The sequence below is a fragment of the Glycine max genome, chromosome 8, assembly GCF_000004515.6.
Source record: "Glycine max cultivar Williams 82 chromosome 8, Glycine_max_v4.0, whole genome shotgun sequence".
NCBI lineage: Eukaryota > Viridiplantae > Streptophyta > Magnoliopsida > Fabales > Fabaceae > Glycine > Glycine max.
In genome coordinates, this window is record NC_038244.2 from 3,897,678 (window position 1) to 3,954,121 (window position 56,444).

A 56,444-nucleotide genomic window follows, 5' to 3' on the forward strand; every position below is an offset into this window, starting at 1 on the left:
ATCACATAGCATCATCTTAGCAAAGTTTTATGAATTAGTATATAGAATTTTAGAAGATAAAACACGTAGAGATAAGTCCTTAGTCATGAATCATGAGAACTCTGGCTTCCACGATTTAGTTAAAATAACGCCAATTGTTCATAGATATTCATAGTTTAACCTAGTTATCAACTCTGATCCCTATCCCCCCATTCATGCCCCCGTGTTATCGGTGTAAGTCAATCTAGCTAGATCTTGTTAATCAAATAATTTTAGGACATTGATTAATAAATTTTTAAAAAATATTTATTGTAAAAATCATAAGAAAACCTAAAAAAAATTTATGTGTAACATAATTTTTATTAATTGACCATATAAACTTTTTTCAATAATACTGTTTTGAAGAAAAATAAAACGAAGCTATATGGTTACTATAACTAAAGCATATATAATATACTAGTAAATATCTCAAGCATTGCATTAATATTTTTAATTTGTATAAAATATAAAAAGTATAAATTAAAATGAGAAAATTAATTTTCAAGGAAAAGACTAAACATGATTAATTAAAAAAAACTAAACTTTAAATTTTTAAAAAGTCGAGAAAGGTTTTAAGAGATAATTCATAATTAAGAAGTTTATTTACTAAAAAAAACTTCAATTTAATAAACGTGGGTGAATAGTTAAATGGAATAGATTAAAAAATCACATACTTAATGCACGTGAATAGTATTTTTCATGTCTCTGAAAAAAAGTATTTTTCATATGTATCTAATCAAATTTCTATTTATTGTTTGAAGAAAATACTGATTTGATAGAAACCTTGGAAGATGAATACAAATATGAGTGAAATGACCAATTTGGTCATTTCTCTTTATTTATTTATTTTATTTTGATTTTTTATTTTTTAAAAAGTTAATTTTGATCATTTATTTTTTAAAAAAAATTCAAGATGATCTTTTTATTAGTTTGAAGTTAATGTCATTATCGATAATCAAATATCGATGACTAAAAGTCACAGCAAAACAAAAGATAGGAAGAAGTAACAACATTAATTGTTTCATCCTTCACAAAATCATAATTTCCTTTTTCCCAAATCATCCACATAAATTTTGTTGCACAACCTATCTTTCCTACAACCAATTGCACAACATCCTCTTTGTTTTCTCGTTTCAACTCACAAAGTCATAAACTCAACCCTTTTTGCACTTAAACCTTGATGCACACCCAAATCGAGTAGCTCGTTGGGTTTAACGAGAACTTCAATTTTCCAACAAGATTATTCACATGATGTCCTAATGTCATTCTCCCTCATCCTTTCAGCAAGAACCTAGATGCCCACCAAATAAGTCTTTTTATTCTTCTCTTCGCTTTGATTCTTGAAGCTCTAATGGCTCTTCGAGTTGAATTATTTATGCAATTTTGGGGATTTTAATTTGGGTGTAAGGTTTTTGATTTTCTATTTGAGAAAAAGGGAAGTAAGGGGTTTGTGAAGGATGAAATTGTTGGTGTATTGATGCTTCTTTCTTATTTTTCATTTTATAATTGCTTTTAGTCATCAATATTTGATTATCATTAATGACATTAATTTCAAACCTACAAAAGGATCACTTTAATTATTTTTAAAAAAATAAAGAACAAAAATAAATAAAAAATAAAATTAATGACCAAATAGGACATTTGGCCATAAAAATACTAACATAAATTATGTAACAAGACATTACTTTTACTTTTTAAGTATATTGCAATTTCCAACTTATATATTAGTTTAATTATTACTTAGAATTCAAGACACCTAAAGTTAAAATATAATATGATAATTAAAAGTATAAAATGAATGATATAATTTAATAATATATGAAGTTGGTGGTCTAGTATAGTGTAGTTTGCATGATATCATACTTTTTATTTTATTTTAATTGTTTCTTCTTTGGGCATCCTCTATGATGGTCTTCTTTTCACTTTATTAATATCATTCGTATCAAATCACACCTTAACAAAAAGTGGAGGGGTTTTACTTTGTTGCATGCGAGTAATCAGCTAAAATCTGGATGGTGTCGTGATATGCTTTGCATGTGTAGTCAAATCTCATGCAGTTTTGGCTCTAAAGAATATTTAATTTCCATTAATATTTGGCTGATCAATGCTTTTCCTTATATTTTGAAGAAAATATAATACAGAAGAGGAAGATTCTGTTTGACATTACTCAAAATATAATTGTCCATCGCTGACCAACGTACGTAGGGAGACCAATTTCGAGAGAAAGACGAGTCTGATAAAGAAAGCTTTGTGAATGACTATGGGTGAATAGATGCTAAAATATAGTAGAGCAATTGAGCAAAGCGTAATAGAACATTTTAATTAATAAATATTAATGTAACTCTATTTGTTAATATAAGCACATTTGTCGAACTTTGTTAGATCTCGTATCTGTATGTTTGCATGTGATTACTTTAATTTGTTTAGAATTCTAGTTGTTATTAATAACAAAAAGGAAACATAACTTAAGCCATAATTTGAAAATGACAGTGAGATTATACGTAATTAACTTTGTCAATAGTACTATTTTGAAGAAAACAAATGCAAAGTGGATCCATGTCTAACATAAGGAACATGGTGATGGAATCTGGGTCTATTCTGTATTTGACAATACTAAATTATGAAGCTTTTCTTAATAAATGCTGGGGGATCAATCAGCATAGAATAAATAAAGGAAAATGATAATCTCCAAACTACAGTGACATAAAAAAACTTAAACGGGGAAGAAAGATTACAAAATTTTATTTTAGAAATAAAACATTAATATATTTAACATGTAAAGTATTATTAAAAAAATTAACAACTGTTTAGTAGAAAAAATAAATAGTTTTAATTAGACTTTTTTTAAGGAGTACGTACTAATTAGACTTGTTTATATTTTTTCTCTTTAATTCAAACTATATTTAATTAGTTTTTATTCTCTAAAAAAAAGAAAATCAAGTCGACCAAGTACCTCAATTTTTAAGATATATGAAGCAAAATTGAACCCATTATCAATTTTCTTTTACCTAAAACCCTTAAATTACTGTTTTATATCCAATTAGCTAGGAGGGGAGCTTTAGTTCATTGAAATTAAATTCATGAAACGATTTTAAAAGTTTAGAAGTAAAAGTTTAGTAAAACTTGAGAATTTCATAAGATGTTATTAGGGTTTCAAATGAGGAAATTGAGATTTATTTTTTAATTAGGTAAAAATTGATAATTACTATACTAATCAGTCATTCAATGAGAATAAATAATGGCTGAATAAAAAGCAACGGTCTAAGATTCAATATCGTGAAGCATCATTTTGAAAAATCGTCTCAAGAAAATTGACAGAAGAACAAAACAGGCTTATGAGTAGAAAGTTACTAAAAACGTGCATCTTATTACGGAATTTGCAACGTTTCGGCTAAGGATTGGGTGGGCGGCAATGTAGGTGGCCCATTATCATGTGCATCTGTCTCTGCCTTGAATTGTGTGCCAAGTTGATAGATCAGAGGTAAATGCGCGGTGCAAAACTCACGTCACAAATGCTCAACCAACATCGTCTCATATGTGATATGATGGATAAATAAATTTATTTTTTAAATATGTAATCATCAATTTAATCATTAGTATCTGCGTATGAAAATAATAATTTTATGAGGAATTAATTTTTAATTTTTGAAAAAAATAATCTTATTCACAACACAAAAAGTGACGATGCTCTTCTTAATTCACACCAACTAGTTATTCAATCCTTATCAAAATTTTGAATATCCGATATGCATGCCATTAGAGAGATCAATACTGCTTTCTTTCTTTCAATCGTTTTTCTTTTCTCATCCTAATCTCATTTTGTTGTCTTTCTAACCTCCAAAATGTCCTTATATATCTACATACCCATTCAGTCGTTTAGGGGAGCTCGTAATTCCCTCAAATATTCTAACAGCTAGCTAACTCGAGTATATTAATATTAGATAAATGTTTACATATTTGGACGTGAAAGAATTTTTTATATGTTTTAGGTTCAAAATTAATTTTGACATAACTAGTCAATTTGTTTAAATTTATTTATTTTAATAAAATAAATAATTTTTTATTTCTTTAGTATATTTGTTTAAACTGTTTATGCTTAAAAAATAGCATTTTTTTTTATTTTGAGAAGAAAAAACTTTATTTACTTCTTAAAAAAAACTTATATAAAAAATGTTTATTTTTACTTCTTAAAAAACACTTATATAATAAACAAACTCTATTAATATAATTTTAATAAATCTGAAAAGTAGTCATATATTTTTTATAATTAGAAAAAAATATTATCAATGGTTTCTTATATAAAAGATTAGAGATACTATTATTTATTTATTATTTCTAATTACTTCTAAAAAAAGTAAAAATATGTTGTCAAAACATTTTTTTTAGTCTGTCAAAACATTCTAATTAAATGACTTTTGAAATAATTATTACAGAAATAGAAAATTTTATCATATATGACCATCTATTATTATTGATGTCGGTAAAAAAAATCAATTATTAGATAACTGTAAAAAAAAAATTATGCTGTCAAAACATTCTGAAAACAACCATTTTCATTTTTGATACATTGAAAGCAGCCTTTTTATTTTTATTTTTTTGATACATTGAAAGTAGCTTTAATTTTACTTTTTTTTTTCTTTTTGATATATAGAAATTAAAGCATCCATTTTTCGTGGACAGGGAATAGGTTCATTTTGGATTAAGTTTCAAAAGCAGGTCAGAAAGTTAGTATGCCAAGAAAGATATGGCAGGCTATATATATAGTGTTGATAAGGGTATCTGATAGGTTAGCAAGCTTTTTAGCTTTATGTTGAAAGTCCCCACTACCAAAATTGGTAGCAGATAATTTTTTGTCATGATGTTGCCATGGTCATGCATGTAATACTGCTGGTTCTGTTATGAATGTCCCATAGTACTTAGAAATTAAGTGTTTCATATATATAGAAGCCAATCAATTAAACAAGATAAAATGGTTTTTGATCCCTCTATTCCAATTAGTATCACTTCCTAGCCTCCAACCATTGACGTCCCTTGCATACATGACTCTTTACATTTGGACAATCAATGCAACCAGTCCCACATTGCTAGAGCATGTTATATATGTTCATTCCACGGCTCCTGACATGACTTGATCTTATATATATAAACCAATTCAATAATGAAATCTGATTTTGTTTTTCAAAAATATGCCATTCATATCTATTTGGCCGTGCAATGAAAGGACATTTTTGGAATCATATTCAAGACAATAATGACTGCATTATAGGGGAACGAGTGAGTGCCGTCCACTACATTCTAGTGGCACTAATAAAGTTCATGTTCTTTATTCACCAATTAAGCATAAGGTTCAGAATAGTGTGCTTAAAATCCAACCAAATCATTGCAAAAACTGTTAAACCAAACTAAATTGAACTCTAAAATATCCGTTTGATGTTATATTCACACCAAACCGAATCACGTTTTTATGTTTTATTTGGATGATATTTAACACCCCTAATTATAACTAACAAACTTTCCCAGCGCTCCTCGAAAACAGAGAAAGTAATACTTCAAGATACTATACATACTTTCCAATAAATATTATAGAATAATGCACCAATAACAATATCATTATGGAGATGAGATGATTATAGGAAATCTACAATTGAACTTCTTTACAAGTTAAAAGATAGTAGTATTAGTTATGCTGCTTCCATGTCCTCAGTTTCCCTCTTATTGAATGACTTAGTGTGAAGATCCCGTGTGATTTGAGTGGTTGTGTCCAAGAAGTACAAAATAAATTATGTGAAGCAGCAACAAGCAAACATGGGTATGGGCCCATAAATCCAAAGGACAAGAGGAAATGACAAGTAGAAGGCCCGCAAGCCTAGAGACCAAGAATAACTACCCCGGTTTAAGGTTTTTGCAACATATCTAATGAAATTCATTTTGCCTTTCAATGCAGGTGTGGTGATCAAGAAGCTCACATGTGCATAGTATCTAATAGACTGCGCGTTACATAGAAATGCAACAAGGAAGCATAGTGACATGGAGAGGCGTTTGATTGAAGAATTAAGGGGAGTTTTGTTGCCATAAACTAATTTTCTATCTGAGTCATTGCTTGCAAGAATGCCAATGAGTGAACTAAGTGTGATTGCTGTTGTAGCAAGAAGAGTGGATGCCATGATATTGTTGCGGATTGTTTGAACACCCAAAACCCCATTTTTCAAGGGATCCTGAAAACAAGGCAATGGACTTTGTTATGGAAACAATTGTCTTAGTCTTGGTAAATAAAATCAAACCAAACTTGCCAAAATGCAACACAATATACATTCTAAAATTTCGGGGTATGATGCAAGGAAAAAGAAAATAAAGAAAACGCTTAGTAGTCTCGTTCACAAATAATCTAATACCTCTACCAGCATAAGCTAAAGAAATACTCAACAGGATGTTACTGTGGATGTTCAAAGAGGGCAGAAGATGGCAAACAAAACAACTGCAACATGTTTAGCATACAGATAATGACAAGGTGCATGGAGACTTGTGCATCTGATCTATGATTATGAGCCTGTACAACAGTACAAGTGTATGGTTCAACATCTACTATAGCAAATAACTTCGAAACATACTACAGAATCAGTCCAGAATTGATATTTAACAATTTAGGTAAAGTACATGTCAAAACCTTTCAAGGACGTATAATACCATATAAAGGGACATAAGCCGCTGAACAATGAGCCTATAAAAGTGAGACTATAACATGGTTGAATACTTCAATATCTACTTTAGAACATCAGTTAATGCAGCAGTCTATAGTTGTTCTTAAATTACAGATTATACACTAGTCAAATTAGTTTAATTAGCCTCAATCTGGTTAACAAATGCATTGAATTCACATACTTAGAACATTAACTAATGAAGCAGTCTATTGTTCTTAAAATACAGATTAAGCACTAGTCAAATTCACAAAAGGTGGGAAACAAAACCCATCAATCAATTTGTCCAACATCAAGCGTATAATTTCTCGTTGCCAACATATTTTAAGGATAAATGACCAAATTAGTTCTTGAAATTGTATCTCGTTGTCACAATAGTTCCTTAAATTAAGGAAAACTCAAATAAATCCTTGAATATTTTTAAGATTTCATTTAAGTCTTTAAAATTAGCTATTTTTTTTTCTCATTTTGATCGTAGTCCAAGGACTTAAGTGAAAATATCATATGCTTCCTGTTTGAGGATCAAAATGAAAAAAAAAGGTTAAATTTAGGAACTTAAATGATTCTATCAAAAAATTTTAAGGACTTATTTAAATTTTTATAGTTTTAGGAACTAAATAGCAAAATACAATTTCTGGGACTTAATTTAAGAAGTTTCTTTGTCTTGGGAACTAAGTCTTGGCGAAACAAACCTTATCTAAAATAGCATGAATTATGATCAAATTTAGAAAACCTCGTGACAGTTGAATCCTTTGTTGACAGTTGACACTAACAGATATGTGAAGTGAATCTTTTCACTAACAACACTCTCACGAACTCCTCTGAACCGTACAAACTACAGAGTTATCAAACTATTGAAGGTTACTGATGAACTTCCTAAAAAATGATTCATATATGATATGCCACAACTCACTGATTTCCAATCAAAAAGAAAAATGTTAAAGATCCCATGTTGACTAGTGATATAGCCTATAAAGATAAGGGACAATAGTCATCCTCCGACTTAACTTTTAGAGTTAGAATTAAACTCGAATCCAAATTTTAAGATGATATCAAATTTTATGGTAGTAGTTATTGTTGGGTCTATTAGACTAGTCTATCAACAAGATACCTAAAGAGTAAAGACAAATATTGAAGAGTGTTGAAGCACTGCACTGCCTATATTGTACAATATAAAACGCAGAGAAAGAGAATACTGACAGCCATGATGGAAAGAACCCATTGATAACGAGAATGAGCATTCAAGCCAATGACAGTGCGAGATGGGTAGCGGATTATAGTGTAGAGAAGCCAAACGTGATATATTCCCAACACCAACAAACCCAGTGGCAGCACTTCGTAGTCCAATTCCTTTACTTGCATGCTTCCTCTTCAAACTTCAAACTTTACCTTCCATCATTCACCACCTCATAAGTCATAACTAAAACTCCCCGCTCCAAACTTATAATGTTATTGGAATTCAAATTAGTTACCCTTTCCTTTCACTCATACCTACTGTTGTCTTTTACAGCCCACCTTTCCACTCACAAAATCTTGTCTTTTTTCCTCCAAAACAAGCAAAGATAAAGAGACTCCCCCTTGCTCTGTCAACTAGTAAAATTGCCTGTAAAGATTTACTTTCAAATAATCAAAAATCATTTTTAGTATAATATTTTAATGTAATTATTATAAAAATTAACAAATTTATATATATTCATATTTCTAATTAGATAATAATACAATAACCCCAATAATAGCTCATTCACAACACCCCTTGAGTTTGTGTGAGAATATTTTGATTCAATCTTGCAAAATACAAAATACATTTTAAAACTTGTGGGGATACTATCCTTTTCGCTCATTGCATGTAATATTTATTCAATGTATAATTAATTCTCAGAGCCCCCCAAAAATAGTTAATTATTTCCTTTTCCACCTGTCTCCACGTTGCCCAATTATGGCTAAAGAACCAAAAAAGGAATTGAAATTGAGTTAGAGAAAAGATGCAATTCCATGTGGTCGTTCTCTTCATACTTGTCAGGTACAATTCGAGAAATCCTTATATCCTCCAGTTTGTTGCTTTTGTTATCACTCTGTTGAAATGGTTGAAAACTGTTTCTCTGTGCTTTTTAGGCAAAAGACAATCTTTAAAACTCAAGTTCTCAAAAGATCACTTAGGTTATCGGTATCCAAAATAAGGCATACATCGAATTCGAAAGAATGATATTGACACCATTTAATACTTTATACTAGTGGGTATCCGCGCCATCAAAACCATTTCTTGATTCATAATTCTTGTAAACTGAACCCACTTACTAAATCTTCCCTCGTAAATAATTGTAAAAAAAAATAGAGATGCACCGAAAATCAACAGCCATAACCACTTTTTAGTTTAATTTCTGTCCAAGTATTACCACTTCAATCCCTGTCTAAGTATCAGTTTAATTAATCCAATTAAGAGGCTCCAAGTGTGTGGATCGCACATAGCCATACCCGAATGATGTAAGCTAGAAATATGATGCATGGTTTATGAATCACCGTAGATATAATGTTACAATAAGTAATTAACAGCTGTCCTGTATAGGTCATCTTAATCTTTTTCAACGGAAAATCATTTCTACAAAGCAGGGAATAGACTGCTTGTTCTCTTTTTAAGAAACGTCTCAACATCTATTCTTCACATATTTGGAATCATATTCAACACACAAATACAAGATTTAAAAAGATTCCACAAGTGTGTCTATGTTTTTGGGAATAGAGTGTTGTTTCTATTATTCATTTGACAAACAGGGTTACATCCGCATTTTATAAAATAAAACGGATTTACAACTCATGCTCCAGTGCGCTCCGCTGTACTACACTTCTATGAATCTTGCACAACATGTTTTATTTGGATGATTGATAACCGTTAAATAATTGTACTTTGATAGTAGAAAATCAAGTAAAATTATCTTTGAAAATAATTATTTAGCAATTATTTGCATTAAAATATTAAAGAATTGATATTTTGTTTAATTTTGGCTACAACTATAAAAACTGGAGGTGTTAAAAGCAAAAAGTGAGAAATAATAAAGAAAAAAAGAAGAAATCAGAAAAGGCCCAACCCAGAGCTCGCTAAGCGGGTCAGAAAGACACAGGCGCTAAGCGAGAAGAACCAGCAATCCAACAAAAGCACACGCTAAGTCTGTGACATGCGCTAAGCGCACGATCTATATGCGCTGAGCAAGCGGGTTGTCACGTTAAGCCCGCCTACGAAGGCCCAAAGCCCACTTCAGCCGTTATGAATAGAGAACTAGTCCAAGGGAGAATACACACCACGGCAAAACCCCTCTCCTTGCATATTCATCTTTATATTCTGTTAGAGGTTAAATACTCGGGACCGGAGAGAATAACTTCTAATAGAACGAAGAAAAGACATCATAATAAAATGATTGGTAGACATAAAGTGATTGCATTATGCCCATGCGTCAAAGCAAATATTTATCTATTGAGTTTTTGCAAAGACATTTGGGAGATAAATAGGTAAAATAGACTTGTCATCTTGAGGCATCAGGGACAAGTAAATGAATACATCTGGGTAGGATAGGATTTACTGAATTGGTAAAGAAAAATCATAAACTCATACATCTTAGGTAAGTCATTTTCCAACATTATCTTATCTTGAATTTAGCTTTTTTCTTTTATCTAAATCTTTTATCTTTCTTATCTTTCACTTTTTTCTAATCTTGTATCTTTTTCTTTATCTTTAATTCTTTTATCTTATAATTTTATCTTTAAATTTTTTATCTTTTCTTTACCTTATCTTCTATCTTTTTCTATTTGTTATTTTAAATTTATTATTTCTTACTTCTAAATTGAGTTTGCATTAATCTAATTACAAACAAAGTTTCTATGAATTCGACACTCGGATTTTCGAGTTAAGAATGATTTTTCTAAATCAAACTTAATTAAAAACTACCAAACTTTCCCAATGCCCCAAAACAACTTTTCCCTTCGAAAACAGGAAACATACTTTTCAAAATAAATATTATACAATAATTCACCAATAATATCATTACGGGGATGATTATAGAAAATCTACTGTTGAACTTTACTACAAGCTAAAAGATAATAGTTATCAAGTTCAAGAGCAGTTAGAATGATGGAACTATGCTGCTTGCGTTCCCCCGGTTTCCCTCATTGTGAATGATTTAGTGTGAAGATCCCGTGCGATTTGAGTGGTTGTGTCCAAGAAGTACAAAATAAATGATGTGAAGCAGCAACAAGCAAACATGGGTATGGGCCCATAGATCCAAAGGACAAGAGGAAATGACAAGTAGAATGCCCGCAAACCTAGAGACCAAGAATAACTCCCCCGGTTTAAGGTTTTTGCAACATATTCAATGAAATCCTTTTGGCCTTTCAGTGCATGCGTGGTGATCAAGAAGCTCACTTGTGCATAGTATCTAATAGACTGCACATTGCATAGAAATGCAACAAGGAAGCATAATGAGATAGAGAGGCGTTTGATTGAAGAATTAAGGGAAGTTTTGTTGCCATAAACTAATTTGGTATCTGATTCATAGGGCGCGAAAACGCCAATAAGTGAACTAAGTGTGATTGCTGTTGTAGCCAGAAGAGTGGATGCCATGATATTGTTGCGGATTGTTTGAACGCCCAAAACCCCATTTTTCAAGGGATCCTGAAAACAAGGCAAGGGAATTTGTTATGGAAACAACTGTCTCAGTAAATAAAACTATACTATACTTGCCAAACTGTAAAACAATACCTTCTAAAATTTCGGGGTGTGATGAAAGGAAAAAGAAAATATAGAAAAGGCTGAATAGTCCCATACTCTCATTCATAAACAATCTAATACCTCTAAACTTAGATAGAACATAAACAGCAAGGATATTAAATATAAGTAAACTCAGGAAAGTAAAGCTACCATATTGGGAATTAGTATGTCTTTATCAGGACCAGTCTTTTGCAAATGTGACATACAGCATGTAGTATATAATGCAACATAAAATAAATGCGCAGATAAAATTAACCCGGTTGAGTTCCCTATAATAAGCCATATTTTACAGAAAAACCTCCAAAGAGTTTCTCAACCAACTTTCAACATGGGAAATGATGCATTTGAATTACCTCTATTAAGACAAGCAACTACACATGGACCAAGAAAAAAGATAAGTGGAAGAAAAAAAAAATTGCTAAAAAAAATATGGATCACACAACACCTCGGTTAAGAACCAATCAGGAATATTATTTTTAAAGTTTACAAAATGACTAGCACCTGAAATTCACCAATATTCTTTCAATTGTTTTCTAGCAGCAGCTCATTGATCTATTAACCCCACATTTATTCAGAAATCCACATAGCTCATGTCTGATTCAAATTCTATTTGAATACTACTAGGTTACTAGTGAAGTTTTCCTTATTGGCATTCTACATGGGCATACTTGCAACCTTTACGGATCAATTTATTATTCTATATACACAGAGGATGCCCGCTGTAATTTATTGTATTATTAAAGATTAAAGTTCATATCAACCTGCACTGTCTCTGCACCATATTTTTTCCCAAACTCTCTAAACATTTACAGAGCAACACCTAGCTATCCTAATCATTGCTCAAAATCATCCCCCTATAACAATATAACCTGACTTCTATAACCAGGATAAGCTAAAGAAATCCTCAACAGGATGTTAGTATAGGTATGTGACGGCAAGACTAGTGTCAACATTTTAAATATTACCAATCAAAATGGATGTTCAAAGAGGACAGAAGATGGCAAATATAACAACTGCAACATGCTTAGCATACATATAATGATTAATGAGTATAAGCATGGAGATTCGTGTTCGTTCATCTGATCTATGAGCCTACAGAAGTGTTTGGTTCAATTTCTACTTTAGCAAAATAACTTTAAAATATACTACAGAATCAATCCAGTATCATTTTTAAACAGTTTAGGTAAAATACATGTTAAAATTTTCAAGGACGTATACTAACCTCATGCAGGGACTTAAATAGCTTATCAATGAGCCTATAAAATTGAGACTAACCAAGCAGTCTATGGTTGTTCTTAAAGTACAGGTTAAGCACTTGTCGAATTCCCTTTCATAAACACGTATCATTGATTATCGTCTTCAAAGACACGTAAAATATGAACCTTGACAAATGCAATGGCAAGTGAAGCCTTTATTTGGAAGACTTTTGACAACGTAACACAGAAAGTAGGAAAAAGGAAACAGTACAATTTTTACGCAAATGTTAATTGTAATTTCACATAGGGAATGGATCCTCCAATGACCAATGCCAGAATTTCATATCACTTTGTTAACAGAACCCCACCTAAATAAACACAATTTTCACATGACAAGAGGATTCATTCCGAATCTCACACTGCTTGAAGTAGCTTAAAGTGACTGGTTTCTAAAATTTCTTCTATCTATGACAAGAGGATTCATTTCCCAATCTCAAACTCGTGGATTTCTTAACCGTGCAAACTAAAAGTTATCAAACTATAGAAGGTGAGCACGAATTCATGAAGTCCTTGCAGAGATAATTCATATATTCTATTCACCAATTTCCAATCAAATAGCACAAGCGTGACAAGTTTTAGCTACTAATGTAGACACAAGCTTATTCTGAATACGAGTACAGAAATTCTAGAAGACAAGTATCATTACTGTATAATATTGCACAGTAAATGACAAATAGTACTAAATTACAATTCTATATAACAGATAGATACCATAAGACAAATATTCAAAACTGTTATTGTACGAGATAAACTGTCTTTATGAATAAGAACAACACAACAGTTGCACATCTCATAGCGAGAAACAACATCTTAGCATTTGGGTTTGAGTCTAACTCAACCAAAAGTTAACAATGATTAGCTAAGGACAAATATTAAAAACAAGTTATCATACAAGATAAATGGTCTTTATGAATAAGAACAACAACACATGCACATCTGATCTAAGTGAAAGATAACATTTAACATTTTGAATTTGGGTCTAATCCAACTTCAAAAGTTAATTCAAAAAGGAGGGTTGTTTTGTACTTATATATACTACTTTGGTCATATAATTAGTCAATGTGGGATTTGCAAAACACTCTTATGACGAGGATTGAACATCTAGATCATGAAGTTTAAAAAACAAAACATCTACAAACAATCTGACAACAAATTATCCAATAGGCCCAACAACAATTAAAATAAACTCTAATATCATTTTAGAATTTGAATTTAAATGTTCAATCCTAAAAGCTAGCTTAAAAATTTAGTAATTTCTCTCACTTATATTATTTTGGTCATAAGCCTTGTCAATATGAAATCTCAACACAACAAGGGTCAAGTGTCACGTGATAAATAGAGAAAATGAGAGAAAGAGAGTACTGACAGCCATGATGGAAAAAACCCATTGGTAACGAGACTGAGCATTCAAGCCAATGACAGTGCGAGATGGGTAGCGCATTATAGTGCAGAGAAGCCAAATGTGATACATTCCCAACACCAACAGACCCAGTGGCACCAAAACGTAGTCCAATTCCTGTACTTGCATGCTGCTGCTGCCTCTTCAAACTGCAAATTTTACCTTTCACCAATGCTACCTCATAAGTCATAACATAATTAATTACTTTTCCTTCCCCTTCACTCATACCTACCCTTGTCTTATACAGCCCACCTTTTCACTCACAAAACCTTGTCTTCTTTTCCTCCATAACAAGTAAAGATAAAGATTAAAGAGGCTCTTCCCTGCTCTTTCAACTTGTAAAGTCTACAAAAACTAAAATTAAATCCATCTTTTCTGACTGGGAATAAAATGTGGGAAACAGAAATTATTACCAACACTAATTGTACGATTCGTTCTTTCTCAAACCCCACAAAAAAAGGTGTTATTTCCCTTTCCACCTATCTCCACGTTGCCCACTTATTCGATTGTGTCTTAATTTGGCTAAAGAAACAAAAAAAGAATTCAAATTGAAATTGAATTAGAGAAAACAAGTGCAATTCCAGGTGGTCATTCTTTTCATACTTCTCAGGAGTTTGTTGCTTTTGTTATCACTCTCTGGAAATGGTTGAAAAATGTTTCTCTTTGTGCTTTTTAGGCAAAAGACAATCTTCAAAAGTTCCCAAAATAAAATACCACTGTCGTATCCCAAATATGGCGTACATCGAAAGAATGATGTTGATATCATTTCATAGGACTGGGTCCGCGCAATCAAAAACATTTCCTGATTTTATAATTCTTGTAAAGTGAAGCTACTTACTTAATCATTCCTCATAAACAATATGCTATATGTGAATGTCTCACATAATCACCTTTTAAGATTTGTGTGAATGTCCCTTTTTATTTAGAGTTTACCAAGAAAATTTGTGTGATTCTCTCGTAATCACCAAGTTAAATCTGTTCCTCTTTTTTGTTTTTTTGACGCAAAAGGAGGTGCATTACTCCAAAGGCAGAAGAGGGAGACCTCCCAACTATTTCCGCACTCCATCCTCTACTGATATATATATATATATATATACACTGAGAAAAAGGATCTATAAAACAGTAGGGGATCTGAACCAAACCCAAGGCAAGAAAAAGCTAAGCAAATTTATAAGAAGGGAGGTCCTGTCTGTACCTAAGGAGCTCCATGGATATGAATGAGGGTGGGGAGTCCCACCAAATAAATCCTAGATTATGTGCACCAAAAGAGGCCAGAGAATCTGCACAAGCATTTGCCTCACGATAAATATGCAAAATTCTAAAACTAAAACTATTGGTTAAAGATATACAATTCTTCCAGCAGTTGAACAAAGACCAAGGCCCGCTAGAAGGATTCTTGAACGCATTGACAAGAAGAGAAGAGTTTGTTTCTAACCAAAGGACACTCCAATTTTTCTCCATAGCCATCTCTATGGCGATGATGACAGCAAGCAGGAGCTGATTGAATGCCTAAATTGGCAGCAAAACCTCCCAAAAGAAAAAAGCATTGTCGTCAATGAAGAGGCCAGGGCTCCCCCTAGCTGCCCCATCTGTATTGCATTTGAGCCAAGGGGGAGGAGGGAGCTGCCAATGGACCTGCTTGATGATTGGAGCTTTCCTTGGATGAGCTTCAATACCGAATTGCTTCAGAATTAGAAAATACTGCATGGAATTAGTCATGCTAGCGGAAGTCAAAGAGCCCGATAAGTAAACATTCTCCTTAATGCTATTGATGACACTGATGTAATTCATCCTGTGATTATCAAATCTGATTTTGTTTCTGCAAACCCATGTTAAATCTGTTCCTGACTTTCACTGAGTGTAAAAAAATGTACCTGTAAACTAATCACTTGTCCATTTGACTTTTAAAGAAATTATTATAAAAGTCAACAATATGTATCATGCATGCATAATAGTTTATAATTATATAATAGTATACAAATTCTTTACAATATTAGTATATACACTATTCGCTCTCTATTCTTTATGCGTTAGACTTGTGTGTTTAAAAACAAATAGAGAAACGCTGAATCTCAACAGCCATAATAATTTCTGCTGATGTTTACACCACATTTTAGTTTAATTCCTGTCCAAGTATTATCCCTTCATTTCCTGTCCAAGTAGTAATTTAATTTATATAAGAGGCTCCAAGTGTGTGGATCACACATAGCCATAGGTACTAATCCCTAAATGATGTAAGCCCGAGATGATGCATGAATCATCATAGATATCATAATATTACAATTAAGACATAAAGTAATTACCAACTGCCCTGTGTAGGTAATCTAAGATAGTCTGCCAACTGCCAACAAAGTTTAATCAAAGGAAAAACATTTCTACACAGCCAGAAATGGAGTGTACTTTTGGTTTCTCTTTTCATAAATATGCAACACCTATTCATCACTTTTTCTTTTACTTCTCTTGTTTGGTCTTCTTTCTATTGGCTACGTTTCCAATCTGATCTTCCATCGATGTTTTGCAGCATAGGGGTTTGGTAAGAGGAAGGAAACTTAAGAATTTATGGCAGCTTCTACGGTTTGCTGTCATATGGTCCATGTTGCGACAGCTTGACAGAATACCACAAGTCTAGCTATCCAAACATGACGGTGCAATCCCCTTCATGATTCATGACTAAACAGATTGTTGATGCCTTTTTCGTGATAAAATTTGTGCTAGAAGAGTGAGGGATCCAATGATACAGCAAAAATGATTGGGACAATTGTAAGTACTACATGGGTAAGTTCATCCCAAGGAAGTGAAATGTAACTAAAGCAAAGAAAACAAAAATGAATTCTACTACCATTAACTAGAAACAAAATATACTAACTAATACTCTCAGTGAATCCTTCTCACACCCCTGGCACATGCTCATACTTCTCAATTGGAACATACGACTTTTTTACATTTATAATTAATTATACATGATTGACACCTGAGTTTTGAGACAAATTGTTACCAGGCAAAGGATGATAATCAGGTTCCACAGCAGACTCTACATCATGAGTTCCCCTCTCTTTCCTGAATGAGTTACTATGAAGATTCCGCGTGATTTTAGCTGTTGTATCCAAGAAGAACAAAACAAGTGACGTCAAGCAGCAACATGCAAACATGGGTATGGGCCCATAAATCCAGAGGAAGAATGGAAATGACAAGTAAAATGCTCGAAGTCCAATGGACCAGGCATGACTCCCACGATTCAAAGTCACAGCAATATATTCCATATACTCCCTTTTGTCTCTGAGTGTTGGTGCAGTGATTAAGAAACTGACATGGCAATAGTATCTTATAGACTGCACATTGCATAAAAATGCAACAAGGAAGCAAATGGTGACAGAAATATGTTTGATTGAAGTACGGCCATAAGGTATGAAAGCCGTGTCATCAGAACTCCATGTGCCGCTAGCAAAAATACCAATAAGTGAACTGAGTGTGATGGCCGTTGTAGATAGAAGAGTACATGCCATGATATTGTTGCGAATAGTTTGAACTGCCAAAACCCCATTCTTCAACGGATCCTGAAAATATAGCAACGGAATCAATGCTACTAGAACTTATTTTTTCACAGCTTGTCAAACTGAGATGGCAAAATGTTTGATGGGAGAAGGAATGCAAGTGAAAGACAGTGAATGTTGCATGAAATCAGAGCCTCAAAAGGCTAAATATCTCGACCAAATATTCAATAGCAGTGAGAGTTCATACCACAGTCAACAAGGATATTCAATCAAAGACAAGCCCTGTGTCACATTCATATGGACCGTACCAGTAGCAGTAAATACTACAATTTTTTAGAAAAGGACATTACACAACAATGACGCATTAGTTACCTAAAGATCAGGATGTGTTCATTTTTAAGTTGAGTCTTTTGATTTTTTTTTCTTTTTAATTGTACATTGTCTTTCAATTTAATTAAATGTCAGACAAAGGCAGGGCCACGTTATTTTGTAAGAAATGCGCATAAAAAAATGTGGTAGCAGTTGTTTGATGATTTTATTAATGTCAACTTTCAGCCATCTCTTCCAGTTTCCCAACTGGGTGTTTGACCATTTCAATTTATTAGTAGTGGAGTCAAACAAGAAAGCTTTTCTAACCTTGAAAGAGAAGAAGAGAGGATTGAGAAAGAAACAAGGAGAACAAAAAGAACCAAATAGAAAGAAACTTAATATATATGCTTGGTTGGTTTGAAAAATAGGACAGAGGGAAATGAGAAGGTTAAAAAAATGTATTTAGGCTTTATTTCTATCATTTTCCACTAGCACAGTATCACTCCAACCTCAATAAGTTACCGTGATTGGATTCAATGAATTACAACTTGACACATGCTGCCAATACTAAAGTCCAAGATATGCAAACATAAAACCAAAAAGTTCAGTTCCCCTGTAAATCTTATGTAAGAAATCCATCACTTGTTTAACTAAAAAAGTAGAAAAAATTGAACAATAGAAGCTTGGCACCTGCCTATTACTACTCAAGGTTATCAATTTGTATGAGTTCTCAACCAGTAAGAACAATCGCATCTATCAATCAAAATACCCAGTTTTGCTGTAAATAACCCTGATGACACTAGAGGAAGTGTTCAGGACTTCAGGCTAGATACTGATAAACACCACATGCATGATTCACCCAACCAAACAGTTTCAATAGGCTGATATAAATTCACATTCAAAAGGTTAATTCACTTCCTTCATTTATCCAATGAAAGAAGGGGGGAAATGGGAATATGTTGTTGTACTTGCCTCAATGAGCTCAAGAAAGAAAGGAAAAATCTGACTTTATTTTTTCTTTTCCTTTAACAACAAGAGTCATCATAAATTACATAAATTCTTGGATTCCCCAGTGATACCAAGGAAACAATATACTTCTAATATGATTGACAAATAACGAACCAATGAAAATGATAAGTAAAGCTACCACCAATTTCATCTCAAACGTCAAAAACCTAACCACAAGATTCATTAGAAATGAAGACACTAATTCAAACACAAGAGACTTTATTCTGAGTTGAGCCGCTACATTTCAATAAAACAAGAAAATCGTACAACACAAGTGTGAGAGCAAAACAGCAGTCTCAACTAGGTAAATGGTCAATTCTAAAGCACATGCCAAGGGATAATCTTTTATTTGTTTTCCACATAAATCATCTTTCAGAGACAATCCTGTTTAAAACACTGTCACACACTATGGCACACCTCTTTCAGCATGTATTCGAACCTTGATTCATCAAATTGTGTGAAATAAGTCTCTTCCGCTAGACCTAAGACTCTTGGTATGAGTAGGGATAATTGATGAACAGTTAGGACATCATGAATTTTATCCAAAAGAAACAACTATTCTGAAAAAACTGTCACATTTTCAAACCATGTATTGAAAGCATATTATTGTTGTTATGAATTGGAAGAGAGAGAGAGAGAGAAAAGGTGATGGTGTAAAGCACTCACACTCATCATGAAAAGAACCCACTGATGACGAGACTCAGCATTAAGGCCAATGACAGTTCGAAGAGGGTTGCGTACAATGGTATAGACAAGCCATATATGGTATGTCAGGTACACCAACAGACCCAATGGCACCAACACATATTCAAGCTGCTCCTTCTCCATGCCTCCAAGTCCAACAACACAATTGCTTTCGTACGAGGAATTTGGAACTGAACAAAAGCCTTAATAACGAATGATTCATTCATTCATTCAAGTAAGTATATCTATATGTCTGGTCTTGATTGACCCAAATTCAAAGTCGTTATCATTTCATTATAAAACTCATATTCACCATATAAAAATAAAAAAGGGTGAAAGTAAAATGTATCTGTCATTCATTCATTGACGGGCTAGAAATGAATGTGAATCTAACATATCAGATCAGATGTGAGACAAGTGTGGCCACAACCACATGATGGTGTTGTCGCCACTTGGCACTTACCAGTGTCTGTCCAGTGACACTTGATAAGTCGACAGGACCATTCACCCAAAAAAGAAAAAAATTGTTAGATAGTGGCAAACTAAAATTATATAATACGTTAAATTGGGTAGAACAGATTGAAGGATCAAAGATGTATTCCAGAGAAGAAAATATATATTTATCATCGTAGAAAGTTTATAATTAAAATAAATAAATGATATATGTACTAATAATATAAAGATTTATTTATAACCATTCAATTATAAATTTATAAATGTGTCAATTTTTATAATAAATGATATATTTATCATAATTTATAATTTTTGATTTAATTTCTTTTGATTTGTGAGAATTAAAGATAATATTATAATAATTTACAGACTCTTATTATAATAATTGAGTTAGATCTTCTTAATAATTTTTTATTTAATGAATATAATACTTTTTAGACTAACCATGTGTAGATATTAAATTCGTTCTTTAATCAATAATTATACATATATTTTTATCTTTTAAAATATATATATATATATATATATATATATATATATATATATATATATATATATATATATATATATATATATATATTAAGAAGATTCAAGTTAAGAAGATATATTAATTAATTGTGTTGACTGAGTTAGTGAGCAAATATATTTGTCCCTACGCAATATCTGATTGGTACCCTTTCCGGCCTTCCAACTACAGTCTTACTCATTTTGTGTAATGATGTTCTAATTATTTTTTATTTTTTGTAAATTTAACGAAAACACATGTATAGAATATATATTTAGTTCTTCATTATTTTTTTTAACCAAGTTCTTCATTACTAGTAATTAACTTTTACTCATAAGACTCGGCAAAAAATTAAACTTTTAATTATAAGAAAGCTATTAAAAGTTAATTAGTAGTTCTTCGTTACTAGTAATTAACTTTTACAGTAATAACTCTCTTAAAACAAAAAACTTTCCAGTAATAACTTTCTTACAAATATCGTATTTAAATAGGAGATTGTTAATGTATAACTTTTTTTATTTAATATAAGTGCATTAGCGATCGATATTATAAATTTTGAGAAAAAAATCAACAAATTTATTTGTAATAATATTGATTTTTTTTATTTACTATTACAAATGAGCTTGTTGATTTTTTTTTAAAAATATGATATTATTTGCTAATGTACTCATAGTGTGAGTGCATTAGTTTAATTAAGCAGTTGTTAAACGGCTAGTGTCTTCCTTTTAAAATAGTATTTTTACAGTGCTAGTTAATTTTTTTTATAAGAAAATTACGTCATAAAAAGTTTATTCGTTAGTATATTTGTACAAATATTATCTTAATAATAATATTAAATGCTATATTTAGACATGATTTTTTTTAATATTTTTGGAAAATGAAACTCGAGCATTTTCAAGAGGGCATAATAAGAGAAATCCACTCCTATACATCGATCACATATTTCCACCCCTTCTGGTATCCTCAAGAATTAAACTTAGCACATAATTGGGTGGTTGTCATTGCTTGTCTTCACATTCTTTTGTTTTACTTTTATAGTTATAATTTATATTTTTATTATATTACTCATTTTATTTTATATTTTTCCATTTTTTTAATTGTAAAATTAGTAATTATTAACAATAAGTTTTAAGAATAAAATTTCTCTATTTCTCTTTACAATGACGAAGGCTACAGTCACAAATATTCTCTATTTCTCATGTTTTAGTTGTCCTTTTCCCTTTATATTCTTTGGCCGCACTTTCTTGTCTATTATCTATTTTCTTATTCGTCTCTAGATTAAAATTTTTCTCGAGCTCCTGACAAATAAGATAATATTATATTATGAAAGAGAAACTTATAAAATAGTTATAATAAAAATCATATAATTATTTATGAAAAATTTGTTATATTTTTTTTTATAATTTTTATTGACACCGTTATCGATTACTAGGATACTTTTACTGTAATTATAGCCTTCATCAAAGTCTATTTACGTGAGCACTTAAAAAATTAATTTATGCTTGAATATTTTTATTTTTAAAAACAAGTTAGCAGTATTATTTTTAATTTATTTTTTACAAATTTTTTTTAGTAAACTCTCACCCTTGCTCCTCCAAATCTTAGGCTTACATCAGTGTTTCAGGTTTTTTATTACTAAATTAACCCATTAAAAGTTTTTTTTAAAGAACCCATTAAATTATATATATATATATATATATATATATATATATATATATATATATATATTTACATATATGTCATGTTAGTTTTCTAAATATTTTATCAGCAAATTAATTTCTCCATCATTTACCACTATCATTAATTAAGGACAAAAATAATGATACAAAAAGTCAAAATTGATAATTATTCTGTCATTAAAGAGATCAATTTAACAAAAAAAAAAAAATGACCTATGTACTGACATTTGGTCTTTCAAGGAAGGAAATAGGTTGATGGCATGAAGAAATTAAAGATTTAAAAATGATTCTATATCCCAGATTCTTGCACAAAGCTACATTATGCTGAAATAATCAAAACATGGAAAGAAGAACACGTAAGCCTGAAAACAAAAATGATGTCAAACATGTCAAGCAATAGAAAATATACATGTTATCAAAATCTGATTTTGCCGGTTATAAATATTCAACAGCTTCTCGTACTACAATTAAGTGGAAATTTATGGGTTTTCTAGCTCGGGGTTATTTATTGTATCAATATTACAAAACAAAAGAAGGAAGGAACTAGAAAAGAAGAATCCCAGCTTATCTGCAGTTAAAGCCTGTTTCAAGTGTCTAAGAACTTCTGGCAGCAGCTTTCCCTAAGGAGGTGAAATTAAACCTGCAATACAAATAAGGAAAATGAATGGTCAACCAAACACAACACAGCTTAACCACTCTCAAGGTCTATTACAAGAACATATAAAGAAAAAAAGACAAAGAAAGAAATGCAAATTCATAATCCTTGTATAAAAAGTCATAAATAAGCCTGCCAAGACAACTTCATGCGACACATAATATAAATCTATATGGTCATCAGATAATCACATCATTTACTTTACAACAAACACATTGACAATTTCTTACCATTGAAGAAAATCATATCATCCAAATTCTATCTAATTAAAAAAACAAACAACAGCTAGAAGCAGCCATACACAGAATGACCAAGTTTTGAGCAACTTAAGCAGACAAGCACAACAATAAGGAAAAGCCGGTGTCTATGATGTATGATTGTTGCAGAATGATTGCAGATGCTCTATATTTATGATATATTAAAAGGTTAACCTCAAGCTCTTCTGAGCCCCCATTTGAGTATAAACGAGTTGCAGAAGTGGTTTCCTTCTTAGGAATAATTGGTTCCGTGGCAACTGCAATCTCTGAGTATGAAGAGTCCAAGTTGCTGTTTTTCATTTTCCCACCAAAATCTTTGACTTGATTTCTGAACTCAAGATCATCTTCAAGCTCATCAGGTTCTTCTGAAAAGACTCGTTGTGCATCATATGGACCACACATAATCTTCTCAATGGCTAGCTTTTTAGCTTCTTTAGAACTAGATGCACCCGTGGAAGTAACTTGTAAGTTGCTTGTCACTGATCCATTGGTCTCTCTATCCCCAGCAAACTCCACTGAAGATTTCAAATCAGGTTTCTCACTAGTACTATTGATTTCCGAGTCAGTACAATTCACACTATCCTCTGCTTGTTTTCTCTTCCTATCACCATTTGCTCCAAATACAACCATTTTACCTTCTTGAGACTTTTCTGCTTGACTATGGTCAGAAACCCTTAACTCTGAACTTGGCTTAATCTCCCAAGTTACAAAGGTAGGTATATTACGACGTTTCACGTGGGAAACATTGATGTCCATTCCAGGTTTCCATAGAGTGTATATGTTGACAGAATGCTTAAATTCTTCAACGGTTAGTATCAAACTGTCCACCATTATTGACAGGAAATCCTTGCTTACGTCGCAGTCCCATAAAGTAGGAGCAGTGGAAAGGTCTGGATTTGTCTGAAAAGTCACCAGGATATGGATGGCACTGAAGCATGCCATAAGTGTGCCTTTCAATCTAAATGTTTAAAGGACGATAAATTAGGTTACTAAAGAAGAGATGTGAGAAAGAAAACAAGTGAAACAACAAACACTAAAACAATGTCATACTTTCAATGTCAACTGGCGCAGGCGAGACTCAACCCAACCTTTCCATTTTCTAAGATCATCAGCATTCTCCGCTGATATGTCTATCTGCAAATAATTCTTATGATTCAAAAAACGGATAAGGCTCAAAAAGTGTGTCCCAATCAGCCTTGTTAGCCTCCATAGCCTACATATATCAGACAAATAAAATTAAGCAACTCCAATATCCCAGTAAGTATCAAAATCATGTTAACAAAAAGTGTAGCCAGACAATCTTATTATGAAATTGTTGTTTCCCCTTGTTGACTCAGACTTATCAAACATAAGAAAATGAGCAACCTACAAGAAATTCTCGTTTCCCTCATAGTGGTATTCAGTCTTATTATGAAAACTTTGATTCAATTAAACGTACAGCATTGTGGTAAAAACATAAAGCCAACTCATACCTAGAACTACCCAAATTCGTCATCCAACGCACAATCATTTGCTTCTTGGCCAAAGTTTCTAAAATTGAAAGTTCATTAATTCCAAGGAAGAACAAAAGTACGCATTACAGAAGCATCAGCTCTAAATTTAATAATTGTTCCATGTCCATATTCGAACATGGGAACTTTAGCTTGAAGACCCATGTCAAATCATCTTGAGCAAAGTACTGCAGTTAATGGCACGAAACAAAATTAATAGGAAATCTCCAACTATTTGTTTCAATATTCAAACTTCATATACTGAACCAAGGGCTACGAATATCTGGGTCTAATTCATGCTTAGGTAGTAATATTCAAGCTCCAGAATACTTGAGGACAGTGGATTAGAGATGGAGAGAGAAACACCAGACACTACAAAAACAAAACCATAATTGGGAGGAGGAAAAACAGAATCCTGATGTCCAGAGGTCATGGAACACCCTATTTGAAAGCATATATATGGCCATCGAATTTTGTCAAAATTTGTTTAAGGAAGAAATCATGGAGTGAGACAGAATTATAATGCAGTGTACTTTTCCTTCACATGGAGTCAGGGAATGTAAATTGAAAAGACTACCTCCAATAAAGTAAGAAGGTGTATTAGGAGAATTGAGGGTCTTGAGCCCTCTGCTGTCACATATGGAGCAATAATACATGCATATTGTTTAAAGAAGAATGTTGATAAGGCCATGAAGATTTTTGAGGAAATGTGTTCTACATCAAAGGTTCCTCCCAACACTGTGATTTACAACATCTTAATAGATGATCTGTGCAAAGAATAACAATGTAGAAAGAGCTGTAGCTTTGATGGATGACATGAAAAAAAGGGGGTTCGACCTAATACAACCACGTATAATGCTATTCTTAAAGGAGTTCGGGCTAAGAAAATGTTGCGAAAAGCATTTGAACTTATGGATAGAATGATTGTAGATGCTTGCAGTCCTCCATGGAGATTCTGAATGAATGGCTTGGTGCTGTTGGTGAAAGAAAAAAACTGAAACTTTTTGTTCAAGGGTATCCGGTCTCTAATCCAGCGTCATCTCAAACTTTGACGGTGTTTGGATGCACATCATCATCCCCTAAACGTGTGTCAGTTATGGTCAAACGTGGGAAAAATGTAAGACCATTTAAATCCCCTAAACGTGCGTCAGTTATGGTCAAACGTGGAAAAATTGTAAGACCATGATTTTGGTTTTTTTGTGGAACATGATTCACCATGGGAAAATCGATTTCAGGTTGAAGCTACCCCGGGTTACTTCTGCATCATGGAATAATTAATTTTCAGATTTAAGTGTCAGATTTTTAATTTTGCCCTTCACCCATTTCGTGTCAGATTTCTCATTGTTATTTTTATACTGATTTTTTTGTTTTAAAGCAAAACTATGAATCTGTGCTGGCTTTTAAAGCAAAAATGTCAAGCGGTGAAATGGTGCTGGTTTTCTTAAAGATGGTAGGTACAATAGTTTTGAGGTTCATAGCCATTTGTTCCTTTTTGGTGGGTCGTGTAGTTTCATATTTAGTTTTTTTCTTTTTTTTTTTTCCTGTAAAATTACTAATATCATATTACGAGTAACCTCTCTAAGGTGGGATATTACTAAAATCCAGATATATGTCTTTGTCAATATCTAATTGATCTCTCTAATCTCCTGTTAGCTGCAGCTGTTGGCTTGGGGAGAGAAATCTTGACTGGTTATAGATTCTAGTACACAAGTCAAGGTAGAGACTTTAACTCATGTAATTTGTTTCTTCTTCTGTCCCTTGCGAGAAATTGTTACTTGAAAATAATGGTGGAAGTTTGTTTATTTGCATTTGGCACTTCTTATTCTGATTGGATTCATTGCCTAATTTTTTAAAATATTATAAAATATGCTCATATCCTGTAACTATCGACTGACTGAAGCTACTAAGTCGATTTGATTCAATCAACTCATGTTTTAAAGATTCCAACCTAGGTAGAGTTATGTAAAAAAATGGAGATTAAAAGTATAGATTACTTTTTTAAGAAAAAGAGCCCTCAGTTGCTAATGGTTTTTCCTATCTTAACTTAGTACACTGCATAAGCTATTAAATTTATCTAATGCAGATTTGTCAGGACTTGGGGTTATTTAGTTCCACAGGCATGCCATTCTCTCAAGATAAATGAAGAAAAAGTAAAATGGTAGGTAATGCTACTTGAGTTTGAATATGTGATAATTGCTAAAATGATTTTGATAAAATAGAATGATAGTTTTGGGCAAGTCTTTAGAAGTTCGTATCTCACATATATCCTTGTTTCTCTTATCTATTTTTTCCTAGTGACTCCTTTCCCACTTACTAACAGAGACGTGTATTTAATACTGGGAAACAGGATTTGCTTTATATGAATAACCTTGATGCAAGTATTCTTGTATTGAGAAAACTTTATGGTGAAAGGAAGGAATACTTTGTCAAACATCCTACTCTTGATTTTTTTGAGGGTAACTCTCAAGTCTCAAGGGCTTCAGTCAAAAGGTAAACTATTTTCTATTTTAGTAAACATAGTCGCACCATGGTTTGAGAAACTCTACTTTTCTAACTGTTATGATACATGTTCTGCAAACTTGAACACTGTCAGTATTCACATTGTAGCTTCGGTCTATTTTACAAACTGTTCTTGTATGATCAAGGACACTTTTGGATAAACAACTTAATTGAGTGCTTATCAAATAAGAGCTTTTGATAGGTTAATCTTATTAAATGGTCTGTAATCCTTATGTTAGCTTATTTTGATTACCTTTCCCATGTTTCTTTTTTTATTAGCTTTCCCATTTAGCATATTGAAATAAGCTAAAATGAACTTTAGGACGGTCATTAATCACTTTAGGAGGATCATATTAAAAAAAAAATAGTGCTTGTTATCATTTGGGAAATTAAACGACCATTAATTGACTGAAGTTTATTTTTATCATCTGTGAATTTCACTTGAGTAGGTTGATTGTCCTGTCTTATTCATGTCCTTTTTTGCTTTTAACTGGCTTCCTTTATATATGCTAATTTTAATATAATTCATGAGAAGGAAAACAGTGATCCATATTTTCCACATTAGTTATAATTAATCAAGTGTATTATGGACTGTGCCTGTGTGGTGCTAGTTTCACTGTTTCAGCTGTTAACACCCAGATTTTCTTTCAAAGTCGGGTTTTGGGTTGAAGCATGAACTTTGAATTTGAGACCATCTATGGAATTCCAATCTAATAATTGGAATCTAAGCAGCCCTTCTTTTGTTTGTGAAGGTTTAGCTGAATATGTATCGGAAAATATCCTTTATAGCAAGACTTCTGCTCTGCAGTAGGAATATGGTGTTGGCAACTGTGTATGCTATTTGATTTGTACTGAAATTAAAAAAGAAAAAAGAAGACAATCCTTTCCTTGTCTTCTTTCTTTTTTTATCTCTTTTTGTTTAACCCGCAATATGTAATATTCTGCTAACAAGTACTTGCTTTAAGAATCACTTTACTTTATGGAATCATGCAAATATCATCATAAAACTTTTGGCATTTCATAAGGTGAGTTCTATAAACCTTAATGAACAAGGATATACTTTTCTTATAATAAATAATTTTCCTTGTTTATTAATAATAGCTTGAGTTTGGAATGGGTTGTTTGTGTTTGCAGTTACAAGGATCTATCTGCTGGGTTGCAAGAAATCATTTGGAAAGCATAACCTATCGATGTAGAAACAGATGGTTAGTTGCTTAGTTTCGTATGCAAGTAATGGTGCTTTAACAAAATGGTTTTGGTGGCAGCAGATTGAAGGATTCTATCATGGCCAGAGTTATACCTTATTTTGACATTGTATCAGAATTCCTTCGGATTATCTGTAATGGCATATTTGTTACTATTCAACTACTAGTTTATCTACAAACTTTTGTTATCATTAAAGTATAATTAAATTTGAATATTCACATGTATAAATTAGATTTTTTTAAATTATTAAATATTTAACATTATTTTTAAATTATTAAATATTGTCTATATTAAAATAACTGTTAAATAATTAAATATTAAAAAATTTATTAATGTTTATTTTAGATAAAAAAATATTGAAATTTTATTGTTTGAAATAAATATTTAAAAATTAAATTTTGCATTTGATAGAAATTCAATTATTCTATCCAAATAGAAAATTAAAATACAAAGAATTTAAATTATTTTATCCAACCAAACCATCTGGAAAATGAAGTGAATTCAATTGTAAGGCATTGTATTTTAATTTTAATTTCCTTGATTTATTAAAATTTCCTATCCAAACCAGGTAACCCATAATAATGCTTGTGTGGCAGCAATCATTCTCTCATACACTAATTGTAGATAAAAAAATCTTGTTACAAACTTAGCTATTTATTTTTAAATTAATAATCTATTTTGATAAAATAATTTATAATTTATATATCAATATCAATATAAATAAATCAAAAAACAAAAGACATCTACAAACAACTATAACCCATTTTTAATACAGATAAAAACAATTGGGTTGATTCACAAAAAAACCATTTTAACACTTACACGCTCAAAATCAATTCTGATAACTACTTTCCAAACATCATTGAATGTGAAAAATCAAAATTTCTAATTATATCATCAAAACAAAATTACATTACCTTAAAATCACGATGATCTCAAATCAATTCTACAAATGTTTATCCTAACACTTCAATTTGTTTATAGTATGCTCGAGTAATACAAAGGGTTGACTGTTAAAGCTTCTACAGTATGATATTCCTTTTGAGACCATTTTTAAAACACCACATAGCTAATAGGTGATGTTTATCACTTCTTAGCATCAGCTTTCAATGGAAAACATTTTCCTTCAATCTTGAATTTTCAAAGGTAGCTGTAAGATAAATTAATTGCCTACATGCACAATCTGATTTATATGATACTTCTAACCTACATGCAATTACAAAGTCAACTCAATTCATTCGTTCAACTGTGTTTGACCACTCCAGGGAGTTGGCTTGTCATATCTCTCTTTATTCAAAAGGGTGGCTCTGTATTTGTTGTTCATACATTTTGTTAGCCATCAGTGGAAGATACCAAACTTAAAACTAGCAAACTATTCTTTTACTGATAAAAATGGATGGCAGAAGACTAGGCATTTGCTTGGATAAACTTTGTCACAAGTACTTTGAGAAGAAAATAAGAAAAAAATAAAAAAAATTCTCTAAGTTTAAGTTAGTTTATGCATAAACTAATTTATAAAAATTCTCTAATATTAGTTTCCCCAAAATTTGATATTTTTTGAAGGCAAAATTAATTAATTAATTATTATTATCATATTAGTAAAAGGATTTACAAAAGTCCTGTACAAGTTGTACAGACAGAGTATACATGTATATAAAAAAACCTATGTCTAGAAGGATCTAAAACAAAACCTCCCTGAAGAAAGAGCATCACATCGGCCATATGCTTTTTACATTACAGTGTTACACAGTAAGCAACTAATGGATTCTCCAAAGCAGAGACGTCCACATTCCATCGCATCATCAGAGAATTAAAACTTCAACTATAACTTAAGGATATTCCATCATTCCACGAACACAAACAAAGACACATACAGGATATTAAAATGACGTCTTTTAATTAGCAACCATTCCACTCAAAGTCACATACAGACACAGGATATACAAGTGCGGCTAAGGACTAAGGTAAGGAAAATGCATGAACACAATCAATAGCAGTGGTGCTCATAAAAATTATCAACTATTGATAAACTCCCAACACTTTTGAATCTGATGACTTGCAAACATCACAATCCATGAGGACATTCAAAATTGCAAACAACAGCAGTAGCCAAAGTCAAAAGAACTTAACCAAAGTAGCTAGAAAGAACATATAAACTACCAACATAAAATTAAAGCACGAAAGACAAAAAAAAAAAAAGAAGATAATGGATGATTCAGTTTCTCTCCAAATTCGTCATTGTTCAATCAACTCTACCTCACAGTTACAATATCATCAATCTTCAAAATCATCCGCACACACTCTGTCGCCAAGGTGATCGCACTGGTGCTCACAAGCAGGGGCTGCACCACATTCTCCTCCAAGATGTTGGTAATCTGCCCCTTCCTTACATTTATTCCAGCATTTATCTCACCCTGTGCATGACGATTCCTTAGCTCAGTAACAATGGCAATCGGGTTCAAACCAGCATTTTCAGCCAGAGTATAGGGAATAACTTCAAGCGCCTCAGCGAATGCCCTCACACAGTAACCCTCCATCCCATGCAACACCTTAGCCCAGGCACCCAGCTGCCTGGAGAGCTCAATCTCAGGGGCACCACCGCCGGCAATGAGAAACCTCTTGGCAACCAAACACCTAACAACACACAAAGCATCGTGCAAACTCCGCTCAGCCTCATCGAGCACAAGCTGATTAGACCCACGTACAAGCACAGTGGTGGTCTTCCCCATCTCCTTAATACCAGTAATCTTCACAATCTTCCCATCCCCAAGAGAAAACTCTTCCACAAGATCAGCATAACCCAACTTCTCAGTGCGAAAATGCTCAATGTTAGCAATGGGCAAACAATTCAGTGTCTTGGTAATGAACTCAATCTCATCCCTCTCCACATCCTTAATGACCAAAATCTTAGCTTTTGCAAGGTAATGCAAGGACAAATCAGTAACCGCATCCCTCAAAATACTCTTCTGAATCAACAACACATTACAACCAGTGGCCTTGATCTTCTTAATCATGCTGAGAATATAACTACGCTCTTCTTTTAGAATCCTATCCATCTGAGAGTAATCACTCACCACAATGCTCTGTTCGATGTCGGTTTTGGGCGGCGAAATCTGGAATTGAATGACGGCGATCTTGGCGTTCTCCATGCGGGTGGGTCCCCCGGCGGCGTGGCTGACCTTCTTGTCAAAGACGAGACCTTTCACGAGCTCGGTGTCGTCGACGGTGCCGCCGAGTTTCTTCACGATCTTGACATCGCGGAGATCGACCATGTCGGGCTTGGGGGCATCCACGACGGAGAGAACGGCGTCGACGGCGAGGGGAGCGAGGAGCGTGGAGTATTGGCTGACGACCTTGCTGTTGAGGGAAGTGCTGGCGGACTTCACGAGGGAGTCGCGGTCGGAGAGTTCGACGGGGACGGCCATGGCGGTGAGAACGTCGACGGCCTTGACGGCAGCCTTGTGGAGGGCGTCGGAGACGACGGTGGGGTGGATGCCGTGGGAAAGGAGGAGGAGGCACTGCTCGAGGAGGGCGCCAGCGATGACGACGACGGTGGTGGTGCCGTCGCCGGCGGCGGAGTCCTGGGACTTGGAGAGCTCGACGAGCATCTTGGCGGCGGGCTGGAGGACCTGCATCTTGTTGAGGATGGTGGCGCCGTCGTTGGTGATGATGACCTCGTCGGAGGAGGTGGAGATCATCTTGTCCATGCCCTTAGGGCCCAGACTGGTGCGAACCGCGTTGGCGACTGAGCGTGCGGCCACGATGTTGGCATGGCGGATATCCTCCTTGCGCTTATTGTCCACGTAGGACTCTGTCTTCGAGGATCTGTGTTGGGGAGCCGCGATTGCCGACATTGATGGTTGCAGAAGGAGGAAACCCTAGATTTGAAAGAAAGAGTGATGTGGTTGCGTTGGTTACTTCAGAGTAAGCTGAAGGAGTGGGGTTTTGCATTTCCCTTTTTCTAGCCAAGTCTAGGGTTTTGTTTGCCTGTTCTATTTTTGGTTTTTCTAAATATATTTTTTCTTGTTTATCAATTTAAAATAGTTTATTAGAATAAAAAATTGGAGTACTTTTTATAGAATTTGATTCTTATTTAATTAAATGAAACAATTAAAATTAAACTCTACAGAAATAAGATGAGAAGATGTTTTCTTATTTTAAGTTTGCAATAAACTACTAATTTCTATAATAAATTATAATAAAATTACTAATTCTTATTAATAGAAAATCCTTAATTTGAACATAAATTATGCAAATGTTATAAATAAAATGTATTTTTTTATTGATAAAAAGATGAAATAATTTTACATTAGTTATTTTATTATGAAATTCAAACTTTTGTGATAGTTTAAAATTTTCTATTACTTAGTGAATTTAAATAAATAAAAATTAACATATATAATTTTACATAATAATAAAAAATATTTAATTTGAATTGGATTAATCTTTTAAAAATAAAAATATAAAATAAAAATACAAATCAAACACACTTAAAAAACTTGTGCTAAATATATTAGTTTTATTTTAGAGTTAAATTTTGATTTTATGTAACATAACAAAAGATAAGATATAAATAGCGTGGGGGTTAGGGATACAAAAGTGCGTGAGTCTGCGCAGTCACCACCATCACCATGACTATGGCATATTCCGGCATATTTCAGGGCTTCATCAGATTCAAAGCCATGTCGCGCCTTCGTTCCACTCCTCTCAGACCTTCTCTTCCCTCCATTCCTCTTCACCGCACCGCCATTCGCCTCCGCCATCACTCATGCTCCTTCGCGCTTCAAGTCGTCAAGAACACGCGCCAGAGGACCCTCAAGTTGCCGTTTTGGCACCAACGCAGCTCCACCTACGGTCGTTTCGCCTACCAGGATGTCTCCAGTGACGAATCCGATGTTGAATTCGCCTCTTCTCCCTCTCACAACCAACAACTGGTTCATCACTTTCCATTCCTTTAAGCTCACTTCCTTCCATTCCTTCATTTTTTAACGTGTTGATTATTCTTAGGGTGATTCAACTCACGAGAACATTGACGAGTGGAGATGGAAGCTCACCATGCTTATGCGCAACAAAGACGACCAAGAAGTGGTGTCCAGGGAGAAGAAGGACCGTCGCGATTTCGAGCAACTTTCCACTGTAGCTTCCAGGATGGGTTTGTATAGGTAGCTATCCTATTTTCACTTTAGTCTGCATTTTCTCCTTTTATTACATTTTACGAATGATTTTTACTTTTGCAGCCGGCAGTATGCAAGAGTTGTTGTGTTTAGCAAGGCGCCTTTGCCAAATTACCGCCCTGATTTGGATGATAAGCGTCCGCAAAGAGAGGTATTTATTGCTTTTCAATATCTTGATTGACTAAAATGAATTGGGCGAACCGACAATTTTTGGTGAAGAAAACCACTTTTAGAGGATGCCTTGCCTTATCCAACAATGTAATTGGACGTTAAGTTTTAGAATTACAGTTTAGATGTGTTAGTGATGGTGATGATGGGAATGGGGGGTTCCTTACTGTAATTAAAAGTGAAAACAGAAAACATTTTCTCAAATCAAACGGTTCCTTAGTGTCCCAATTTCAATTCCAATCCCCATGTTAAATTTTGAGCATAATGCCAAGCACCAATCAGTGCCAGTGGTTGTCAACAGATAACAGCTTTCTTTACAGTTTTAATACTATAAAATTGTGATATTTGGTAAATTCTGTATCTTCTATAACATGTAGCCTGATTGACTGTTTTTTCTGTGCTTGTGCAGGTAGTCTTACCACTTGGTGTTCATAAAGAAGTAGACGCTCATCTCCTTGCCCATCTTTCACAAAAGGCTAGAAACAAGTGGGGTTCTTTGAGTGATTCCTTGCATAAATCAAGGGATTCTAGAAGCATCCCAGCCAATGAAGGAATGTATGAACAACCAGAGCCCATGACCCATAATAGTGTGGTCAAGGAGAAAATCCTTGATCGAAAAAGTTTGCAACTGCTTCATCGGCAACATGATTGGCAGGTTTATTTGCCTTCCTAGTCTGATGTACATTTCATTTGCTGTTATAGTCTCAGCTGGCATTTCAGCAATTTTGTATTTCAGTATATTGACCTTAGTCCCATTCATTGTGTGGGTGTAAATTTATGAAAGCTATGAATTGTAAAAAATTTATAGTGCAGCCATGTTTCTTGTGCATATATATAGCATTGTAAATTTTAAAAAATGGACATATGGCTCAACCTTGATCTTTATCACATCACTTGTATCTTTTAATTTGGCAATACATTTTTGATGAATAACAAAGCTATTGACAAATTAAATCAATTATGGTAATATGGTTATTTGATTGCAGTTATTCTAACTTGCTGATTAATGGGTAATGATCGAATAGTCTAGAATCTAGATTTTGATAGTTGTATTTCATGTTATTTGGCTTCTGACATTGATACATCATGATGGAAGCTGTTTATTGATCTTTCCTAGCAATGAAATTTTCTATACTTAGATGTCCTTTGTTATTATTTTATCCTTTAAAGAAATTGTAACAGATGCTGGTTTATCTATAGGAGTCTCCTGAAGGGCAAAAGATGCTTGAATTTCGTAGAAGTCTTCCTGCTTTCAAAGAGAAGGATGCATTTCTGAGAGTTATTTCACAGAATCAGGTGAAAAAGGAAAAATGGTACTCTGTGATTTCTAATTTGTTACTACTTTCCTTCAATGATTTGTTTTTACTTCTACAAAAGAAAAAAAAAGGGTAACGCATAGTAATATTTTCTTTTGCAAATTTATTTTTTGTCAAGACTATTAGTCTCAATATGTTTGTGTGCTGAATGATAATTTATATTAAAGGGTATCATAAATGAAAATTTGCAGGTCGTTGTTGTCTCAGGTGAAACTGGTTGTGGTAAGACCACACAACTTCCTCAATACATATTAGAATCTGAGACTGAAGCGGCACGTGGAGCTGTATGTAACATCATTTGTACTCAGCCTAGAAGAATATCTGCTATGTCTGTTTCTGAAAGAGTTGCAGCAGAACGTGGGGAGAAATTGGGAGAATCTGTTAGTTTGTGGACCTTTTCAGCTTTCTGATGCTTGAAGTACTTTAGCTTATATTTATGTTGATTAACTTAAATTTTTTTGTTTGTTTTCCCTTCTGAAAGGTTGGATACAAAGTTCGTCTGGAGGGTATGAAAGGGAGAGATACTCGTCTTCTTTTTTGCACCACGGGTGTATTATTGCGGAGACTGCTTGTGGATAGGAATTTAAAAGGTGTAACTCATGTTATTGTTGATGAAATTCATGAACGTGGAATGAACGAAGGTAGATAAATAACTGTTTTACTTCAATTTTCTATTTTATATGATACTTACCCCTGGTTTTCCCATGTCAGATTTTCTTCTCATTGTCCTGAAGGAACTTCTCCCTCATCGCCCTGATTTGAGGTTGATTTTGATGAGTGCTACCTTAAATGCTGAGCTTTTTTCTTCATACTTTAATGGTGCTCCAACTATGCATATTCCTGTAAGTTCAGAATACTTATTTCTGTAATCTGTGTTTGAAGTTCAATTGCTGTCACCCTAATATGTTTTATCATATCATCCTATTTCCACAGTTGGAATATTTGTTCTGATGTGATTTAATGATGAACTTGTTAATGACCAATTATATGCCATTTTTATGGACCTGGTGATTTTTATCTTGTGATAAACAATTTTTTAAGCTCTCAATAAGAAAAACTGTGTATTTTAGCAGTTAAGCCACTTTAAAAAGCTTTGGTTGGTATTCTTTGGCATATTAACCTTGTTTTGTAAAATGTAAACTAATAGACAGATTGAAGTTATTTTTATGCGCAATTTCACATTTTGTTGCTTTGACAAATCGATATACATTTGCTTACAGGTGATATGAAAGATATGATAAACTTATTTTCTTTTAATTTTTTGGGGACCTGTGCACTTTCTAGGGTTTTACATTTCCAGTTCGAGCACATTTTCTTGAGGATATTCTGGAAAGGACTGGATATCGGTTGACACCTTCTAATCAAATTGATGACTATGGTCAAGAGAAAACATGGAAAATGCAAAAGCAAGCTCAAGCTTTCAGAAAAAGAAAGAGCCAGATTGCTTCTGCTGTTGAGGTACACAAATTGAGCTGGAAAGTTTTGCCTTTTCATTTTAGGTCTGTAATTTTTGGCTAATTCTGTTTGTTTCTCTGATTTTGCATAGGATGCTTTAGAAGTTGCAGAATTTAAGGGGTATAGCCTACGCACTCGAGATTCGTTGTCCTGCTGGTGCCCTGACTCAATTGGTTTTAACCTTATTGAACATGTGCTTTGCCACATTGTTAAGAATGAAAGGCCAGGTGCTGTTTTGGTTTTTATGACTGGTTGGGATGATATAAACTCTTTGAAGGATCAACTTCAAGTTCATCCTTTGTTGGGTGATCATAGCCAAGTATTGATTCTTGCATGCCATGGCTCCATGGCCAGCTCTGAGCAGGTGATCTTGCTAGTAAAGACTGATTAGCTTAGTAACCCAAGTAGATAGTGCTTTTCGGTATCTAGTTTACAATTTAATTCAAGATATCTAATAGCTAATTTTTTCTTCAATATTGGAAATAATAGTTCTGAAGTGATTGTAATTAAGTATATTCTGCTGAAAATTGGTGCTTCATTATTGGTTTCTGGGAACACTTCTTTAGTTTGCTTGAGAAAATGAAAGACATTCTAATATCAAAGTTGAAAACAAGATTTCAGAAAGTCTTTTCAAACATGAATTTAACTTTTCCAATTTTTCTTGGTTTGCTGCAGTAATTGATTATTTAAAGGAGCTAATGCAATTTTTTTTTCTTAGGGGAGGGGATTTCTTTTCATTTTGAAGCAATTAAATTTCCATGCTGGATATAATAAATCACATATCTATTTCACCATATATCTCTATTCATATTTATGCACTTCAATAATGTATGTAATAAATTTTGTTTTGTTCCGATTTGCCTCTTCTGCAGAGGTTGATATTTGAAAATCCTGAAGGAGGGGTGAGGAAAATTGTTCTAGCAACTAACATGGCTGAGACTAGTATTACCATCAATGATGTTGTCTTTGTGGTTGACATTGGAAAAGCAAAAGAAACATCATATGACGCCTTAAATAACACTCCTTGTTTGCTTCCATCTTGGATCTCAAAAGCTGCTGCCCGGCAGGTATTTGTGATTGTTCAACTTAGTTTTGTGGATTTGAATTGTTTGAGGATTAATTTTTCTATTCCTTTCGAATGGAAGATAGTCCAACTAAAGGGGTTAGAGGAATACCGAATACCTAAGAAAACTTTTGCACAAACCATTTGAAGATCTTGCTCCAAATAGTTTTACTGGAAATTCAGTTTTGGATATATAGCCAAATCAGATTAGGCTTGACTGTTGTTTAATTGGAAATGTAGTTGTTGTTGTTTCAATAAAGGGTGAAGTTTTTTCTATATATAGAACTTGAGCTTATGTTATTAGGTTAATAACAAATGTGAATGTTTAGATTGTGGTTTGTCTGGTGTGATACACAAGATATGTTGTTTTTCTTTATCTATATCTATATGCTATACAGATCAGAATATCAACAATATTTGTGTAATCTATCTAGCCTTGTTAAGATATATATTTTTTTAATAATTTTAGGTTGTAGTAATTGAAATCAGATGCTCATGCCCAGTACTTTTGATGGATTTATGAAATTGGGCTATGATTGGTTGTTCACATGTAATTGTTGTTGCTATCAAGTTGACCTACATTTTCTTAAGTAGTTAAACTACCATGTATGACTCCCTTGTTAATGTACAGCTTCATAATGTTTTCTTTCTCAGATTTTTCTTTCTATTAAACATTTAGACTACCTGGTCGCTTATAAAGTTTTTGTTTATTTTCTTAGAGAAGAGGAAGGGCTGGTCGTGTTCAGCCTGGTGAATGCTACCATCTTTATCCCAGATGTGTTTATGATGCTTTTGCTGATTATCAATTGCCAGAGCTTTTGAGAACACCTTTGCAGTCCTTATGTCTGCAAATCAAAACTCTACAACTTGGAAGCATCTCTGAGTTTTTATCTAGAGCTCTACAGCCACCAGAGCCTCTATCGGTAAAATTCATTGAGCATGTTTCTGGAGCTTGCTTTCAAATATAATGGTTATTTAAATATATTTACCATAAATTGTATGTGTCAAAGTTGTGATATTCTGCATCCTGCATCAGTGTTGTTTTATTCAATTTGTTATGTTGTCAATTAATTTTATTCTGCAGGTTCAAAATGCTATTGATTATTTGAAGATTATTGGGGCCTTAGACGAGAATGAAAATTTAACAGTTTTAGGTAAAACAACTACTGCATCATGTTCTCTATTTCTCTTGCCATTTTTTATGAAAAGAATTTGCTCATCATTGGTTTTTCCAAGCCTTTATAACGTATTATTTTGATTTGTTCCAGAGCTACTGCTGATATTGAAATGCTAATTTTCAGGGCACAAATTGGCAATGCTTCCTGTGGAGCCCAAACTTGGCAAGATGCTCATTTTGGGAGCAATCTTCAAGTGTTTGGATCCCATAATGACAGTTGTTGCTGGTCTTAGTGTAAGAGATCCATTTGTGATGCCGTCTGACAAGAAGGATGTAAGTTTTTGTTATGATCACTGCTGATATTTCCTCCTCCCTGACTTTTCTTTGTTTGCTGAACTTGGGATGTCTTCTTGATAGAAATGGTGGTGGATTTTATAAGTTTTGATGGTATCAAGTGAGACCAGTTATTTTCAAGAGTATTATGACTGGAAGTAAACTATAACAAATTCATAGACCTGTCAAGCATGCACTCTGTATTGGTTGATACTTGATACCATTGAATAAAAATGACTTCATATTGATCTTTTTTCGGTGCTTATAATGGTTCATTTTTAATATTGAAAATGCTGGTGCTCTGCCTTCATTACTAGCCTGGATCACTTACATCATAATCAGTATGTTAAAAGTCTGTTAAGTAGAGAGGAGCCTGGCTTTTATTTAATTGTTTACTGTCTATGTTTTATGCAGCTTGCAGAGTCTGCCAAAGCCCAATTAGCTGCTCGTGGCTATAGTGATCATCTGGCACTCATCCGGGCTTACGAGGGTTGGAGAGATGCTGAAGCTCAGCAAGCTGGTTACGAGTACTGCTGGCGGAATTTTCTTTCTTCTCAAACACTTAGGGCCATTGACTCTCTTCGAAAGCAATTCTTTTATTTGCTCAAAGATATTGGTCTGGTCAATAACAATTCTGAAACCTACAATACATGGAGTCATGAAGAGCATCTACTCCGAGCAGTCATTTGTGCGGGTTTGTTTCCTGGAATATCCTCTGTTGTGGTAATCAACTCTACTAGTCCTTTCAATTTGTTTCTTTCTTCAATTTTTTTAGTTTTCACTTCTATTTATTTACTTTCTGGCTATATCTGTTGTGTGTGCCCATCTTCAGAACCCATTTTCTATTTCTATTTTTGGCATCTTCATGGAAATAACATACTTGTGTAACACACACCCAAGGACATGAATGAACCACATGGGCTTACTTACAATTTTGCTCCCTTTTGTTTTGTCAAAGTTCAATTTTGTTTGTCATTTCATATGCAACTATGCTCTGTGTTTTCAAAGTGATGCAATTAAGTTCCCTTAATGGTTTGTTGATATGACACTTTTCTATCAATACCACATCATATCCTCTAATCCTTATTAACAAACAACAAAAGAATATCATTTCATCAAATCTAATGCTACATCAACAAAAATGAAAGAGTATTGCCATACCAACTGCAGGATTAAACCCGGGGAGATAACCATAACATTGCAATTAGGTGGACATAAATTGATATTTGTTAAATTTAGCATTACCAAAATTGTAAATTGATCTTTCTGTAAAAAATGTTGGCAATGACTTGGATAGATTTTTTTAGCCCCATGCTTCTGCATGGGGTTCTGTTCTATTAAGTCATACATGTATATTATTATTTTGTATAAGTGTACTTCGATATGCAAATGTTAATCCCATCAAATTATGGAGAGAATATTGTCATGTTTTATTTATAAAGATGTTGCAGTTTTATTGTGTAATTATTTTTTATGTGAGGCTATACAAATTTTGCTATGCAGAACAAAGATAAGTCAATAGCGCTGAAAACAATGGAGGATGGTCAGGTTCTTTTGTATTCTGTAAGTTTCTCTTCAAATATCTGATGTTTTTGACAATCCATGTATTATAATGACCCAGTTTTAATTGGGGGAATATTTAATCATTAAATTTTAAAATTTTGGTGCTGCATCGTGTAGAGCTCTGTAAATGGTTGTGTCTCCCGAATTCCATTCCCATGGTTAGTGTTTAATGAAAAGGTGAAAGTGAATTCAGTATTTCTTAGGGATTCAACTGGAATATCAGATTCAGTGCTTCTCTTATTTGGTGGGAATGTATCCAGAGGTGGACTAGTAAGTTCTTACCATATTTCCTCTTCACTTTCCCCCTGGATCTGTTGTTCTTGATTGCACGTACTAAGTGTTTCCTTTTGACTACTTATTGTGCTTTGGCTTGTGATTCTTTTGACAGGATGGTCACCTGAAAATGTTGGGAGGGTATTTGGAGTTTTTCATGAAACCAGAATTAGCCAAGACTTACTTGAGCTTAAAGATGGAACTGGAAGAACTGATACAGAAAAAAGTAAGTTCAATCCATACTTATCAATTTCTTCTGGATTTATTTATTTGTTTAGCCACATTCTTCCATCAATTTGCTGTTTCTCTTCCAAGTCCCTGAATATTTACTTTATGTTCTGCGTGTTTTGCCAGCTTTTGGATCCCATGTTGGAAACACAATCGCATAGTGAGCTGCTTTCTGCTGTTAGATTGTTGGTATCAGAGGATCATTGTGATGGGAGATTTGTCTTTGGTCGCCAGGTCCTACCACAATCAAAGAAGGAAACAAACTCCAAAACTGGTGGTGGAGCTGAGGGTAAAAATTATAAAAATCATCTTCAAGCATTCCTTAACAGGGCTGGACATGATTCACCAACTTACAAAACAAAGGAGCTGAAAAACAACCAATTCCGTACTACTGTCGTATTTAATGGGTTGAATTTTGTTGGTCAGCCATGCAGCAGCAAAAAATTAGCAGAAAAATCTGCTGCTGCTGAGGCTCTATTATGGATAAAAGGGGATGGCCATTCATCTGATGATATTGACCATGCATCAGTGCTTTTGAAAAAGAGCAACAAGAAAAGTAGGAAAAATTCGTTTAGTGGTGCTAAATGGAGTTGAGCTGCCTTTAAAAGCTTACCTTGGATAGATTCGTTAATAGCATTGTATACTGAGGAAAACTTTCCAGTCATTATTTCAACAGCAAGTGTACAGAGCTATTGAGAGAATATATGACAGGTACAGAACTACAGATCAGAGCCCGTGTTTTTGTAAAGAGTGATTGCATCCTGTCTATCTAGATTTGGGGCACAATTCAATGAGTATTTGCACAATTGCTTTTGGCTAATTTTGCCCGGAGCAGAGATTGGCTGGCTGAGCAGCTTCGGACTACTTGCAAATGAATTCTTACAATAGAGGTATAAGCAGCAAAGAATTGTATCCATAAGCTGCTGATGCTTTCGTTTTGCACTGCTCTCGCGGTAGATATAGTTTTCAAGAGGATTCACTTGCAACAATTCATTGGGGGACAACAGAAAGATCAGGCATTTTATGGAAGAAATAACCGTGTCCTTTAATTTGTATTCATAGTCAGATGTGTGGTAGTTGCTCAGGAACATGTTTAAGTTAATCAAGCCAGCTGACATAGAATATATGTATTTAGGATCAATTTTACCCTCAAAAGCCTATTACGAGGCTTGTTAGTTGTTACACCTGTGGGTGGATTTTTTTTTGGTACTGATGTTGTAAACTGTGGGAGGTAATTTAATCCAATAAATTTCAGTCTGAGTAGAAAATCAATAGAATTGATATTAAAGTTGTATAGTTTTTGGAGCCTGCATTCGTCTACAGTGATTCACTTATGACAGTGCATCCGTTCATCATCTGATCAGAATAAGAAAGGAGTAGGAAGAGAGAATGGAGATCAAGGGTGGATTTGGTAGAGTGAAAATAAATAAAAAAGAAATATTTAAATTAAAGTAGAATGATATAGGTGTGGGATACACACTATTTTTCAAAAATATCTTTCTTGCCATCCTATTTCTTCTCTCCCAAACCCACCACAAGAGAGAAAATGTAAAGAGAGGATCTATGACTATTGTGTCTCCATCAGACCATTCAGACGAAGCCTCTTTCAATTCAATTACCAGAGTCAATTATAGAAAATTACAGATTTACAAATACAATGTAACCCTTAGGCACCAAAATGATGCGTATCATCGTCTCGCACAGTGCATCAAATTTTATGGACGTTGGTTGGATTCTTTCATATCTTATCCTTGCACAGCGTTCAAACAACTCTACCTTAGTTTAGGTCATTTCGTCCACAAATTGACTGCAAATAATATCCTATTATGTTTTTATTCTGAGTCATTCTTTTATTATCATAATATAATATTTCCATTATTTATACTTCATTTTCGTACCTTGTTTGTCTGTTACCGGAGAATGGGAATTCGGAGGTCGGCAGATGTAGCGAAAACACCTTCCACAACTCCCAAGTTGGTGGTTTTGAGCATTTACATTTTTGTTGCATGAGCTATTACAAATGTGTATTTTCTAAAACAACAAAGTAACTTTTTGCAGAAAATGGATATCAAATATTATAATTATTATGATGATGGTGGCTGCGGGGCAGTAATGATATGACTGGAGCGACCTAGGAAAAATCATTGACTAGTAAGTAGAAGTATAGTGTAATGAGATTAATTCCATGGAGAGAAATAATCAATTATTTGAAAGTATAATAACAAATAGTTGTTTCTATTTTTTTCATGGTATCACCATGATTTTTTGGATTAGAATTTGTATGTTATCTAAAACACAGTAGAAGAAAATTAAAAGCTCTTGTGGTATCAGGAAGAGAAGGTTTTGAATTTTTATTTTACAGAAAAACCATTCCACATAAGTTGTCTCAGAAAAATCAGAGGAATTCAACCTTAAATTCACTAAAATTCATCAACCTATCTCACCAACTCGACTTTTTGAAGTAGCAGGTGCATGCTGTCCTATAGAGAGTTTGAAATTGAGTTCATGCAAGTCACTACACTTCAGTACCAGTAACACTTTTTAGTTTTAAATAGCTTCAATAATGATCATTATTTTGCAAAGAGAATTTCTGAAAAAGAAAAACCATTATTTCCTAAAATTAATCTTCAAGACATAGCCAAACACAGGACATAGCCTAAAATGTTTGTCATTACAAGATGTCCTAAAAGTGGTGCCTAAAACGCTTCAGGTCCTTCGAATATCATTTTCCTTTCCAAACAGAAGTTTCGTTGCAGATGGAGGCTTCTTTGTCCTTCGTTCTGTATGCACCTTATTGAAAAACAATAGATAAATATCAGTAAAAAAAGAAAAATACTGCATTCAAAAGTGTGATCTGATCCTAACTGTGAATACTCAAAGCTCCCATTCCAGCTTACTGGATCAACAAGACAAACCGTACTTATTGATGCAATAGCTCAAAGGCTTTCTGCAATGTAGGCCTAAACCTATCAACATCAAGCTTTACATTTTGTTTGTCCAAATACACAGACTTAAATTCTTCCCATCCAATTTTCTCAACCAATGGGGGATCCTTTATAAAAATGTGATCTAGCGGGTATTGTTGTATAAGAGTGCTTTCTTTCAAGCCTATTTTGTATTCCAAGTACTTTAAGTTCATATCCTTAGAGGGCTTTCCAAAGTCATTTGTAGCAAGCCAATCCAATGTAAACCCTCCGTAAGGCACAACTTGGATGAAAACTGCATTTTCCGGAAGGAAAAGTATGTTAGTGAGACCAGCACCATGAACTCCCAATAACACATCACAAGAATTCACAACATTTGCAAAGCCCCACATGCTCCACCCTGCTTCCTTAACAATGACATCAAAGCCCAAACTCGCAGCCATTTTTGCTATTTCATCTGTATTAGTGAAGGATCTTGATCTTTTTCTTGAAAGAATCATGAGCCTAGGCTTCCCACGTAGACCATCTCTGATTTTCATTGCTTCAACTCTCTTCAATGCATAGGAACTTCTCAAAAGATCCCTGAAGTCTTTCATAGAATAGGAATACTTTTGAGGGTCAATGCTTAGCTCTTTCTGATACCGTTTGAGACCCACAGTCACACTTGGGAAGCAATGAACTTGATCATCTCCATCAATGTCCATAGTCTCATAGTTGGATAGCTTCTTAAGAAGTGGTTTGTGCTTTGAAATCCACCAAGGACGTTTATCAGTTATGATAAATTGTACTTCTCCATTGAATTGTCTAGCAGTCAAAAACAGTGGAATAACAATGTCAGTGAATTCATGGAAGTGGTTACCAGAATACCCTCCAGTAGAAAATAATACAGCCGTAATGTTGTGACTTTGGGTGCATTGGGGAGCTTTCTGGCTAGCATTTACTGCCTTCACTGACCATTCTCTTACACGATTCATTGCATCTATATCGCCCCTCCGTGCATAAGGCTTTAAACTCCGTGACATGGTTTTTTCCAACATAGTTGTCTTAGATGAAACAATGGATACGGTGGAGGATTTTCCATGGACTCTGATGTCTCCCCTTGCTTGGCAAAATTCTGTTCTTTCTTCTGAAGTACATAGTAGCTCCTCTTTCTTTGTTTCTTTTCCTTTCACTGCAAAATAAAGAACGGTAACTTACATTATAAAGGCTCTTTAAGAGAATCACTAGTCTCAGAGGTCTAGCTCAAATAATCCATGTGTATCTTTATCCATTTGTGGAGAAATGCCAGTGTTTTCAACTAGAATTTTGGCCATATTGTCATAATCACATGTTGTCAGAAACACGAATCATTTACCTCAACACACTGTATAATTAGCATTTAAGGATTGGCTTATTTATTTAATTTTTTAGGCAAGATATCTCGATGGAGCTGTACTTGTGTTAAACTTGTTGAGAATCAGAATATCTTACCTTTGGCTATTTGTAAAGAGCTGCTGGTGATCAGCATTTTAGTGTCAACATCGATGAAGAGTTTCAGGCTCACTGTATAGAAACAAATGAAATTAAAGTCATACTTAGTGACTACCATAAACATGTTATAATACGAAATGATGGAATATATCTCTGCATTTCATGCCAATTGCCAAAGCACAATGTATGCTTGTACTTGGTCTTGGATTATGGAAATAAGTGACTAATGCAAGTGGGTGTAGAAGCACTCACAAACATGCACAGGACCCAAGTAAGGCTTAAACACAGTGCAAAGACTCAAAATTATGAACAAGCAGCTCACAAATGCTCCATATCCCAACCTTTTCTGATCATAACGACTAAAGCTTTTGGCTAGTACCGTGTCGTAAATCATTTTTTTTATCACTCAGGAACCCTTCTTTATGTCAGGACTACAATACCATCTCACAAATAGAAGCCATTTTGATCAACACTTGATTAGTGGATGACCATAAAAAAATTTGCACACGTCCTAAAAGGTTTGAGTAGTCGGCTAAGCAAGATTTTGAGACACTTCTATATGACAAATGGAGGAAGGCTGAGGTGCATTTTCTATTCAATGTTGCCCCCCCACGTAGTTGTTATGTCTTGAATCAATAGGATTCTCCAAAACTAATATTTAATAGTGAAGGAAAATGACCCTGGTTGACTGTTACGACGAACAAACCTTTTTAATGATTGGTATTTGGTTAGATCATTTTTTTTTCACACATGAAGCATGAACTGCCAACCATGGAACCCAGCATTGAAAAGTATTAACCAACTAAAGCTTGCTTAAAATGTTGATATCAATTATTGCTGTTCTCGAATCACCCTTACGTAGTAGTACCACTAGACTATTAGTTTATTACCTTACTTGGTGATACATATTTAGCTCAAGTGAAAATCTTACTTGCAACGTCCCTGCATGAAAATAGCAGCCTAGTTAACTTGATGAACAAAAAACAAAGGACAAATTAAAAATCAGTTAGAACTATAATATGATTAATATTTAAAAGGCATTGCATTAAAGTGTAAAATGGACCAAAGTTCGTAGAGTTTGATGCTTCGATTTCTCTTTTTACTTTGTTAAGTTATAATATGTAGCTTTCAACATGTAGACATAAATTTATTAAATAAAATGTTCAACACTTTAGATGGCAATTCAAGTGACAATATTACAATAACGATTGCTTCGTATCAATTTATGTCACACATTCTCCTTCAGTGTAACAAAATTAAAATCGAAAACAAGAAATTACCCCAAAGAGGAATGGAGTTGTCGGCAGGAAGCTTAATTTAAGCAATCCAATTCTAGTAAGGAAGCCCATATTCAAACAAAGTCGTTTGGTAGCATAGAGCAAGACATTTTAACAATATGGGTGTTTTTTCTTCTAGTTTTTGGTGGGGTGCATGATGAGGCTGGAGTAGTATATAGGGAGACTTGGTATTATATGTTTGATCACTTCTTGAGAAATACGTGTGTATATCAAAATAATTAAATATTTGATTATAGAAGTAGGTGGTTCTAAAGTAAGAATTATTAATGGATTTGATGACGTAAAAATTGCAACCACCCTAGGCCCCCATTACCTAGCAGGTTTGATACATTTCAGATACTTGTTGGTGATAATCATATATAACTCATTAAAATAACGCTCTTGTTGCTCTTTCTCTCCCTCACTAATAACACATATTCATGCACATAAAATTTCAAAATTTTTAGTCGCTAGGTATGAGAATAATCTGAACACTCAACAAATCCTTGACCTTAAAATTTTGTGCAAGCCAATGTTGATGTTTCGAAGTCAGCGTTAGGTAGCAAATTGTGGGATTAGGATGGATAACATGTGTAAGTGTAACTAATTAAAATGTACCGTGCGTGGGATGCATGTTCGAGTTTCTGTGCATCAATTAGCCAAGTATAAATGTATAATATTTTCCGTTTCTCTTAAATATGTTATATTTATTTTCTTTCTTAGAAAAAAAAAATAAGTTGAATGAAAGTTTATCATAATTACTTTGCGTACGTCAGTTAACTTAAAATATTTGATTTTTATAATTTAACAATTTCGTAATTTATAAATAGTTTTTTTTTTCTTTGTTATGCTAACTAACAAACGTACTAACACGTTATACACGATGTTCGTTTTCAAAAATCAATTAATCTGGATTCTTTTAAATCACACTTTACATAGAAGTTGAACTTTTCTTTTGAATTGTAGAAGATGAAGAACCTACGTACATAACAACTACGTATATATGTACCCATTGCTAATTGTACTGATCGAATAATGAAAATCTCATCTTTGTCCTTATTCAGTAGTTAATTTATATATATAGGTAATAGATATATGTACCAATAAGCAAGATCGAAGCTTGACATTGCCTATGCAAGCAAGAATACTAATTGGAAGTCTTAACGTTGCTTTATGTGAGATATTGATACAAATCTATCTAGGGTAATTGGAGCCTCTTTATAGTTTTTTCGTGCGTCAAGAGAAGTTCATAGGAAATTCTAGGGATTGAAAACATGTAATGCTTGCTGGTCTAATATTCTATGCTAATCAACCAACGGACAGGAAGGGGTTTAATTCTCTCACGCGGTGAACAAAACAAATCTAGACATTCATTTTTCTTTTCTTTTCTTTTTAACCTTAACAAATTTGGACATCGATTCTAATCATCCCAATCTTTTCTGGGATGATGCTATTTACACGATCTTTTTTGTTTTTTTTTTACAGTCCGTTTATATCATTTTTATGAAAAATATCTTTTATTGATATATATCCTTAATATAATTGTGTTTTAATACATTGCAAAAACTAATTTTTGTACTATAAAAATTTGTTATAAAAAAATTGCATTATGTTAATTTCCGTAATGTAAAAATTTATATACTACAGAAACAATGTAAAAAAATTATATTACAAAATTAGTTTCCGTAACGTATTATAAATTTATAACATAACTACATTGAAAAAAATAAGACTAGTTTTAATAAAACCTGCTAAAAAGTAAAGTGTGAAGGTGAAAGAGAAGAGAGGTATTTTGGGAATATAAAATAACTCAAGAAGAGTGAGGCGTGAAAAGCAAAAATAGGGTCTGTGAATATATGGAAGCCCAACCCATAAAAATCATAGAAGAGTGAGCCTCTTTTGTGAGCACTCGATCTTCTGCGCCCAGGATGGCTTAGGGAAGCCCAACCCATAAGAAAGTTTATGTGTTCTACTATGTACATTTTCAGCTGCTCTGTTGAGGTTCAGTGACATGCCATGCAATATGCTCAATTTGGAGCGATATGATATCATTTTTGCAAAGGATTTTATTTTAACAGAAAACTTGAATAACTGAAAGAAAAGAAAATAAAAAAGGAAAGAAAAAAATGAGATTATTCTTTATATTATTTAATTGTGTATAAGAAAGTGAAAAGAAAGATTTATAATACGTATGTTTTTGTGTTTATTCTCATTTAAGTTTTTGTCTTATTTTCTTACTCTCGAAATTGATAATTGATAGATAATTGGAGGGGTGAGCTAGGGCCTAGAGAAAGGCATGCCGTGTGGAGTTGAGAAGTGTATTATTGTTTAAAGTGAGGTTTGAAAAAGTGTAAACATGGACAGAGAAGGTCAAAATGCATCTCTACGATCCCCTAGCTATAAGCTGGAAAATATTCTTGTTTATTGGTTCCAAGCCTTTTTGCCTAAACAGATTCATGTGCAAAATCTTGGACATGCTTTTTAAGTTGAAAGTCATAAATTATGTTATATTTTTTTTCTTTTTAATTAAAGTTGTAAAATATTTTATGATTTTTATTTTTATTTCTTTTCCATTTAAGTATAAAATATTTTATGATTTCAATTTTTTATTTTTTTTTTCAAGACTTTGTAAGGGATTTTTTTTTCATTTAGGGTTTCAATTTTTTTAAAACAACTTTAAAGTCGTAAGGGTGTTTTTTTTTTCTTTTTTCATTTACGACTTCAACTTCAAATTTTTTCTTTATTGATACTCAGAATCGATGTTTGTTGTTGAATGTCTCGTCGACTTAATGCATTTTGTTAATGAAATGTGAAGAGAAAAATTGCTAATAGAATAGTATTTTATGTGTTAATTTTCGAATTTTTTTAACCTACATACTTTGCTAAAGTATGTACTTCATCACCGCGTCATGTTTGTGTCATAAACTATATTGCATTTATGTGTGCTTGTAAAATTTGATTGTAATCTTTAAAAAAGTAAGCACTCATCCTTTTTTTTTTTGCAAGTGAGAAGTAGAATTATTATTTTGAAATACTTTATTCTTTGATACTTGTTTTTTAGTACTCTTAGAAATGATGAATACTAATTAAGTTACTGATAACTTTGAGAAAACTTAAATAAGTGTGTTTGTTATATATAATAGTGGACATGATATTATATATTCTTTGAAAATTCTCTTTTCACTTTAAAGTTGTTCTAAAAAAAATAAAAAAGTAAAAAAAATCTTACCAATTTAAAGTTATTTTGAAAAAAAAATAAACTCCTAAAATATTTTATAATTTTAATAAAAAAATAGAAAATCGTAACAACTTCTAATTCTAAAAGTCATGATAATTTATGATTGATTTATTTCTGAGCATTAATTTAAACTTTATCACCATTTCATAATTTTGAAAAAAAAAATATCCCCCTTGGGGATCGTTTGGCCTCGTGTACCCGTATCTTTTTTCTTTGTTTTCTTATTCAGACATAGAAGGCTAGAGACAGAGTCCACGATTGAATGATACAAGAGAATATGTAGTTTCATAGATTGGGTGCAGTGTCTTTATTGCGCTACACGTTCAGAACAAATATTTGGATGAAAAAACGACATGGTTTTTGTTTTGTAGCCGTCCATTCTTTCGGTAGAAACGTGTGGAGTTTTATTTTATACAACGGGAACGGAATTTTAATCATCTCTGTACGCCGCTTTGTTGCTGTTTGAGAGTACTATCAATGTTAATGCTCTATCCCACTGTTTAAACATTATTTTAAATTATTTTTTATTTATATATTTAATCTTCTTCATTAACTAGGATTTCTTTTAATATACAATATTCTCTAATATCTTCATCTCAATTAAATTTTGGTAGTGTTTTTCATAAAATTATCTATAATTAAAAATAAATTTATATCATAGTTTGAATCACTTATTATTAGGGAAAATAGGGACACTTCGTCCCATTCTATATTTTAAATAAATGAGTATAAAATAAAAGAGGAGGAAAAAAAGAGTAGATCAAGCAAGGTTGAGATAAAACAAAAAATGCTGCATATTGATTGAACATTTTGTTTATTTGTTGAAGTACAAATAATCAATTCACCCCTGTAAAAAGAAATTGGATAGTTTAACAACCAATATTTCATGGCTTAATTGCAGGTTATTTCCCCATTTTTTTCCCAAATCAATAAATTTTTTCTAGCAGTATAGTATATCACAGCTCCAATTAAGTTGTTCGAGTTGGAACTAAACTAAAATGAGTTCACTTCTTTCATAGCTTGAAATCTTGGCTCCTTTGGCTGGAACTTTAGCGTAGCATAGAGCCTCATGTAATCCTCAAACACAAATTTGGGGTATACTTTGTCTGTTTCCTCTGCTTTGCTATCCAACAATGCTGGTGCAGGGTAGATAACAGCATCACTGGCAGGGTTGTAGAATGAGGCTATGGACATTCTAGTCCCATCAGTTCGAGCAATCACACGGAGCTCCACACTCTTGTATCTTCCATTTGTGATTACCTGTTTCACAAAAATGTTGGATGAGAAATTGAGAATTATAACCACAATAGAGGAGTATTGCATTAGACTACTACTACTATAGACATTATGCTAGTGAAAGAACCAAGAGATATAAGGTTGATCTGGTGGTTGGGGAAGGGCGGAGGGAGGAAGGAGAGGTCACGGATTTGAATCTTCCATCTAACATTTCTAACAAAACCAACAAATTAACATTTGCCGATAAAAAAGAATATTAGTGAAAGAATGTACCTCAAGCTGGTCACCAAGGTTAACAACAATGGAATGGCGCATTGGAGGCACATCCACCCAGTGGCCATCTTTGAGAAGCTGCAGGCCACTGACCTTGTCATCTTGCAAGAGAAGGATAATCCCACCTGCATCTGTATGGGCGCGAAGCCCCTTCACCAGCTCTGGATTTGGACATGGAGGGTAGTTTGCTACCTTTGTGCCAAAATTTGGACCCTTTGATCCATAGAAGACCTTCTTCAGGTACCCCTTCTCTAATCCAAGATTTTCACACAAAAGGTCTAGCAACTTCTCTGCAAGTTTCTCTAATTTCTGGGCAAATTCCTTCATCACTTTCCTGCATCCATACCTCATCTAGTTCAGACTATGTCTTTGCGTTTTATGCAGACAATATAATATATATGACAGTTTAATGTCCATACACGGATAACGTAAAACAGTGTTACACTGTGTCAGTGTATAAAATTTTTTTCTATCTGTATGACATGTTTAGATGCAGCATTGAATTGTAATTTTTGGTAATTCATAAATATCATCAACAATATAACACGTCATGCATTGCATATGAATGCCTCTCTTAGTTTTTTGATTTGTCCAACCTGTACTCTTCGCTGAGATCAGGAATTTGGGAGATGTTGGAATCTGGGAGATGGCGCAAGAAGAAGGTACTCTCCCAGTTCATATCCTTAACTTCAGCTTGGATACCCTCTAACCCTTTGCTTGCCACTGCCTCCTTGAATCTCTGCTCCATGCATTTCCTATAATGCTCTTTTGTTAACCTTTCCACAATGTCCAAAAGTTCATGGGGTATTCCATGATTTACCAACTACAATAGGGAAATCAACATCACTAATATTAGTTAAAATGAACATGGAGAAAATTTTAGATTGAAAATATACATATAGATATATTTTTGTGAGGTATACCTCAAAAAATCCCCAGTTCTCACAAGCATCTTCAATTTGCTCTAAGATAGTCTTCCTCTCCTCACCATTTAGATTCTCCAAGTTTATCACGGGGAAGTTCTCCATCTCTCGCTTTTGCTTTCTCTTGCATCTTAAATTCTTGATGTGTTTGTCAATGCGTATTGTGAAGCTAGGTGTATGCTATTTATAGTGGAATGCAAAGAGGACACTAGGACAAGTAAATTTTCCTGTGTGGTTCATGAATCATGAGATGCATGCTATTGCTTAGTAGTTAGTAAGGCCAATCATTATATGCCAACATCAGTTTACGTCGTTGAATTGTCAACTTTGGTATTTGTTGGACTCATGTGGCGGCTAACGCTAACCCAACTTTCTTGTTCCCATAAATTGTTTGTTAAACTTATACTAGTGATGGCATAACCTAAATTAGCCCATGGAATTCTCAAGTTTAAACATGACTGCTACTATAATATATGAATTTTATGTACATTAACAATATTATTTTCTAAATATCAGTACAAAATATAAATTCTTAATCTGTCTATAAAAATTGGTGTTTTTAAGAGGCATGGTTCTCCATCGTGATCACAATTAGTTATAGCAATGATAACGATGATGATGATAACGACAATGTGGTGGTAACAATGACGAAAGTGTTATTAGCAGTAGTGATGATGGTGATAAAGATAGTGGTGGTGTGGTGGTGACAACGACCAAAGTTATATTGGTCGTGGTGACGATGACGATGATGATGGTGATAGTAAAAGTTAGTGGTAACAAAAAGTATTATCCTCAAATATGAAAAATGTATATTTTTTTAAAAACAAAACCAAATCACAAAATATTTGTTAGTTTTGAAAATGAGTGTAAAAATGTTTCAAAATGATTTGAAAACAATTTTAGCTTATTTTTGTCAAATAGGTTTTGTTTTAAAAATTACATTTGAAGCCTAAAAATTTGATATTTTAAAAAAACTTAATTTGTTTGGTAAACTATTTTGTTAATTTGTAAAAAATATTGATTATAAAATGGAAGAAATAGGGTACTTGCCTAGTGAAAAGTGGTGAAAGCAAACAAAACAAACACATATCTAATGAAAAAAATAGGGTAATAAAAATAATTATTAGAAAGAAAAAAATAAAAAAGAGATTAACTATCCATAGGAGTGGGAATAGACCAAATCGGCCTACAGGGGCCTACGACCTGACTTACATAAAGTCTGGTCTGAACTGACTTATTTAATTAAAAGGTTAGGCTCAGATTTTTTTAAAAGCCTATTAAATTAAATAGACCAGACTTAAGTTTATTAAAAAGCCTTATAAGCCTGATAGGCCGGTCTATATATATATATATATATATATATATATATATATATATTATTTTTTGGGTACAATTAATTTTTTTAAAACTATCAGACTTTGATTACACATTAGTGTTCCATAACTTCTATTCCTATAATCAAGTAAGACTTTAATTACAATTTAGCTGTGAGTCATGTGCCCCTTTATATTTCTCATACTCGAGAGCAGAGCAAAGGGATATTAAAGATTTAATGTAAAGAAGGCTTTTAAAAAGGTTACCAAATCAGGCTAGACTTTTAAAAAGGTCAGGCCGAACCAAAATAAAAGTCTTTGATAGGTTATAGGTCAGGCTCAGGCCTCAAAAATTCATCGTAGACTAGGCTGAGACCTTTCAAAGTCTGATCTGGCCAGACCTATTCCCACCCATCCATCTAAGAAAGTGGTCTCAAAAAATATGACAAAAACTCTTGGAGAAACTAATAATAAAAAATACAAATCAATGTATATAAAATACAAATCAAACCTCACAATTATAACTCAAAGAAAAAAGAAACTCATTCGAATGGTAAGTAATGCAACATTTCTATAAACACAATTAAAAGAAAAATAAAATAGGAAGTGATGACAAATAAGAAAATTCTTTCAACTTAAACCCAATTTCAAATCATGTGGTCATGAAAGTGCGAAATGGAGGAAACATGATATTTTTATCATTATATATTAAAAAAATGATGTGGAGACTAAAATTGATGTTCATTACATTTTTGAACTAAATAAAAAATTCATAATAAAAATAAAATCGGAATAAACTAAATCAAAATTATCTCTCATCATTGCAATGGAAATTATGGATAAAAAATTATTATTTATAAGCATTTTATAGATATTTTACCATTAATAATATAATTAATAGTCATTATCACTATAATAATAATCATTGAAAGTCTGACCTTACAAATTCAAAAAAATTTAGACCACAGAAGTTTAATCACGTATACAAACAACATTATAAAAGAATACATAATTTAAATTATAGAAACAATTAAACACCTAATTTAAATAATTTAATTATAATGATAATAAATTGAAATAAAAATTTCTTCAAAATAATTTTGTTAAAATATAATATTCATGTTTTCCATTAATGTTGAAGGTATGTAAAAAAATTTCATAAAAATTTGATTTTATGAAGTGCATCAGATGTAGAAACTGATAAAAAAATATATGTATAATAGTAGGTTCAAAAAAGTGAAGCGAGACTTTATTCTATTTATAATTATAACTAATTAATAATTTTTTTTAAAAATATAAACAAAAGTTAAAAACTAAAACATGTACACCTTAAATAGTATGCGACTTCACATTGAGGATTTTTTGTTCATAATTTTAACTTTTAATTTATAATTTTTCCTTTTAAAAATTATTAGTTATAACTATAGTTTGATTTTAATTTTAAACTTTTGATATATTGTATAAACCGAATATGTCTTTCTTTTATAAATACATTGAATATTAATATTACATTAATATTTATCAATCCAAATTAAAATTGTATTCTAAAAATTAAAATTATAAATTCAACGGCAACAAAGTCTTACAATTGCTTAAAATCAATGTGTTTTATTTGCATTAATAAAGTTATTATTTAAAATTAAATACTCTACAATTTTAGACTACCAAAATATATTATTTTGAAATTTAAATTATATTTTCTAAGTTCAAATTATAATACTTTATATATTTCAATTTCTATGCAATTTAGCAAAAAATTAGGAAGAAGATTATAAAATAAAATAGAAAGATTATCAAATTTAATTTTACTTTGACATTCTAATTTTTTATTTATTTTATTAGTTATAAAATTTTTATTGATTGTGCCTAAAAATAATAGGTTGGATTTGTGTCTAGCTAAGAGTTTCTCTACTAAAGATCTACCATAAAAATAAACGAGTTTAACTATTTTTAAAAGGGGTGTGATACTTTTTTTTTTAAAAGGAGAGGGGGTGATACTAAACTCTTCAATCAACACTAAGAGAATGGCTTTATTATCTTTTCATTTTACCATACGAGAAAAACGTGAAAATTGAATTTGTGCCCATATTATTTCAGTTTGTACGCGTCAATTGAAAATTATCGAATGACGAATTATTTTCTTAAAAGTAATCATTTAGTAAACCGACCTTCTGAAATGTCAAAAAAAAAAAAGCAACTTACAGAGCAGTTAGTCAAAAAAGCTGAATTTACTTCTATCATAACAACATAATATTATTATAATTCATTTTAAATAAACTTATTACATAAAATAATTATAAGATAAACAACGTAATGGAATCCAAATCTACAATATATATATATATATATATATATATACCAGTAGTGCATCCAATCACATAATTTATGATAATTTTTTTTCTTATAACAATTATTTTTTTATGCTTGGATGAATTATAATAATTATTTTAAAAATTATATTTGATGTTATTTTTTATTACTACTAGTTAAGAGTGTAAATTTTTTTATATTGATATTGTAGAAAACTAAACTCATACAGAAATACCAACCAACCAATAAATTTGACTCTTCGAAAATGAAGTCTTACTTTTTCATCAAAGAGAAAATGATTTTTCACTTCAGATGAAAAGTAAAAGATTTTAATTATTGGTGTGAAATAATAATTAATATTATATTTGGATAGTTTAATTTAAATATACTGTAAATGTAAATATAATAATTATTTTAAAAATTATATTTG

General features: G+C 32.8%; 7 protein-coding genes and 1 long non-coding RNA gene across 13 annotated transcripts; 2 read left to right on the forward strand and 6 right to left on the reverse strand.

Annotated features, from left to right (window-relative positions):
• Positions 1-5,573: 5,573 nt before the first annotated feature.
• On the reverse strand, positions 5,574-8,237 carry LOC100790486 (uncharacterized). The gene is made up of 2 exons (XM_014778699.3): positions 7,914-8,237; positions 5,574-6,233 (listed from the first exon to the last, which is right to left on the reverse strand). The coding sequence occupies exons 1-2, from the start codon at positions 8,073-8,075 to the stop codon at positions 5,799-5,801; spliced, it is 597 nt and encodes a 198-aa protein (XP_014634185.1). The 5' UTR covers positions 8,076-8,237; the 3' UTR covers positions 5,574-5,798.
• A 2,465-nt stretch (positions 8,238-10,702) lies between these two features.
• On the reverse strand, positions 10,703-20,090 carry LOC100775536 (uncharacterized). Of its 4 annotated transcripts, none has more exons than XM_003530892.5 (3): positions 19,599-20,090; positions 17,120-17,678; positions 10,703-11,373 (listed from the first exon to the last, which is right to left on the reverse strand). In XM_003530892.5, the coding sequence occupies exons 1-3, from the start codon at positions 19,758-19,760 to the stop codon at positions 11,282-11,284; spliced, it is 813 nt and encodes a 270-aa protein (XP_003530940.2). In that variant the 5' UTR covers positions 19,761-20,090; the 3' UTR covers positions 10,703-11,281. The 4 variants fall into 4 exon arrangements, with proteins under 4 accessions (XP_003530940.2, XP_014634186.1, XP_006584889.1 ...); XM_014778700.3 differs by lacking the exon at positions 10,703-11,373 and adding an exon at positions 15,187-15,998 and having other exon boundaries at positions 19,599-20,088; XM_006584826.4 differs by lacking the exon at positions 10,703-11,373 and adding an exon at positions 15,195-15,978 and having other exon boundaries at positions 19,599-20,089.
• A 2,601-nt stretch (positions 20,091-22,691) lies between these two features.
• LOC102660127 (nuclear poly(A) polymerase 1) lies at positions 22,692-24,365 on the reverse strand. Of its 2 annotated transcripts, XM_006584828.4 has the most exons (3): positions 24,216-24,365; positions 23,340-24,123; positions 22,692-22,893 (listed from the first exon to the last, which is right to left on the reverse strand). In XM_006584828.4, the coding sequence occupies exons 2-3, from the start codon at positions 24,105-24,107 to the stop codon at positions 22,888-22,890; spliced, it is 774 nt and encodes a 257-aa protein (XP_006584891.2). In that variant the 5' UTR covers positions 24,108-24,123; positions 24,216-24,365; the 3' UTR covers positions 22,692-22,887. The 2 variants fall into 2 exon arrangements, with proteins under 2 accessions (XP_006584891.2, XP_040873876.1); XM_041017942.1 differs by lacking the exon at positions 22,692-22,893 and having other exon boundaries at positions 22,950-24,123.
• Positions 24,366-25,906: 1,541 nt separating this feature from the next.
• LOC102660254 (uncharacterized) lies at positions 25,907-28,572 on the forward strand. Its single transcript, XR_005892516.1, has 4 exons — positions 25,907-26,371; positions 26,739-26,813; positions 27,003-27,145; positions 28,289-28,572. It is a non-coding gene; the product is annotated as an uncharacterized lncRNA (long non-coding RNA).
• Positions 28,573-30,357: 1,785 nt separating this feature from the next.
• Positions 30,358-32,291, reverse strand: CCT-D (cytosolic chaperonin). The gene has a single exon (NM_001250475.2). It carries the CDS (start codon positions 32,212-32,214, stop codon positions 30,613-30,615), a length of 1,602 nt encoding a protein of 533 aa, NP_001237404.2. The 5' UTR covers positions 32,215-32,291; the 3' UTR covers positions 30,358-30,612.
• Positions 32,292-32,942: 651 nt separating this feature from the next.
• Positions 32,943-42,318, forward strand: LOC100791006 (DExH-box ATP-dependent RNA helicase DExH3). The gene is made up of 19 exons (XM_003532481.5): positions 32,943-33,294; positions 33,368-33,522; positions 33,598-33,685; positions 34,112-34,357; positions 34,903-34,998; positions 35,210-35,398; positions 35,500-35,659; positions 35,730-35,860; positions 36,303-36,476; positions 36,565-36,837; positions 37,346-37,540; positions 38,256-38,459; positions 38,621-38,690; positions 38,838-38,986; positions 39,401-39,709; positions 40,490-40,549; positions 40,667-40,819; positions 40,938-41,048; positions 41,177-42,318. Exons 1-19 carry the CDS (start codon positions 32,992-32,994, stop codon positions 41,642-41,644), a joined length of 3,534 nt encoding a protein of 1,177 aa, XP_003532529.1. The 5' UTR covers positions 32,943-32,991; the 3' UTR covers positions 41,645-42,318.
• Positions 42,319-43,375: 1,057 nt separating this feature from the next.
• Positions 43,376-46,124, reverse strand: LOC100791532 (alpha-1,3-arabinosyltransferase XAT2). 2 transcript variants are annotated; one of them, XM_014778701.3, is made up of 3 exons: positions 45,786-46,124; positions 45,445-45,516; positions 43,376-45,145 (listed from the first exon to the last, which is right to left on the reverse strand). In XM_014778701.3, the coding sequence occupies exons 1-3, from the start codon at positions 45,796-45,798 to the stop codon at positions 43,971-43,973; spliced, it is 1,260 nt and encodes a 419-aa protein (XP_014634187.1). In that variant the 5' UTR covers positions 45,799-46,124; the 3' UTR covers positions 43,376-43,970. The 2 variants fall into 2 exon arrangements, with proteins under 2 accessions (XP_014634187.1, XP_003532530.1); XM_003532482.5 differs by having other exon boundaries at positions 45,697-46,118.
• A 4,611-nt stretch (positions 46,125-50,735) lies between these two features.
• LOC100792063 (1-aminocyclopropane-1-carboxylate oxidase) lies at positions 50,736-52,547 on the reverse strand. The gene is made up of 4 exons (XM_006584830.4): positions 52,392-52,547; positions 52,065-52,291; positions 51,469-51,802; positions 50,736-51,219 (listed from the first exon to the last, which is right to left on the reverse strand). Exons 1-4 carry the CDS (start codon positions 52,494-52,496, stop codon positions 50,953-50,955), a joined length of 933 nt encoding a protein of 310 aa, XP_006584893.1. The 5' UTR covers positions 52,497-52,547; the 3' UTR covers positions 50,736-50,952.
• Between the last annotated feature and the right edge of the window lie 3,897 nt (positions 52,548-56,444).

Coding starts and splice junctions, on each gene's coding strand:
- LOC100791532 (XM_003532482.5), bottom strand. CDS start 45,838: ATGATTTACGACACGGTACTAGCCAAAAGCTTTAGTCGTTATGATCAG. Junction 45,517..45,696: donor CTTGGGTCCTGTGCATGTTT/GTGAGTGCTTCT, acceptor GTTTCTATACAG/TGAGCCTGAAACTCTTCATC. Junction 45,146..45,444: donor CTCTTTACAAATAGCCAAAG/GTAAGATATTCT, acceptor TTTATTTTGCAG/TGAAAGGAAAAGAAACAAAG.
- CCT-D (NM_001250475.2), bottom strand. CDS start 32,214: ATGTCGGCAATCGCGGCTCCCCAACACAGATCCTCGAAGACAGAGTCC.
- LOC100792063 (XM_006584830.4), bottom strand. CDS start 52,496: ATGGAGAACTTCCCCGTGATAAACTTGGAGAATCTAAATGGTGAGGAG. Junction 52,292..52,391: donor AGAACTGGGGATTTTTTGAG/GTATACCTCACA, acceptor TCCCTATTGTAG/TTGGTAAATCATGGAATACC. Junction 51,803..52,064: donor GATCTCAGCGAAGAGTACAG/GTTGGACAAATC, acceptor GTATGGATGCAG/GAAAGTGATGAAGGAATTTG.
- LOC100775536 (XM_003530892.5), bottom strand. CDS start 19,760: ATGGAGAAGGAGCAGCTTGAATATGTGTTGGTGCCATTGGGTCTGTTG. Junction 17,679..19,598: donor GGGTTCTTTTCATGATGAGT/GTGAGTGCTTTA, acceptor CTATATTTTCAG/GATCCGTTGAAGAATGGGGT. Junction 11,374..17,119: donor TGATTATCATCCTTTGCCTG/GTAACAATTTGT, acceptor CCTTGTTTTCAG/GATCCCTTGAAAAATGGGGT.
- LOC102660127 (XM_041017942.1), bottom strand. CDS start 24,107: ATGGCATGCTTCAGTGCCATCCATATCCTGGTGACTTTTCAGACAAAT.
- LOC100790486 (XM_014778699.3), bottom strand. CDS start 8,075: ATGCAAGTAAAGGAATTGGACTACGAAGTGCTGCCACTGGGTTTGTTG. Junction 6,234..7,913: donor GGGTTCTTTCCATCATGGCT/GTCAGTATTCTC, acceptor CCTTGTTTTCAG/GATCCCTTGAAAAATGGGGT.
- LOC100791006 (XM_003532481.5), top strand. CDS start 32,992: ATGACTATGGCATATTCCGGCATATTTCAGGGCTTCATCAGATTCAAA. Junction 37,541..38,255: donor CAAAAGCTGCTGCCCGGCAG/GTATTTGTGATT, acceptor TTATTTTCTTAG/AGAAGAGGAAGGGCTGGTCG. Junction 39,710..40,489: donor CTGGAATATCCTCTGTTGTG/GTAATCAACTCT, acceptor TTTGCTATGCAG/AACAAAGATAAGTCAATAGC.